Raw genomic sequence first — 64,282 nt, 5'->3', positions numbered from 1 at the left:
TCTCACCGGAATCTTTTCCCTGTGCCAAAAGAACACAGGTTTACATCTGGTCTAACCTTACCCTGAATCCAAAAGTGTGTTGGGTTAGGGATAGTTGGCTTTTTCTTTTCTCTCACCTTAGATGTCCCTTGGACTTTCACTTCTGTCCCTCTCGAGCCATGAGGTAAGCAAAACTGTAATTCAGTTTCATAACAGTTCCCTGCTGAGCTGGTAAATACCTTCAGGGCAAAAGCAGTTTTAAGGGTTCATTCACACACCAAAAGCAAAGGCAAGAAAAGCAAAAATAAACAAGTAAGACTACATCAAAGTAAAAAGCTCTGCACAGCAAAGGAAATCATCAACAAAATGAAAAGGCAACCTATGGAATGGAAGAAAATATTTGCAAGTCATATATCTGATAAGGGGTTAATACTCGAAATATATAAAGTACTCATACAACTCAACTGCAAAAAACAAACAAATAATCTGATCAAAAAATGGGCAAAGGACCTGAACAGACATTTCTCCAAACAAGACAACAAATGGCCAATGGGTACATGAAAAAGTTCTCAACATTACTAATCATCAGGAAAATGCAAATCAAAACCACAATGAGATATCACCTGATACCTCTTAGAATAGCTATTATCAAAAAAGGCAGAGATAACTAGTGTTGGCAAGGATGTGGAGAAAAGGGAACCCTTGTGCACTGTTTTTGGGAACGTAAATTAGCGCAGCCACTATGGAAAACAGTACGGTGGTTCCTCAAAAATTTAAAAATAAAACCACTGTATGATCTAGCAATTCCACTTCTGGGTCTTCATCTGAAAAATGAAAAAGAAAACACTAACTCAAAAAGATATCTGCACCTCCATGTTCATTGCAGCATTATTTACAACAGCCAAGATTTGGAATAACCATATGTGGTGATGGATGTTAACTATTAACTACACTTACTGTGGTCATCATTTCACGATATTATATACACATATATAGGATCATTGTGTTGTACACCTGAAACTAATATCATGCTATATGTCAAGTATATCTCAATTTTTTAAAAAAATTTATTTACCACCTCTGAGTCTGTCTTCTAAATCATGGCCTGGGAATGTTTTGCTATCTTTGTTAGGTCTTTAGTGTTTTCAAAATGCTTTATTAGATGTCAGCTAGCATTTTAGTTGCCCTCAGTGGGAAGGTTGGCCTGAATAACCTAGGAAGTGGAAATGTCCACAGCATACAAACACCCTGTTCACTCTGTTTAAGATGACCTTCTCCACCTAATGAGCATATCCTTTATGACCCAGCCAAAACTTTCTCAAGTCTTCTAAGAAGAGTTCCCAAAGCACTGCACACACCGCACCGTTACAGGCTTTGTGTTTCTCTATTGTTGGTATGAGTCTCAAGAAGTATGGTCTGTGTCTTCTTCATTCATAAATCATCAGGCACTGAGTTTGGTCGAGGACATGTAGACACGAACTTTAGTCCCTGACCTCAAAGGAGTCACAGCTTTTAAAAGAGAAATAGAGAGATTTATAATTATACATGATGGGAGCTGAGAGAGTTGGGAGCAGAAGAGGCTGCAGAAATCCACAGGAGAGACGCCTCACTGAGACCAAGAGGGTATCCCAAGAGGGATACTTGAGCTTAATCTTGAAAGACATCTAAGAGTTAATGGGCCAAAGAGGGAATTAGCCCTCAGCAAAGGGAGCTATCTGTGCAAAGGTCCAGAAGTATGAGAGATCCTGGTGTAAGTAGAACAGTTATGGGAGGTGAGACAGGACCAAGAAAATCTTAAACTGACCAGTGTCAGGAACTGGTCTGCTGTTGAGAAGATTCTTCTGGTAGCAGGGAGCAGACAGCCCACGCAGCGCGGAGGGTAGTGACCCAAGACAAAGAGCAAGTCGACAGCAGAAGTGCTGCTGAAGTTACTAATCGTCTCTGTCCTGTATGTCAGTCTCTCCTCTGCTGGCGCTTCCCCCACTGGTACTTGACCATGTGCAGGTCTCTTTCAATTAATGATTAATGACAATAATCAACTAACTATAATAAATACATATATAAAACTGTACCCACGTGTCCTCCTCTATCTGCCACCTATCTCGTTTCTCCAAACGACTTCCTCCGTTCCCTCTAACTGAACCGCCACAGCACTTCCCTTTTTGCTAAATCCAAGCAATCCTTTTCTTACTTGACTTTGCAGCAGTCTGTGATAATATGGACCCTTCCCTTCTGAAAACTCTCTTTCCTTGGCTTAGGCATTCATATTCCTGGTTCTCCTCCCATCTCTTGGGCTACTCTTCAACCTTCACTTAAATGGGTCTCCGACTATTTCCCTAAGCTCACCTCCTTCTCACTCTCCAGTCCAAGGGAGAAACTGCTTTCTTCCCATCCTGATGCTGATGCTGCTTGGATCCCCACACCCTGCACAGCACATCCTCCTGATTTTTAAGCCCATCATCCCCAGCATGTGGGTGTCTACTCTTCTTCCACCACACATCCTGCCCCCTCGCTCTTTGCACCCGCTCTACTTAGCAGACCTGGCGATCCTACCATCAAATATCTCTGGCATCCATTCTCCACCCTCCCTGCTTAATCCAGACCCTCCCTAAATCACTCCTCACAGGATCAATGCATCGCCCCATCTTTCCCTCAATATCATTCTCCCTTGTGCTGCCAGAGTGATTTTGTTAAGACATAAATCTGATCATGCTAGTCTCCTGCTTAGAACTTTCAACAGCTCCCTATTGCCCACAGGATGAAGGCCCAGCTCCTTTCACTTAGCACACAGGCCCTGCATCATCTGGACCCTGCTGCCTCTCTAGCCTCATCCCTCATCCCCTGCCATTCCCTGATAACAGTCCTTTATGGAAACCCTTTATGATTTATTGAGCACCTATTTTTTTTCAGGTAATGTGCATTATTTCATTTGATCCTCAAAACAACAGTATGAAATGGTTATTATTATTTCCATCTTAAAGATGATAAAAATGAGGCTAAGAGATGTTGAGAAACTCGCTCGAGGTCATTCAGCTATTAGGTACTGGACCCGGATCCAACTGGGAGCCGGACTCCAAAGTCATATTCTTAGCTTTTACCCTAAACTGTGCTTGATCTCTTTCTATGCCTGGCCAGTTACTCCTCAGCTTTCTTTTTTTTTTTTTACTCCTCAGCTTTCAAAACTCAGTTCTGCCATCACCTCTTCAAAACTTGGCTTTAACTTTCTTGCATTCAAGACCCCTCCCCTCTGTGCTCTCATCATCAGCATAACTGAATGAGAACGCTCTGCCCATCATATTGTAATAATTGCTTTACCATTTTCCCTCACTAAACAATGACTTTGTGTTGAGAAGGGTCTGGGTTTTTCCTTATCTTTGTAGTTCTCGCACTTGACATTATACCAGGCACGTGGTGGGTCCTAAATAAAGTTTGTTGGGTTTTTTTGCCTGCGTTGGGTCTTCATTGCTGTGTGCAGGCTTTCTCTAATTGCGGTGAGTGGGGGCTACTCTTTGTTGCAGTGCGCGGGCTTCTCATTGTAGTAGCTTCTCTTGTTGCGGAGCACGGGCTCTAGGCGCGTGGGCTTCAGTAGTTGTGGCACGCGGGCTCAGGAGTTGTGGCTCATGGGCTTAGTTGCTCCGCGGCATGTGGGATCTTCCCGGACCAGGGCTCGAGCCCATGTCCCCTACATTGGCAGGCGGGTTCTTAACCACTGCGCCACCAGGGAAGTCCCCTGAATAAAGTTTTACTGTATGGAATTCCTGGCTCTGCTACTTGCTAGCTTGTGAAAACCTAGCAAAGTTATTTCACCTCTTTGTGCCTCAATGTTCTCACCTGAGCTTGTGTCTTTTTCTGGAAAATGGGTATAATAATAGCCACCATGGAGAGTTGCTGGAAGGATGAAGGGAGAATTTATCTGCAGGCCGGTATACAGTAAGTGCTCAAAAAGTAATGCCTGTTATTAGACTGTAATATACACTTTCATGAAGGTTGGCTTCTCTACCCCATCCTTAGGGCTAAACACCTTTATTAACATTTCATGCGAATCAACTGGGACTGGGCTCCTGCCCCACCAGCCCTGAGAGGCTGCAGGGTATGTGGTCAGAGGAAAGACCCTTCCCCACACCCAGAGCTCCCTGCAGGGCTGTCAGGGCCAGCTAAGGGGGCCGCTCTGGACGCTGAGAGCTGAGGGGAAGTGGGGTGACCCAGGTCTGGCCAGAGCAAGGGAGGAAAGTTCATTGGGGCTCACAGGTCTCCAAGTCTAGCCCCTCACTGAGCACAAGAACTACCACCCCGCGTGCTTCAGAAAGGGCACCGAACGAAGCCCATCTCTGTGCTCCTCCCTCCGGCCCCTCCAGACTCACCAAGTGAGGGAGCTCCCCACCCCCTGTCCCCCGCAAATCCCTGCAGCGGAACACCAAGTAGGGTTATCGGAATGGTGAGGGGCCACAGAACCCTGGCGATCATAGGAGGTGTGCAAAGACCTTTGTTTTAGTGCCTTTTGGAGTTAAGCTCCAGTATCTGAAAAACTCTCTCTGCACTCCACACTCAGAGAGAATGGCAGAAGCCATCAGAGAGGCCAGGGGTGCACAAGGCTTGCCTGGGAACCAGGTCCAGAAGGCTCTGGAACAGAACCCAAGGGAGGATTGCATTGTGCACTTACCAAGGCTTCGTAAAGAAGATTTTTATGTAATTAGAAAAAGAAATGAGTTTTCTCATGCAAAATGACTTTTGCATGTTGTATTAGTTTGCCAGGGCTGCCCTAACAAAGTACCACAAACTGGGAAGGGTTCCCAGTTCTGGAGGCTAGAAGCCCAAGATCAAGGTGTTGCAGGGTTAGTTCCTTCTGAGGCCCCTCTCCTTGAGTGGTACGTGGCCATCTTCTCGCTGTGTCCTCACACTTCCGCTCTGTGTGTCCGTGTCCTAATTTCCTCATCTTCTGAGGACACCGGTCATATTGGCTAATGGCCTCATCGTTAACTTAATTACTTCTTTAAAGATCCTATCTCCAAATACAGTCATCCTGGGAGACTGGAGGTTAGGATTTCAACACATGAATTTGGGGGCTCACAATTCAGCCCATAAAGCTCAGGCAATTCCACATTGAACAAAGAGCTTCCAAGCACATACAGATTTATCTAAACTCCAAAGTTCTTTGGGCTTTTCCACTGCTTTCATCTTCTCTCAGCTGTTAAATCAGTAAGAGTCGCAATGTTTTAAAAATACCTTCACAATTTTGACATTTAGGAAGGTTCAATGCCTTAGCTGGCTCTCAGATTTGCCCAGCTTGATATGATCTCATTTTTTTTTAGAGGAAGCAGCCTCTGTTCAGCTTTTAGTCACAGCTGGCCTTCTGGAACATCCTTTCTAGCATCTGAACACTTCCAAGTGGTGGGAGGGGATGTTTTCGAGACTGGAACATGTTGAGTAATCTAGCTCACGCAGACATTCTTCTTCAAGAAGGACTGAGCTACCTAACTTTTTACCAGAAACAGATGATTGTGCGTCAGAATTACTTTTTTAAAAAGCTGATCTACCACGTATCAAAAGAAATATTAGTGCATAGGAAGACTGCTGTGGACCGAGAACCAGGAGACCTAGGAGCTCTGAGAACATTACTTCACCTCTTCAATCTCGTTTTTTCACTTAAAACACGAGTGGCTGGATTAAAGGTCTTCAGCTCATTCCTGCTATAAAATTCTAAACGTTAGCTATGAAACAAACATGCAGCTCTCATCACACCGGCATCCTCCCAATTCACCCTAAAACTACAGATTAAATTCGGACCTTCGGCAGAGTTACCCAGCTACTACTCATCTCAGATATTCCTTAGCAATGCGGAGACGTAGCCCCCGGGAGGGGCCAGGTTTACAGGGCACAGCCATGACCAGGCTGCAGGGATTTAGAGCCAGGAGGCACAATTCTGTCATGAGGCCTCCCCAATTAACCAAAACAGATTCTTCTGACTTGGCCCTCACGCTCTCCCAGTGTCTTACGGAGCCCTGCCCCATGACGTACAAAGGTCCTTGCTTTCCTATAGTTATTAGTTTTAGGATCTTTTGAAAACTATGAACCCATTCTTCTCCCCCAAGTGTATTTGCATATATGTGTATACATTTTTTTCCCACATACAATTTTGTGGAGTTCACGAACCCTTTCAAAGCCCAAGTGTAGATAGTGTCACCTACCCCCAGGTCAAGGACCCTGGATGTCTGCTGGACTATTAGGGAGCAAAGAGGATGGTGTGTTCAGTGACCAACTTCATTCTCCTCTTATAAAAACAGAGCTCAGCTCAAAACAGATAGCAAACTATTCTAACTATTAGAAGCATGGCTATTTCTGTGTCAAGCAATTTATGAAATTTTAAAAAATATTTTGCTTTTCAAACTATTGTACTTGTGTTTTATTTTTATTTATTTATTTATTTGGCCAAGCGGCCTGCAGGATCTTAGTTCCGCGACCAGGGATCAAACCCAGGCCTCGGCAGTGAAAGCACCGAATCCTAACCACTGGACTGCCCAGGAACTCCTTGTACTTGTGTTTTAAAAGGTGTTTTACAAATGAAACTTCACTTAACAAGAATACTGACTGGGGCTATTTAGCTCAGGGTATGAATACTTCCTGCAGCTCTTGGTAGATTCTGGTTAGAAATCTTGTACCTACCCCTGCACTGCAATAAATATTTTTGCTTTCTTCAACAGTAGGTGTCAAAGCAGCTAATTTTGTTGCTCTATCATTGTGTAAGTTCATACTTAGGAGGAGGAAATCACTGAAAAAGGCTTGAAACTAAGGATCATTTTGCATGAATCATGCATAGTTTATTGAATAAATGAAATTAAAAAAAGGGTGTTTTATATTTTTGAATAATGTCTATAGAACAATGAATGTGTGAATACATGTGTAAAAACAATGAATGCTTTAATGAAAAACATTTACATTTAAAAATATACTTTGCATCATGTTTTGTTTAATTACTATCTTAAAGTAAATGTGACCTATGTCACCTCCTCCTATTTCCCCAGGTTATCAGAAATTGATGGTGCCTTCTCACTATACTACACAGGTTTCAAGGGAATAATTAAATTATTTAAGTGAGCTGACAACTTCCAAGCATCTTTTTTCATACTGATTTATCTACAAATAGTCACTACTTTAGTAAAGAACATTCCTATTACAAAATGACCCTCAAGGGTTTTTATTAATTAATACTAACCCAGGTCAATTTACAGTACTTGAAACTGATAAAACTACACACTTTAAAAAAAAAGAAAAAAACTCACAACTTTCAGTGAAAGACCTGCCATAATACTCTTCTCATACACTAATTAGTTTGAATTCATGTGTGAAATTAAAGTGTAGCAACCAGGAAAATAAAGCAATGTAAGTGAGAAATCGGAATAATAATCTAGAATATTCAATAAATTGGATTATTTTTAATATCATGCTAGTATTGTTTAGGGGAGTGTGAAATAATAGAAAATAAATGTATCGGTCTCTGCCCCCTATTCCTGGCACAGAGCTCCTAAAACCCTTGTAATTTCTTAATAAAAGCACTAGGAGCGTAGGAGCTTCTTTTGTTCTGATGTTTGGTCCTCGACCCTGGTTCCTGACACAGGGTTCCTAAATCCCTTGGAATTTCCTGAGTGATAGGAGCGTCTTTTGTTCTAATAGGATGACTCTTGGTGGGTTCCTGAAGGAGAGGCTTGTTGCCAGAAAGACCAAGACATGATGAGAAGCCTAGAATTTTCAGCCCCACCCTCATTCTCCAGAGAGGGGAGATGGGCTGGAAGTGGAGTTAATGACCCATCATGCCTACATGAGGGTGCCTCGCTAAAAATCCCAAATGTTTGGGGTTCACAGAGCTTCTGGGTTAATGCACAAGTCCATGTGCCAGGAGGGTGGTGCACCCCCAACTCAAAGGGAACAGAAACTCCTAAGCTCAGGACCCCTCCAGACCTCAACTTACGTATCTTCTCATCTGGCTGTATTCTTTATTATATAATAAACCGGTAAACGTGTTTGCCTGTGTCCTGTGAGCTGTTCTAGCAGAGTCGAATCCAAGGAGGGATGCTCATGGGAACCTTCACTTTGTAGCCAAGTCAGACAGAGTTACAGGTAAACTGGGGAACTATCACTTGAGACTGGCATCTAAAGTTGGGGGGGCCAGTCTTGTGGGACTGAGCCTGTCACCTGCAGGGTCTGTGCTAACTCTAGCGTCAGAACTGAATTGAAGGGTAGGACACCCAGCTGGTGTCACAGAGAATTGCTCGGTGTGGGAAAACCCCACACATCTGGTGTCATAAGTGCTGCAATTGTGGTTGTAGCATGAGAGTAAAAGAGAGACCCAACAGGAAGAGTGAGTTTTACACAGGCGGTGAGCCTGGGACTGAGATTATAGAAGAAATAGATGACATAAGATATGAGGAAGTTATACCCTAGGTCTTCAGCAGGCGGAGAGTGATTCAAAAGTTTAGTGAAAATATTATTTCTCAACTACCCTAATGAAAGCATTATCATTTTAAAACAAATTCCGTGCTAACCAGATAGGTCCTCTGATAATTGACCTGATTTCTTTGAAAACAAAAGCCCTATGTCCAGACTGGGGCTTCCCATCTTTAGAGAGATGCAGCCCTTTTATTTTCCCCATAGCCGTGTAAGCTCGGTGGCATGTTGTTGGTCAAGATCAAGAGAATAGAGATAAGCGTTTAATGATTTAAATGTATAAAACGTTTTCACTCCTATAATGTGCAATTTGTTACACTCCCTGCTGTTCAGATAATCCTGGCAAACTATACAGAAAAAGGCAGTTCAGCAGTTGTGAGCCTGGAAATAGACAAAGTAAAGCCTTCAGATGACCATAAAGGGTCCTACTGATGAGAATATGTGGACAGTGTATCTTTCTTTTTATATATGACTGACTTATTTCACTTAGCATGCCTTCAATGTCCATCTATGTTGCCGAAAATGGCAGGATTTCATTCTTTTTTTTACAGCTGGTAGTATTCCATTGTGTATGTATCACATCTTCTTTATCCATTCCCCCATATCTTGGCTATTGCAAATACTGCTGCAATGAACACAGAGGTGCAGATAGCATTTTGAATTAGTGTTTTTGTGTTCTTCAGATAAATACCCAGAAGTGGAGATAGAAGGGTCACATGGTACTTCTATTCCTAATTTTTTGAGGAATCTCCATACCATTGAATAAAAGTGGCCAAAGTGGCCTTGTCTTATTCCTGATCTTAGAAAACAAGCTTTCAGGGACTTCCCTGGTGGCACAGTGGTTAAGACTCTGTGCTCCCAAAGCAGGGGGCCTGAGTTCGATCCCTGGTCAGGGAACTAGATCCCACTGCCACAATTAAGAGTTTGCATGCCACAACTAAGGAGCCCGCGAGCTGCAACTAAGACCTGGCACAACCAAATAAATAAATTAAATTAATATATTTTTAAAAATAATAAAAACCATTCACTTTAAAAAAAGAAAAAGAAAACAAGCTTTCAGCTTTTCACCTTTGAGTATGATTTTAGCTGTGGGTTTTTCATATATACAGGCTTTCTTATGTTGAGGTATGTTCCCTCAATACTCACTCTGTTAGAGTTTTATGATAAATGGGTGTTGAACTTTGTCAAATGCTTTCTATGCATCTACTGAGATGATGATATGATTTTTATCCTTCATTTTGTTAAAGTGATGTATCTTGTTGATTGATTTCCGGATGTTGAACCGTCTTTGCATCCCTGGAATAAATCCCTCTTGATCACGGTCTATGATCCTTTTAATGTATTGCTGGCTTCAGTTTACTAATATTTTGTTGAGGATTTTAGAATCTATGTTCATCAAGGATATTGGCCTGTAGTTTTCTTTTTTTGTGGTGTCCTTGGCTGGTTTTGGTATCAGGGTAACGCTGATAAAATGTGCTGATGAAATGTAAAATGTGTTGGGAAGGTTTCCCTTCGACTAGATATTCTACTTCTTCTTCTGGCAGCTGGAATTCATTGCTGAATAAAAACTCACTGATCCAGAAATTTCTCTTGCCTCTTTCTGATTTTTGCCTCCTTCCCTTTTCCAAATCCTAAGACCAAAGCGGTAAACAGCAAAGGCAATGTCATTCCCAGAACAGACAAGTAGGAAAATCACACCTAAATAGTTTAAGGTACATCTGTTGTTTGCGGGGGGCGGGGGGCAACTTTGTCTGTTATTGCCATCTGAAACTCACTCATTTGGAAGAGGCACTCCAAATAAATTAAATGAAATTATTCATTGTCTAAATGAATGGCTTTATGGATAATCACTATGGCTGAGAGGTAACATTGCTGTGGTAACTACCACTGCAGCCCTGTCTTTTCCACTTTAGTGGCCTGAAAGAGTAAAGTCATTTCTCCATATGCTTACCACACCTCCCCCCATTCCTCATTTCTTTTAAAGTCTTTTTCTGCCCCTGTCACACTAGTGAAATTATTCTAAGCTCTCTAGGCTCTGATAACTATTATAAAATGTTTATTATGTGTGCCAAGTGCTTTACAATCATTATCTCATGTTCCCTCCTCATAACAGATTCACTAGGAAGGCATTCGTATTTTCATCCTGATTTTTCAGCTGATGAAACTGAAGCTTAACTAGATAAGGCAAATTGATCACAGTCATAAGTCTATAGAGAAATGAGGCTCAATTTGACTTTTCCGCTGTCCAGTGGTTCTCAAACTCCAGCGTGCATCAGAACCACCTACAGCATTTGTAAAAATACCGACTGCTGGGCTCCATCCCCAGGTATCCTAATTCCGCAGGTGTGGAGCCGGGCTCGATAATTCACATTTCTAAACAATTCTCAGCTGATGCCCATGCTGCTAATCTGGGGGACCGAATTTAAGAACCACTGTTTCGGGACTTCCCTGGTGGCACAGAGGTTAAGAATGTGCCTGCCAATTCAGGGGACATGGGTTCGATCCCTGGTCGGGGAGAATCCCACGTGCCAAGGAGCAACTAAGCCCGTGAGCCACAATTACTGAGCCTGTGCTCTAAAGCCCGTGAGCCACAACTACTGAGCTCCTGCGCCACAACTACTGAAGCCCATGCACCTAGAGCCCCGTGTTCTGCAACGAGAAGCCACCGCAATGAGAAGCCCACGCACCGCAAGGAAGAGTAGCCCTCGCTCGCAGCAACTAGAGAAAGCCCGCGCGCAGCAACGAAGACCCAATGCAGCCAAAAAAACCAAAAAACCCCACTGTTTCACACCCTTGCTCCTCAAAGTGTGTTGGAGAATCCACAGCAACGTTCTCTGGGAGCTTATTAGAAACCCAACATCTTGGGCCTTACCCTAAACCTCCTGAATCTGACTCTGCACTTTTAACAAGATCCCAGGTGATTCATGGGCACGTTGTGTGCACTCATCACATACTTTCGAGCCAAGACAGCCTCTAAAGGAGGCAACAGGTAAATTTTAATTTACAGTGGGCCTCGCTGGGGCATGGGTTAGAAAGTAGGACTTCATTCAGCCCGGGGCACAAGGGAGAGTTATGAGGTTCAAGGCTCCCAGGCCTCGGCACCGCCGCCTCCACCTCTCAGTCGCGCCGCGCCCCGCCCCTCCCGCGCCCCGCCCCTCCCGCGCCCCGCCCCTCCCGCGCCCCGCCCCTCCCGCGCCCCGCCCCTCCCGCGCCCCGCCCCTCCCGCGCCCCGCCCCTCCCGCGCCCCGCCCCTCCCGCGCCCCGCCCCAGGCTTCTCTCGGCTCCGCCTCCCTACGGAGGGCGACTACTGCGCAGAGGCAGACGCCGCGCTCTTCCCCCTCGGGGCTCCCCGGATCCTCCGGATCACCAAGCACTTCTCCTAGAGCAGCCCCTGAGGAGGTGCCTGTACCCACTTCTCCCATCTTCGGGTGCCGACCGAACCGCCACCCGGAAGTGCAAACGTCTCCGAGGTTCTTAGCGTCTTTTTTAGAACGCCTGCCGTTACTCTTTCATTCACCCCACGAACGATTCTTGGGTGTCTGCCCTTTGGCAGAGAGATGAACAAGACACGGCCCCTGTCCACATAAAGGATTGTAGGACTGGGTGATAAACGCTGTACCTCCTAGGGGCTGGAGGCGCGGGGGCCGGATAGAAGAAAGATGTCCCGGAGGGTAACGGCCCTGAGCCCGGCTGCTAGTTGCGGGCCACGTAGGGGCTCGGGCGTTTGGTGGATGGAGATCTCCGGTTGGAGAACATTCCGGGTGGAAGAAAGGTGGCCGTCCCACGAAAACTCTCCGTGTGCAGGGTGCGTGGGTGCCTGGAGATGAAGCTGGAGAGGTAAGCAGAGGCGATCCTGAAGGGCTTCGTATGCATAAGAAATTTAAACAATGTCCTGAGTAGTCTAGACGGTATTTTAATCAGGAGACGATAAGTCTGATTTGCACTTTAAAATGCAGCTGGCAGCCAGGCTGGGTTGGAGGAGGAAAACACGTTTAGGCTGTTAGAGAATGGCGACAGAACGGAGGCAGAGATCACCTCTGCCTATGTATTTATTCGTTAGCTGTCTTTTCTCTTCCACTAAGATGTAACTTACATGGGGGAAGGAATATGTCTGTTTAGTTCATTTCTCTTACCCAGCACTTAGAAGGGTGCCTGGTACACAGTAGACCCTTAACAAATGTTGGTTGGATGGATGAATAAATCAATTTGCGGTTGATAGGACTTCCTAACTAATTAGATAGTAGATGAAAGTGGGAAGTAGAAGAGACAGATCACTGAAGATTGGAAGAACACAAGTAGTGGAACCCTGTTTAGTGGGTGTTTGCTGAGAACTTCTCCTGGGCTGACCACTGACAAGATGCTGTAAGGCAGAAGTCCAGAACAAGCTCCAATTTCTGGTGTAGTCAAGGGAGGGAATCTGCCACCAAGTACCACTTCTAGGTTTTAGTTCCACCAACAAAAAATGTCCGTTCCTTTTCTGCCCACTCACAGGACTGAATTTGAGAAGTACATACTTGTTTTGTATTGAGTATTATCGGCCACAGACCTAGAATCCAGATGACTATGACTTTAAGGCTGTTTATTATTATATTGATGTAACGTAATATTGGTGCGCCATCATTTAATAAAACCATTCCTTGGTGCATTTTTTGTTTGTTTACCTTCGCAGATATGCAGGAATGAATATCTTTTTTTTTCAATAAATTTTCTTTATTCAGCATTACATTTTTTTAGATTTACCATGTTGATAAATGTGTCTGTACTTCATTCATTTTCAATGTTCTATATTCATTTCTATGTGTATATACCATAAAGTATTCATTCTTAAATTCATATAAAAGGTATTTGGGTTGTTTCCAGTTTGAGGGTTTTTTACCCCTGTGCAAGTTTCTCACTAATGAATAGCTGGCAGTGGAATTCCTAGATCAGAGGTATTCATATCTTTTTTTTTTTGAATTTTACTTTTTTATACAGCAGGCTTTTTTTTTTTTTTTTTTGCAGTACGCGGCCTCTCACTGCTGTGGCCTCTCCCGTTGCGGAGCACAGGCTCCGGACGCGCAGGCTCAGCGGCCATGGCTCACGGGCCCAGCCGCTCCACGGCATGTGGGACCTTCCCGGACCAGGGCACGAACCCGTGTCCCCTGCATCGGCAGGCGGACTCTCAACCACTGCGCCACCAGGGAAGCCCAGCAGGTTCTTATTAGTTACCTATTTTACACATATTAGTGTATACATGTCAATCCCAATCTCCCAATTCATCACACCACCACCCCCATCCCCCCGCCACTTTCCCCGCTTGGTGTCCATACGTTTGTTCTCTACATCTGTGTCTCTATTTCTGCCTTGCAAACCAGTTCATCTGTACCATTTTTCTAGATTCCACAGATATGCGTTAATATACGATATTTTTCTCTTTCTGACTTACTTCACTCTATATGACAGTATCCAGGTCCATCCACGTCACTACAAATGACCCAATTTCATTCCTTTTTATGGCTGAGTAATATTCCGTTGTATATATGTACCACATCTTCTTTAAGGAATGAATATCTTCATGTCTTTTCTTTCTTTCTTCTTCTTTTTTGGCTTTTGTTGAATATTTTTCCTCACAGGAGTAGATTACTAGTTAAATAATATTTTATCTTATTAGCTCTTACTATATATTGCCTGATTCTCTTCCAAAAAGTTAATCATGGCAACAACAATATCCATTTATGCAACAGTTACAAATTGAGTATCTACTGGCGCTAGGCATTGAGCTCCAGGAGCATAAGATGAGCAAGATAGACAGACCCTGCCCTCCTGTCGCTTCCAGTCTAGTACAGGAGGGTGGCATTTATCAGCTCATCACACAATAATTAGAAACTAACACATAGTATGAACTAAAAATACAGGCCGCTTGCCAAGAGGCAGAAACCAGTTTTACAACAATCTCAGCAGCACTGGTGGTGGTTTGGGGGGTTTTGTTGTCAATTTTACTACCGTATTTTACTAAAAAAATGGTTTGTCAGGATTGTTTTGCCTGTTTTGAATTAATCTGAATTTTTCCTTCCTCATTCATCTACTGCTTAAGGGAAGTCCTCTACCATGCAAAACCAAAAAATTACAAATTTACACCTACATTTTTTAAAGATGAAAAACTAGAGAGTACTTACAAACGTGTCATATCCTTTCTTTCTATTTATTCTTAACTGACTCTTCATCGCGGAAGCTGAAGCAGGGCTTGGGTTTGAATCCCAGCTCCTCCACTTCTAGCTCTGTGACCTTGGGCAGATGACTTAAGCTTTTTGAGCCTCTGTTTCCTTACGGTCAAATGGACTCATACCTTCCTGGTATGATTTTGGACCACAGGTCATGTGTGAGCATTCCTTTATGGGGGAAAAGAAGAGACAAGAGCAGAATAAAGTCTCTGGCTCCTGGCAGATGTTGTTACCATACCCAAACCAATACTTGTGTGGCTCACAAAAACACAGGGCAAACTAAGAAAGGAATGAGCGGGTTATCGTTTTATATTCTGAAAATGTAGGACTGGTAATGCTCTGCCTCTCTACAGGAGACCTCACCTAGTCTGGATGCCAGGGAAGGCCTTCCCCAAGCTAGAGCCTTAGCGCTTAGAACTGAGGGTCAGTAGGAGCTCACCAGGTCACTCAGGGCACAAACCTGTCACCCTACCTCCCTCTCACACCACAACAGCCACCAGAGGGATCCCTTTATGATGGATCATTTCACCGTGTTGCCCAAAACCCTCCAGTGTTTTCCCATCACTCATCAAATTAAATCCAGATTCCTTCCCAGAGTCTACAAGGCCTTACATGATCTGCCCCCGGCTACCTCTCTGCCCTCATTTTCTAAACAACTCGTATGCGTTCCTTCCTTAAGGCTTTTGCACCTGCCCATTTGTCTGCTTGGAATGCTCTTCCGCCATTTACCTGCATGGCTCATTCACGCCCTTCAGTTCTCTGCCCAGGTGTCACCTCTCCAGGGTGGGCTTCTTTGAGCTCTCCTCCAATAGTATCCTCTTCTTTCACAATCCCTTTCCCCTGCTTTATTTGTTTTCAGAGCATTTTCAACTCCTGCCATTATTGTGTTTTTAGTTATTTACTTGTTCAAGTATTTTTTCTGTTTTCCCCACTAAAATGCAAGTTCCATGAGAACAAGAACTTTATTCAGCACTGATCCCTAGCACTTAAACAGTGCCCGGCACATAGCAGGTGCTCAATGAGTATTTATTGAATGAATTAAGTCATGAATGAATGGATGAATGAATGAGCCATATAAACAAAGGGAGAGGGGAAAGATGTTCCAGATAGAGGGGACTGCATGTGCAGAGGGCCTGTGGCCACTGGGGGTTTCAGAACTGAAAGAAGGCCTAACAGGGAGAGGCAGTGATGGAGAGATGAGGCAGAGAGGTAAGCACAGAGCAGACTTGAGAGGACCTTCTAGGCTTCGCTACAAGATTTTGGCCTTTATTCTAAGGACAATGAGAAGGCATTAAAGGGCTCCAGATAAATTGAGAATTGTGTTTTTATAAGGTCCCTCTGACTGCTGGGTGGTAAATTGACAGTAACGGGGCAAGAATGAGTGCAGGGGACCAGTGAGCTGACTGTCAGTGTCTCCCAAGGCAGAGATGACAATGGTTTGCATTTGGATGCTGCTTGAAGAAGATGGAGGAACATAATTTGGATGTAAAATTAACAGGCACTACTTCTTATCCCTGTGATCCAGGGAGGATGGCTATGCTAACTAGACCAGAGAAACACAAACTCAGACTTAGGATGTCTTCACTGGCACAGAACTGAGCCATGTGAGTAAGGCATTCCTTTTCCCCCACAAATATACATTTAACAAACCCTGATGGAGCTTTTGCCACGTGCCAGGCCTGTGCCAAGAACTGCAACAGATACAAACACGGATAAGGGGCAGCAGGCCACCCGAAGGAAGTAATATCCTGATAGAAATAATGCCCTTTTGGCTTTCTTATATTCCCTGCCTTGCTAGTAGCTGCCCTTTGTGCTCGGTCCTATTTTCACCCATCTGCTTCATATTCTGTACATCTTTTTACCCTCTCTGCTTACCTCAAAGCCCAGCCAAAAGTAGCAGCTCAATACATCTTGGAATGAATGTGAATTTTTCTCCTTGACTCTTACGGAGTCAGTTCCCTAAACTGAGGTTTCTCTCAAAGTGTACTGAGCTCATATCACAATAATTTCAACTGTCCAAGCCAAATAGAGAAGAATAACTTGCCAACTTAACTCACAAGGCTATTATGAGGAAAGAAAAAAAAAAAAATCAAGGGGTCTTGCAAATGTGAAAGGTATTTGGATGACAATCCCCTGCACTTGCCCTGCCGTCATTACTACTGTCGGCTTTATTTCCCGTTTATTCAACGAATATTTCTGGAACATTTACCTTGTGCTCGGAGCTGGAGATGCACAGATAAACAAGATACAGTCTCTGCTCTCATGGAACTTACATTCACATGTGTACTGGAGCACTGTGGGTCAAGGTAAAAAGAAATTTGAAAATCACTACCTACCCAGTCCCATCACTGTACAGAACACAGATGCCAGAGTGGCGTGCAGCATTTCCCCTTTCCATGCTTTGTTGCTTCTCACTGCCAAGCTCCTTATCGTCCATGACCCCACATGGCAGGCCTTTCCCCCTTGGGTACACCCAGAGGATGCTTTATTAAATAATATTTAGAAGACTGGACCCTCTCTGCAAGCAGTGGCAACTGCTTTTCTTTAAATTCCCATTGATAGCACCCCCCATTATTATGTATTCCAGTCCTGGGTGTATAGTTAACATATCAGTTTTCTTTCCTCTTGCATTATAAGAGTCAGCCGGGGCCCTGAAAACCCTGGTACTAGTTATGATTTTCTTGCAGGCACTGAAAAATCACGTAGCCTCTAGGGTCCTAGATATCTGGGAGGGGAGAACTGGGGCGGGGGGGGAGCGAGGGAGGGTTATACTGGTCCCTAAAATTATGTGATTCATGGCCAGTTCCCCACCTTCTCTTTTCGCTGTTTTCAGTCTGGGGGCTAACCACCAAGACATAGTCTCAGAGTTTAGTGAGGCAGCCTCCGTACACGGAGGCACACGCAGGGTACCCAGGAAGACGGGCTTGAAGACAGGTCCGGCACCGCGTGCGGCCTGCGAGCCGCGGGCGAACGAAAAGGACCTGTTGGAGCATGCGTATCAGTGATCCCCGCTGCTCCGCGGCGGCGGCGCGGGGGACGGGGTAGGGGCGGGCTCGCGGCGGCTACGTGAAGCGATTGGCTCTGCGCAGCGGAGGGCGATCCCGCTTCCGCCGGGCGCCGGAAGTGACTCTCCGCCCCGGTCAGTGGGCCATGGAGAAGGTGGCACAGTAGCGTCTGAGTTGTGAGCGTTGCGGGGCCGGCGGCCATGGAGGCCGTGCTGAACGAGTTGGTGTCTGTGGAGGACCTACTGGTGAGGCCCGGCCCTGAGGGAGGGAAAAGGAAGATTCGGAAGGGCGGGCCCTGAGGAGAGCCCGGGTAGGGGCCAAACCCTCTTCCCAGCATCAGCTTTGCCTAGGGAAGTCGAACTACGGCTCCCGGCAGCCCCTGCAGCGTCCGGCTCCTGCCCAGAGGTTCCACTTTGCCCCAAAGGCTAATGGGAGATGTAGTTTCCTGCGCCACCACGCCTCAGCCTGGGGGCCTGGAGTTTGACGGGTGCTGAGTGCATGTAGGAGCTAGGAGGTCAGGGTGCGGGCACCCGATTTTGAGTGCTCCTAAAGTGGCAGGGGGAACACAGTGACCACCTTAAACTTTCATATATTAGTCACAGTCCGGCACGGTGCTAATGACCTTTCAGGGGAGATCTCAATCTTTGTAGCTCTAGTAGGAGGTAGGCACTATTTTTATTCCCGTTTTTCAGATAAGAAAGGGTCCAGACCGGCAGGGTGGGGATGGGAGAAGCAGTCGCCGACGAGGGACCGCGTGGGCTGTTGTTGAGCAGTTCTGACAGCGTGTTTACTGTTCAGCCTTTCGGGGTCAGCTGCTCCGGGAGCGGTGCCTGGAGCCGCCAGCAGGTGGCATCTCCAGTCGGTACCACTAGGGGGAGGGAAGCAGAAGGGGGCCAAGACAGCCCGCCACTAAGAAGCAGAATGCCTGGGTCCCAGCGATGGAGATGGCAGAACCTGGGGTACCAGACCCCAAGACCCGCAAGGGAAATGTGGCAGAGGGGAAGATGCAGAGTAACGGGGAAAGGGACACCCAGGTCCTGCTACAGTGTGGCTTGCTCCCTTCACCTCTAAATGACTCCTCTCCTCTCCTATGGCAGAAGTTTGAAAAGAAATTTCAGTCTGAGAAGGCAGCAGGCTCAGTGTCCAAGAGCACGCAGTTTGAATATGCCTGGTGCCTGGTGCGAAGCAAATACAACGATGACATCCGTAAAGGCCTTGCTCTGCTGGAGGGTGAGGTGCTAGGCTGGCTCCCCAGCTCTCCCCTTCCCAACTGCCATCGTCCTCAACCACTGTTGGCCTGGCTCACTCCCTCCATCTCAAGTTCGGGGATCCTTTTTCAGCATGGGACCTCACAGTGCAGTCACCTCACAGTTATTTACCAGTAAACGCACTGTAAAATAAGGGCTATACTTAGCCTGACTTCCACTGTACTTTTGGCTTGCCAGCTCATCGATGATGGTTTTGCCAGACAGAGTCATAGCATGTCAGTCCCCACTGGACTTTGGTGATCTGGTAGTCTAGACGTAAGGAAAGTGACTTGTCTCGGGTCACACAGCTGGTTGATTTATGGCTGAATTGGGACTAGAAGCTCCTGCTTGTGTGTCCCAGTCCCATGCTCTTTGCCCCCCACCCCCACCGTGTTGCTTATTTAGCAGCTTTTGTTGAAAACCTTTTGGGGGGGGGTGGGTGTGGAAGAAGTACAGAAGACGGTTCCCAAAACCTGTGAGCACATGGTGCTTTTATGATCAGAATCCTATTTGCTGCTGGTTTTGGATGGGTCACCATTTTTCAGAGGCCACAATACTTGACCTTTAAATTTCGCTGTACCCCCTTTCTCTTGGTCAAGTAATGGTGTATAAGCAAGCACTGTACTAGCCAAGGATGCCTGTTGTACATCCATAAAAGTAAGACTCTTCCTTAATGCAAATCATCTCCGCCTCCATTTGTCTATTTCTCAGGTTTCCTCTACAGCAGGGCACAGCTGTAGAATTGGTCTCTAAACATTGCCAGTCTAGTTGAGGAGACAGTACAGACACTTGGGAAGATGTGTAAACACCTGCAAAACCACTTAGCAGCAAATTCTAATGCAGAGTACAACTGAACACATGAGCCTCTGGGAAGTCACTGAACTAAGAGTCAGGTGGGGTCTTTCAGGGAGGGGTGACTGAAGGTGAGTTTGGAGCTGTTTTTTTAAAGGGGGAAGGAGCGCAAACTGATTTTGAACACAATTCTGGTCAGCAAGCTGCTGTAGTTAAAATACACAGCAGATGCCACAGCTGAGTAGAGATGCCTTTTGGCTTCTCTGGTGCCTTGATTTCCTTTCAGTTCACTTGGATGAACCAAAGTTGACTGTAGTGTTGATACCGGGGTGTGGATCACTGGGGCATTGGGGCAGCTGGGGTTCATGCTGCCCCAGAGCTCTGGCTGGGAAGCCCGGAGTGACCGGAGCCGAAATGGAGGCTCAGGACAGTGACTTTCTCCCAGGACCTTATAGGTATTCAGGGAGTGGAGGGGGTCTCTGGGACACAGGCACTAGGAAGGGAGAGAAGGGGTTTTTACCCTCTTTCCTCCCCCCCTCCCTAGAGCTGCTGCCCAAAGGGAGCAAAGAGGAGCAGCGGGATTATGTCTTCTACCTGGCTGTGGGCAGCTACCGGCTCAAGGTAAGGCGGAGAGCTCCTTCAGCCCCTCCACCCCGCCTGGGTGGCCGAGCTCCCCCTCGTCTCTCTCCCCCGTCACAGAGGTGCAGGGTGATAGCAGGATGCTGAGGGAAGGTGAGAGACAGAGGATCCGGTGCCGAGGGTGTGGGGAGCAGTGTGACGTCAGCAGTGGGGTGCAGCCCCAAGCCTTGGGCTGTTATCTCCCTTGGCTTATCAACCCCACACAGTTGGGGTGGTTTGTGGACTCTACTCCACTGGGTGGGGCTGGAGGGAGGAAGGGGGTGGAGGTAGAGGGAAGAGCCCTGGGGCCAGCGGAGGGAAGGCCCTTCTGATGGGTAGGAGGAGGGATAGAATTCTGAGGGGGGTGTGTCATTCTCCCTGAGTGTAGGAATATGAAAAAGCCCTAAAGTATGTGCGAGGGCTGCTGCAGACAGAGCCGCAGAACAACCAGGCCAAGGAACTGGAACAGCTCATCGACAAGGCCATGAAGAAAGGTGAAGGCCGTCCTCTCTACCCTTCTCCCTCCGTCTCCGTCCACTCCCCACCCTCGTGTCTCCCTGGCCCCCAGCATCCCCAGTTGCCTCTCAACTGTTAAGTCCTCCTCCTTCCCTCGTGCCTGGGCCCTCTGGTCTCTCTTCAGATGGTGCCTTCCAAGCAGTTCCTCTCCAAACCCCCTTCTTTCTCCATCCCTCAGGGGTCCCTCACCCCATGACTCCAGATACAGAGGCACATCCTCTGTTGAGGAGCAGCGGGCAGCAAGATGGTGGCCGAGGCCCCTGCGGGGACTAGGTTTTTGGACTCGTGACGGTCTCCCTTTTCCTCTCCCCAGATGGTCTAGTGGGCATGGCCATTGTTGGAGGCATGGCTCTGGGCGTGGCGGGACTGGCTGGACTCATCGGACTTGCTGTATCCAAGTCCAAATCCTGAACGAGACGGCATCTCTGCCTCTGCCTGGGGACAGACACGTGGAGCCCATGGAGGACACTGGAAGAGAGGCCCACCCATCCTCACCGCCCCTTTCTTCTTCTGCACCTGTCACTGTCCTCTGTGACCTTCAGCCTCCTCTCCCCTGGGACCTGTCCCCTAGCCCCAAATCATGTGTTTTGGGATGAGTGTAAATAAAATTGGGCTTTGGCTTGGGAACCTCTGTGTCTGTGTTGAGGAAGGGGCAGGTTCTGTTGGGCCCAGGGGTGGGGGTCATGCATGGGCCTTCCCTCTCTGTGCCCTCCTACTCCTGCCCCCCAGGCTGGTGTGGGGTTCTCCTTTGTCCGCTGAGCTGCCCAGCCCCTACACGGTTCCTCTCCGCCCCCCCCACCCCGCCCAGCCCAGCCCAGCCCAGCCACGTCCTTGAGCAGTGGCAGGCAGCATAGGGGTGTGCCCTTTGCCTGGATGTAGAATCCTGAGAAAAAGCAGTGACCAGAGGCGGAAAGGGCAGAGCTGAAGGGACACCATCTCCTCTGACCCACTCAGCTGCCTCTCAGCGTGTGGAGTTTTCCACACCAGGGGGGCCCCCACTCAGTTTCCTCCAAAACCTCCACCCTTCCCTCCCTTTGTCTTCCTGCGCCCTCCCCTTCCTCCCCCCCATCCCACTCCTTAGAGGAGAAGGGCAACTGGTTGGGGGAAGGAAATGGGCATTTGGCGTGGAGTCGGCAGAGGTCTTGGGAGAGGTCAGGAACCCAGGACATCCCAGTTGCAGAAGGAAGGTCGGGACCCAGTCCCCACACAGCCTGCTTTGCCCAACACCCGGCCGGTGCCAGGCTCAGCACGGGCCTGCCTTGCTTCACTGCATTGCTTCACTGCATACTTCTCGTTCCTCAGCCCAGCTTGGGGGGGATTGGGGCGGAGGCGCCCGGGGGAGCACAGAGGAGCCTGACACGGGGAGGAGGGGATGGGGGACTACACCTCAGCGCAGTGATGCCCATGTGACCGCCTGGGTGTAGGACGGGCCCCTTGGACTGAGCCCCAGCCTCACCTGCCAGAAGAGAACCAGAGCTGCCCCAGCCGTGGCCTCGGGGCGGGAACTGAGACCGTCTGTGCCGGGCCAGGTGCTCAGCCTCGGTTTGGGGTGGGGACCCAGAGGTTTCTAATCTCTCATAATTAATAGAGCTGGTGACAGTTCTGATAACTCTTTGCTTTTTAGTTTATCAGAGGATCACGTCCTGGGCTTGTGATTTATCCCCCTTGAGGCCCCTTAGCAGCAAGATCAAGCTTCTTGCCGAGAGTCAAAGATCATCCCGACAAGGGGGGACCTTCAAGTTCAGGAAGTTGAAGTTTGGGGGAAAGCAACCTCCTTTGGCCTCACCCTGGCCCTTGGGCGCCCAGACCCAGGGCATTCACCAAGTGTCGAGTATCGAGCGATTCATACTTGCGGGGAGCTTTGATCTGTAGTCACGATTCTTGTGAAGTGAGAAGTAGTAGTTCTAGTTCACAGAATCGGAAACAAGCTCAAGGGGCTCAAACTTCATGCCCACATCCCTTTGGTAAATGATGGACCTGGTTTGAATCCAGGTTGGTTGGATTCCAGAGCCATGGGTTTCTCCCAGATTCCCCATCCCCTTTTCAACCTTCATCTTCCTTGGAGACTCAACGCCTCAAGCCCTCGCTCTTTGAGTTTCCTGAATTGTTCTCACCAACATTCAGAGAGGGTGGCTCCGCTCCCTTGGCCCTTCCCCACTGAAAGGTGCAGGGGACCTGCCTGTGGTCAGTCTCTGTCTCTGTCTCTTGTCCCTCTTACTCCATTCTCTGGCCCCCGATTAAAGCTGAGTCAGAGGCGGATGCTTCCCCTCGGCTCCCAGTGCCTCCCGTGGGAACCCTTCCTTGGCGGCATCCGTTAGTCCCTCCCCGGTAAGTCCTCTCCCCACACCCTCGTGGGGCGGGGAGCCCGGGGCAGCCCAGAGACGTGGGGGAGGGGTGGACTTTTGGCCCGTTTCGTTTATTCCGTCCATCTCCTCTTCAACAGCTGCCGTGCACTCTTGTCTCACTCCTCTGACCGACCTGCAGGGAAGCGGAGAGACCCAGAGAGAGGGAAGAGACCAACCAGAGACAGACCTGGGCCAAGGAAGAGGCAGAGGCTGCAGGCTGCCTCCCTCTCTCTCCCCAGCCTGCCTTAACCGCCGTCCTTAGCCAAAGCCCCTTCAAGTTCCCCTGGGGCTCAGCCCCTCCCCTTCTCTGGGGCCCCAGGCTCCCCCCGGGGCCTGTGTCCCACCATGTCGGTGGCTGTGGAGATCTTCGGCTTCTTCGTCGCAGCCCTGGGGCTGCTGATGCTAGGGGTGACCCTGACACACAGCAGCTGGCGAGTGTCCACCGTGCACGGGAACGTCATCACCACCAGCACCATCTTCGAGAACCTCTGGTACAGCTGTGCCACCGACTCCCTTGGAGTCTACAACTGCTGGGAGTTTCCGTCCATGCTGGCCCTCTCTGGTACGGGGTGGGGAGAGCTGAGGGGAGCAGAGGGAGGCGGGAGGTTGGAGAGACCCCGGCAAGGGTGGGTGCTGCCTGCGGTCTGACCTTGGGCGCCATACAGATACGGGAGGCCCAATCCAGCTGGGAGACCTGGGTTCCTGAAGCCGGGAGTGCCGGGGGCAGCCCTCTGGAACTGCGGTGGAGGCCTCACCACACGTGGCCCCCTGCTCTGACTTGACCCTCTGTCTTTGTGGCTACAAGTGCAGGCACTGGGGCCAGAGTGCCGGCTTCAGCACCTGCCTTTGACTAGCTCTGTGCCCCGGGCAGGTGACAAAATGAGCTGCATTTGACCCATCTGTAAGATTACGGTCATAATGGCACTGGTTCACCGGGTGGTCGTGAGGATTATATGAGATAAAATGCGCAAAATGTTAATGTGATGTGAGCATCTATATTCGCTCAATCAAATTCAGCATTTTAGTTTCAGGGTGGGAGTGCTGGGGCTCGTGGGGTGAAGAGGAAACCTCATCTTGGATTCTTGGGGGGTGAGATACTTAAAAGTCTCCGTAGCTTCGCCAGGCTTCCACTGGAGCATTGGTCTCACCTCCATGGTGAGTTCTAAAGGACTGTTTTAAAGGGAGTCCTCTTGCACATCTCAGTGTCCACTGTAAGCAGGGGTGTGTGTGTGTGTGTGTTTGGGTTTCTTGGGTCAACGTACTTTTTTGAGCTTCTTGGCGGGCTGGAGCCTACAGCTCTTTTGGCCCAGAAAGTTCCTCCGTGGTGGCTGAAGCATCGTCCTGCTCCCTGCTCACCTATGAGTAGCACCCGCATTGTCCCCAGGAGAGTCCTTCAGTCGGCCCCTCGCCAGGCCAAGAGGGGATGACAAGAAGCCCTATGCAGTGCAGCTCCCGTGCCCTCACTGGGTGCTCACGGAGGCGTCATGCTCTTCCAGGCCCCCTGCTGCAGGGGCCAGGTGGTAGGGGAAAGAGCCGAGGTCAGCATGCCACGAAATCGCCCCCGTGTATGTCAAAGATGCTCTGAGCCGTTAGGGAGTCCAGGTGGGTCTCTCGTGCCCCCACTATTACCAGAATCTCCTGAGGCAGCTACAGGGGCTTCATGCTCTCATCCCATCCAGGATGCCCGCCCCCCCCTGAAAAAAGCCCTCTGTAAAAGTTGAGTACAGTCTGGGCCAGACACCCAGAATGCTGGGTGGCCAGAACAGACATTGGCGGCAGCCACTCAGCAGCCCTGGCCACCCCCTGACTTACCCCTCAACCACACCATGGTGTAAGGAGGGGCCCCAACTTGGACTGCTGCTTGAAACCTCTCGTGAGTGTGCACGAAAGACAATGAAAGACAGGGGTGCGAGGGTGTGCTGAGGGGGAGAGCAGAGAGCGCAGCTGCCCAGGCTGAGGTTCCAGGCATTGTGCCGCACGCTTCACATGCGCCATTTCAGTGCTGATAACAGCCCCGCTGTTGGCGCTGTTAGTAACCTCATCTTCCAGAAGCTGGAAGACTGCAAGGTGTCCTGCCCAGAGCCACACAGGTGGTAGGGGGGCTGGAATCCAGACTCGTGTGTATCATGAGCCCGCTGATACTTCCTTCCCAGGCTGGTTCTGGTCCTGGGAAGGTTCCTATCAATTATTCACCTCGCAGCCACCCAGCCCATGCTCTTATGGGCCCTTCAATAATCTCTCTTTGTCTACGAGAGCTACCTGAGGATCGTGGGGATGGCTGGCTGGATGGATGGGGAGAGGGTGGGAACTCCGGAAGGAGCGGCTGGGAATAAGAAAATGCTCCCAGAGAACTCTGTCGCTCTTCCCTGCTCCCCAACTCTGGGCCGCTTCACATCCTCCTGGCAGGGACCCAGCCTTTCCCCTTCAACACAGGTGGCACTGCCCCACCCGGTTAAGGGGTGCAAGGTCCTTGGGAGTGCTTGGCAACTATCAAAGACAGAGAAGGAGGAAGGGGGGCCAGAAAGGGAGCAGCCTTTTTCTTGGAGTTTGAGAAAGGGGAAACAGGCACTGAAAGCATGTGCGCTAGACTGACCTGGATTGGTCCTAGGCCCAGGTATCCCACGTTCCAGATAAGAAACTGCCCTTTACCCAGTGACCCATAGGTCACTGCTGCCCCCTATCGGTCACTCCAGGAAGAGGCTCAGTTCAGGATGTCGGGCACTGCGCTGGGCACTAAATGGGACCTAGTAGATGTGGGGAAAGGGAGGGGGTGCTTGGGTGCAGTGTCTGTAATACCCAGCAGAGCACGGCGGTTCTCAACCAGGGGTGATTTTTTGACGATGTCTAAACATTTTGATTGTCCTGTTTGGGGGGATTGCTACTGGTGCCTAGTGGGCAGAGGCCAAGGATGCTGCTAAACGTCCTACAATGCAGAGAATGCCCCCCAGAACAAAGCATTATCCGGCCAAAGCGTCAGTGGCGCCAAGGAGAAGCCCTGTAATGGCGGTAGAGGCGAAGTGCGCCTGCGCAGGCGGGAGGGTCAGGCGGCGCTGAGCCTCGTTGGCACTGAGTTGAGCTCCTGGGATGGAGGGGCGTGTGACCCCTCGGCCTGACCCCTTAGTCTGGATGGGGCCTGAAGGACAGGGAGAGGACTTGAGGGCTTTTAGGGACTGAGGCCTGAGCAGATTGTATAAGGGGCTGCCTGTCGTAGCCGGGAGAGCAGATGGAGGGGAAGGGGCCGGCTCCGGGACCCATGGCTGTGTCCCACCTCCCTAGGGTACATCCAGGCCTGCCGGGCGCTCATGATCACCGCCATCTTCCTGGGCTTCCTGGGCCTCTTCCTAGGCATGGTGGGGCTGCGCTGCACGAACATTGGGGATCTGGAGCCCTCCAGGAAAACCAAGCTGGCGGCCACCGCAGGGGCCCTAAACATACTGGCTGGTAATTGGGGGCAAGTGATGGGGGGACGCTGTGCCGTGGTGGGGGTGGGGTGGCCCGTGGCCCAGACTGCAGGGTTGCCTCACCTTCCCCTTTGCATTGACACCTGCCCTCTCTCCCAGCTCACCCCACTCTCACCCATACTCACCAGATCCCTTGGTTACAAATCAGTCCATCAGCAATGTTTCTTGAGCCCGCACTAGGAGCCAGGCAGTGGGAGGGACTCCAAAGGTGAGAGTTTCTGCCCTCCAGAGCTTACAGCCTGGATGGGAAGACCAGAGTTAGGACATGCGCGCGCGCGTGCGCGCGCGCACACACACACACACACACACACACACACACACACACACACACACACACACGCTGTACACAATAACAGTACCATGTGACTCACCATCCCTTTTCAATTTGCAAAACATTTCTGCACACATCACCTCACAACAAGCCTGTGAGGCAGGGCAGGTCTTGTCCTGTTCTCCAGATGTGGAAACAGGCTCAGAAAGGCCAGGTGGCTTGCTGGAAGACAAGCCCCAGGGGGCGGCCAGGCTGGACCTATTGTCCGGGGGCCCGGCTGGCTTCAGGCCTTCATGCACCGAGCGGTGAAGACCTGGCACAGCGCTGAGGGCTCTAGGAGGCCAAGGAAAGGGGGGTCAGGGCAGGCAGGGCTGATGGGGAAGACTGCTTGGGCTTTTGAGGATGGGGAGGACTTGGATGAGCAGATTCCCAGCGAGGAAACTGTGTCCAGGCGCTAGAGGTAGGAATGCCAGGGCAGATCGGGGATGAACAGGGGGAAGAGGGGCTGAGGAGCAGAGTGGAGACCACAGGAGAGGTGGGCTGCGGTAGGGTCCTGGGGGCTGGATCGAGCAGCCTGCAGTTGACGTAGGAAACATAGGAAACAGAAGAGTCATGAGCTGGAGAGGGGAAACGAAAGGGATCCAGTGAAACTTGCTCTTGGACTTGAGGCCCACGTCCTGCTCTCCGGGCCGCCCTTCCTCCGCAGGGCCTAGTGCGGTTCTCCTCTCTCTCCCCCAGGTGTCTGTGGGATTGTGACCATCTCCTGGTACGCCTTCCACATCACCCGGGACTTTTTCGACCCCTTGTACCCCGGAACCAAGTGAGTGTGGGAGCCCCACCCACGGGGGTAGTGGGTGGGCCTCTGCCCCACCCTGAGCTAGCACCACCTGCTCATCGTCCTTGTCCCCAGGTACGAGCTGGGCCCCGCTCTCTACCTGGGCTGGAGCGCCTCCCTGCTCGCCATCCTGGGTGGCATCTGCCTCTTCTCCAACTGCTGCGGCTCTCGGAACCAGGACCACGGCGCCAGGTAAGGGAGGGCGTGCCGCGAGGGGCGGGGCGCGGGGCGAGGGCTGCATCTCCCTCTGACCCGGGTTCTCTCCCCTGCCAGCATCCGGCTTCCGTACAAGGCCCCGGCAATGCCCGCCAAAAGCCTCGCTGCCCGCCTGCCCACCTCGGCCTCGGATGAAGAAGGCGACAGCAGCTTTGGCAAGTACGGGAAAAACGCTTACGTGTAGGTGGCCTGGCCTGTGGACCCCATTCCCTTCCCACTGCCCCCAGTGGAGAGGGGTCCCCGTAAACCCGGGGCTGCAGGCGCAGGACCCTGCTCGCGGTAACAAGCTCAGGGCCAAGCCACGCTTCAGGCTCCGCCCCGTGCCCGGAAGCCGCGCCCAGCTCTGACCTCAGGCTCCGCCTTCCCTGTCGGAGCTCCGCCCTGGTCACGCCTCTTTCGTCTGGCCCCCTGGATCCTCTCAGGCCAAGAACAAGCTTCCTGAGAACTCACCTCTGGCCCCTGAGGCTGGACCCCTCTTAACCTTCTGAGTCTGGGTTCTGGGCCGTTAAGGGGGCGGAGGCGTCCCCGAGTGTTTGTGGTCTGTATAAATACTTGCATAAATAAATTTGTATTGCGAACTGTTCAGGGGTTGAAGGTGTCATGAGGCAGCTGGCCCAGCAAGGGACCCTGGGTGCCGCCTCAGTTCCTGGACCCCAGGCTGTCACCTGTTCTCCTCTCCATCGCCTTTGGACTGTCCCATCCAGCAGAAGAGGCGAGGAGTGGCAGGTGATTTCTAGACTGTGGCACTGTCACAACTACCGATAAGGGCCATCAAGGAGCAGATAAGGAATATCCAGCTCTAGGAACCGGAATAGCAGAGATACCCTCTGGCCAGACCTTTCTCACAGCTGTACAAGGAGACAGTTGGTCTAGAGCAGAGCTTCTTTACCTGGGCCTGAGAGTGGATATCAGAAACTGACAAGCCCTTTGAAACTGTGTCAAATCAACCAGGCCTGGTGCAAGTACAGTTTTCTGGGGACGGTTCAATAACTTCCAGAGGGACTTCCCTGGTGACGCAGTTAAGAATCCGCCTGCTAATGCAGGGGACACGGGTTCAAGCCAAGGTCCGGGAAGATCCCACATGCCGCGGAGCAGCTAAGCCTGTGCGCCACAACTACTAAGCCTGCGCTCTACAGCCCACGAGCCACAACTACTGAAGCCCGCGTGCCTAGAGCCCGTGCTCCACAACAAGAGAAGCCACCGCAATGAGAAGCCCGCGCACCACAATGAAGAGCAGCCCCCACTCGCCGCAACTAGAGAAAGCCCATGCCCAGCAACAAAGACCCAACTCAGCCAAAAATAAATAAATTTATTTTTAAAACTTATAACTTCCAGGGCTTCCCTCGTGGAGCAGTGGTTGAGAGTCCGCCTGCCGATGCAGGGGACATGGGTTCGTGCCCCGGTCCGGGAAGATCCCACATGCCGCGGAGCGGCTGGGCCCGTGAGCCATGGCCGCTGAGCCTGCGCATCCGGAGCCTGTGCTCCGCAGCGGGAGAGGCCACAACAGTGAGAGGCCCGCGTACCGAAAAAAAACACAAAAAACAAACAAACAAAAAAACAATAAAATAAGGCACAAATGAACTATCTACAAAACAGAAACAGACTCATCGACACATGTACCATTTTCAACACTATTTTCTTCTTTGCTAGAAGCTACAGCAGCAAGACCGGGGCCCTGCCCTCAGAGAACTCACAGGCTGGGAAAAAACAGAAATGCAGACAGCTAGTTACCATGTAATAGGCAAGGTGCTAAGGCTACTCCAGGAATCTTCCAGTTTTTGAGGAACTAGCTATGAGAAACTCAGCAACAAACTGCTTTAGGTCTTGGGCAATGATGTCAACAGCTGAGTACTTACCAGACGCCAGGCACTGGGCTTGGTACAGTCTCATTTAATCCTCACAATTTCTGGGAGGTGGCTGTAACAGAGTCAAAGAGGCAAAGTGACCTGTCCAAGCTAGTAATGATTGGTAGTACAGTAATTAGTAAGTAGTGGGCCCAAGGTCTGAGACTGAAGACCCAAATGGCCTGTTTCCCAGAATCCCTGGCTCTCCAAACTAATCCATGTCAATTATTATTATTATTAATATTTTATTTAGTTAGTTAGTTGTGCCAGGTCTTAGTTGCAGCAAGTGGGCTCCTTAGTTGCAGCTCATGGGCTCCTTAGTTGTGGCACATGGGCTCCTTAGTTGTGGCATGCAAACTCCTAGTTGTGGCATGCATGTGGGATCTAGTTCCCTAACCAGGGACTGAACCCAGGCCCCCTGCGTTGGGAGTGCAGAGTCTTAACCACCGCACCACCAGGGAAGTCCCTAATCCTTGTCAATTAAATTTAAAGCTCATTGAGGTCTTTAGGTGGGAGCGCCCCACTCTTCAGCCTTCCAGATCCTAGCATTAACCTCTTCTGCCCCTGCGGGCCCAGGAAGGGTCTGTGCTGCCCTACCACATGACACTGGATCTAGAAGCTTCTAGCCTCTAGAAGCTTTGGCATAGTGTAGATTCCCCAAAGACCAAGGTGTTTCCCAAGGTGGGGACAAAGTCTCCACTAGTACACAGGAGCTGGCAAAAATTGCTCAAGGTTTCCCTTGAGGAGTTAAGGTTTCAAATGGGGTTCTGGAGATCTTTCCTAGAGAAGTTCAATGAATGACTTGGGGACCCAATCAGCATCAGAGCGTCAGGAGCCCCTGGGGTCTGGCTCTGTCCTATCAAGGTCAGTTGGGGAAGACTGAGTGTGTCACTGAGTAGACAAATCTTCCAGCAAGCAGAACCTCTGTGATTCTTTTTATAGCAACAAAATAGGAAACAAAGTCAGTAAATTTAGGAAATAAACCAAAGAGATTGTGCTGACTCAGTGGAAATCTGACAGGAATTCCGACGCAGGTGATCACAGTGCAGCACAGAAGGTGTTTCTCAGCCCAGAAATGGTCTTATTTTTTTGGCCATGCCTGTGGCTTGTGGGATCTTAGTTCCCCAACCAGGGATCGAACCCAGGGCCCTGGCAGCAAAAGCACCGAGTCCTAACCATGGGACCACCAGGGAATTCTATTTACTTTCTTGACGATACTTCTTGGTGGAGAGAAAAATAGAACGGTTAGGATCTAGGAAAGTTTCCCTTCCTGAGAGCAAGATAATTAATCTAGGCCAAGAGTTTGCAGCCAGCAGACTGAATTCCTGATGTCCCAGTTACTATTGCTGTATAACCAACCATCCCAAGGCTCCAAGGCATAAACCATTTTATTATACACAGAGATTCTGCAAGTCAGGAATTTAGACAGGACACAGCAGAGACAGCCAGTGTCTGCTCCACGATGTTGAGGACACGGCTAGGAAGACTCAAATGGTTGAGGGTAAGTTGATGTCTGGGGGTTGGAATCATCAGGAAGCATCTTCACTCCTATGATGGAAGCCTGGGCTGGGATGGCTTGAAGGCTTGGCTCAGCCGGACCCGTCAATGGGAGGACCTGCACGTGGCCTCTGGGTGTAGCTGGGCTTCCTCACAGCATGGCAGCTTCAGGATGGTTGTGTTTCTTACATGGTAGCCGCAGGCTCCCAAAGCAAGTGTCCTGGGGACAAGGCAGAAGCTGCACTGCCTCCTACCACCTCGCCTTGAGTGTCATGTGGTCGCTCTTCTACCATTTTCTACTGGTCCAAGCACGCATAAGCCTGCCCAGATCCCAGGGGAAGGGGACCAAGCACCACCTTTTGATGAAAGGATAGTAAAAAATTTTACATCCATTTTTCAAAACCACCACACTGAGGACTGTCTCTAAACCCTGTCCTCACCACCACTGAACACGAAGATGTCACCAACACCACTTGCCCAACCAAGTCTCCAGAGGAAGGGTAGGAAGCTCCTCAGGAAGACACTGGGAATATGTGGGCCAACCCCAAGGAAGTCCCCAGTAGTGGGGAGAAGAGCCTAAGAAGTTCCTTAACGCCAGCTTGGCTGGATCTCATTAATATCTTACTGAAGTAATTTGTGCAACAAATATTTCCTAAGCACCTGGTTTGCTATGTTGCAACAGGGTACGGGGCCTTAAGACGGCAACTCCAAGGCACTTAAGAGCTCACAGCTTGCAATCCACTTAGAGAAGGTGTGGGTGTAAGAAGCTCTAATAGCACAGAAGTTACAGCACCCAGGGCCACCGAGAACAGGGGCCTCTATACCGTGAACTTCCTGACGCTTCCCAGAAACTTCTGGGTTCTCTCTGCTCCTAATAATTTCACACACTACAGCCCCTGGTAAGAGGGGCTTCCTAAGGACAAGTGCTGCCTCAGACAGGCAGCACCAAGAATGAGGTCCCAGTCTCTCCCATCTGGTTAAGAACCAGAGGACAAAGACAGTGCTGGTGCCTTCTGTGGCGCCTTCTATACCCCCATCCCCACCCCTCCCCTCACTCCACTTCCCCATAACCAGTCCTGGGAGCCAGCGATACTCAAAAGATACCCGGAGGAACTATAGAAACAAAATTAAAAAAAAAAAATAAAACAACTAAATCAATAACCCAAATAGTGACATAAAGCAGCCAAGGGGCTTCCCTGGTGGCACAGTGGTTGAGAGTCCGCCTGCCAATGCAGGGGACACAGGTTCAATCCCTGGTCCGGGAAGATCCCACATGCTGCAGAGCAACTAAGCCCGTGCGCCACAACTACTGAGCCTGTGCTCTAGAGCCCGTGCTCTGCAATAAGAGAAGCCACTGCAACGAAGAATAACCCCTGCTCACTGCAACTAGAGAAAGCCTGTGCACAGCAATGAAGACCCAACGCGGCCATAAATAAATAAATAAACAAATTTATATATACATAAAAAAGAAAGAAGCAGCCAAGAAATGCAAAGACCTGGGGGTGGCAGGAGAATGGGACAAAATCTTTCACAGTCAGGGACCATGAGGGGCAGACAGCGGGAGTAGGGAAAGACACAGAGCAGTGAGTTCGAGAGACAGGAGACCCATCAGCCTCACCCCCAAAACCCCACAGGACCACACAGGCAGGCTCCTCCTTGCACAAGACCTTTTATTACAACAGCGCTCTGAGGGCTCGGCCCACTGCCCTGCCACAGTCCCTGGGAGCAAGACTGGTCTTCCCTGGAGGACAGGACACGAGCTTCATTGGGCTCCTCTCTTGGTCCAGGGGGAGTGCCTTTCCTTTCGGTGATGCCCTCTCCGAGGCCAGGTGATGCACGGAAGGCCTTCCTCTCTGCGGACGCCTAGGGTCATACAGTCCACTTCAGGCACCTGCAAGGCAGAGGAAGCCCAGGATGAGCAGAGGGTCCAGGAGGCTGTGGGGGGAGGAGGGGGAGGGTGTGGACCCGGGGGAGCCCCCTCTCACCTGGTCTCCTGGTGGGTGCCCAGGCAGCGCACAGTACAGTACCGGGCGCCACAGCTGACACAGGTGTAGGGGGAGGGGAAGCCACAGACAGCACAGAAGGGGCGCTGGGGCCGGGATGGGGGTCCTGCACAGGCCGTCAGGTAGTTGGGGCCCTCAGCCACACTCAGGTTCTGCAGAGACAAGGGGGCTGGCCCTGTGACCCCTCTGTCCCCTTCCAGGAACACCTGCCGGGGCCAAGGATGTCTGCAGGTGCATCCCTGCCCTGTGGGGTCCTCCCCAGCCAGCTCCTCTCACCTGCTCCTCCAGCAAGGCCTGAAAGTTTTTTCGGAAGCGAAGTTTAAAATGATCACCACGAGTTTTCTTCTTTTTCTTTCCTAGAGGTCAAGAGCAATGAGTTACTTGGCACGTGCCAAGGAAGACACTGGTTCTTTGCTTCACCGTTCCGATCCCCCATGTCCATTCATTGCCCAGGTGCCCACCTGGGTTCTAAGCCGGCCTCTCTCTACCACCCTTCCCTGCCCCCCACTTCTCCAAGCCAAGCCTTCCTCCATCTCCACCCTCCCTATATCTAGAGCTTTGTGTCTGAGCTCAAGGGATCTCAGAGCTCATCGGCTCCAGCTTCTTCATTCTATTGATACATACAGGAAAGGAAACTGAGGCACAGAAAGGGAGAGCAGCTGGCTCAAAGGAGCCAGAGGAGCTCCTGGATCACCCATCCCCCAGCCTGATGTCCTTACAAACCCTGACCGGGGCAGGCTCTTCCCTCCTCCTGCAGCCTTGTCTCCTGGCACCTGGCCCCCGCTTCCTCCTCCACCCGACTCACCAGTGTCTGCATCATCATCAAACTGAGGCAGCCGCTTGCCGAGCTGGGGGAGCCCTGCGTGGGGGTCGTCCTGGAAGTTGTCATTCTCCAAGGCCTCGAGCTGCCTGTTGATGCGGCGTTGTCGGGCCGCCCGGTCCAGCACCCGCCGCTGTCCAGGGTCCTGGGAGCGAACTAGATGGGATGGGGCCAGAAGAGTTATGGGGTCAGAGAAGGGAGAAGCTGGGGCGGCCTTGGCTCTGGGCCATGTGTGGAAGACGTCCAGGGGTTGGGGAGGCACAGCTCTCTGATCTCATCCTAGTCCCCCAGCCCTTGGCCCCTGTATCTTCTCCCAATATATCACCCACTCTGGCTGCTTCCTTCCCAGCTACCTAAGGCTGCCGTTTCAGTCACTCATGCCTTTCTTTTTAAAAAAATATTTATTTATTTACTTATTTATTTATTCGCCTACGCTGGGTCTTAGTTGCGGCACGCAGGATCTTCATTGTTGCATTAGTTGTGGCATGCGGGATTCTTAGTTGCGCCACGTGAACTCTTAGTTAAGGCATGCAGAATCCAGTTCCCTGACCAGGGAACGAACCTGGGCGCCCTGAACTGGGAGCGTGGACTCTTAGCCACTGGACCACCAGGTAAGTCCCCATTCATGCCTGTTTTCTATCCTTTTGGCCCCAGCCTTTCCTCCCAATCCCAGACCCAGCCAATGAAATGCCTCCTGGAGACCTCTCACTGCTGGCCGAAATCACAAAACCATGGTGACGGAGACCACAGTACACTCGGGGCTTCCAGGCTCCACTGGGACCTTGATGCACTCAGCCTTCAAACTCAGCAATCTCATTTCCCACCTAAAAGGAAATGAGCCACCATGGAGAGATGCTCAACCATCAGCCTACCCTCAATCCTAACTGCATGGGTACCCCCCGCCCCTCCATTCCAAGTGGATGCACCCCCAAGTCCCACTGCTAAACCCAAACCCTCTACCTCTAGCTCGAGTCCTCCCTGACTCTTGCATCTTCAACCCCTCCCACTCAACTGGTACTTTCCCCTCCAGAGAAAAACCTGATCAACTCTCACGTGTCTATCCAACTTCATACCTACTCTGCTTTGAGAGCGCAGTCCATGGTAAGTTTTATTTCCTTACCTCCCATCCACTCCTAACCAACCCCTGGCAAACCAACTTCCATTCAATGGGAACCACTCACACTCAGGACACCAGCAACCATCTAGGGCCAAATCCAGTGTGTTTGCTTGAGCTCTCCATAGCCTGAGACTGTGTCTATATGTCACATTTTAGTAATTCTTGCAATATTTCACACGTTTTCATTATTATTATCTTCGTTATGGTGATCTGTGACCAGTGATCTTTGATGTTACTATTGTAATTGTTTTCGGGCATCACAAATTGCGCCCATACAAGACGGCAAACTTGACTGATAAATGTGTGTGTGTTCTGACTGCTCTAGCGGTCGGCTGTCCCAAGTCTCTCTCCCTGTCCTCGGGCTTCCCGATTCCCTGAGACCCAACAATATTGAAATCAGGCCAATTAATAACCTTACAGTGGCCTCTAAGTGTTCAAGTGAAAGGAAGAGCTACATGTCTCTCACTTTAAATCAAAAGCTAGAAATGATTATGCTTAGTGAGGAAGGCATGTCAGAAGCTGAGACAGGCCAAAAGCTAGGCCTCTTGCACCAAACAGCTAAGTTGTGAATGCAAAGGAAAAGTTCTTGAAGAAAATTAAAAGTGCTAGTTCAGTCAACACCCGAATGACAAGGAAGCAAAACAGCCTTACTGCTCATATGGAGAAAGATTTAGTGGTCTGGAAAGAAGATCAAACCAGCCACAACATTCCCTTAATCCAAAGCCTAATAAAGAGCAAGGCCCTAACTCTTTTCAATTCTACAAGGGCTGAGAGAGGTGAGGAAGCAGCAGAAACAAAGTGTGAAGCGAGCAGAGGTTGGTTCATGAGGTTTGAGGAAAGAAGCCAGGGACTTCCCGGGTGGCGCAGTGGTTAAGAATCCACCTGCCAATGCAGGGGACATGGGTTCGATCCCTGGTCCGGGAAGATCCCACATGCCGCGGAGCAACTAAGCTCGTGTGCCGCAACTACTGAGCTTGCGCTCTAGAGCCCACGAGCCACAACTACTGAGCCTGCGCGCTACAACTACTGAAGCCCGTGTGCCTAGAGCCCGTGCTCCGCAATAAGAGAAGCCACCTCAATGAGAAGCCCACGCACCGCGATGAAGAGTAGCCCCCACTCGCTGTAACCAGAGAAAGCCCGTGCACAGCAACAAAGACCCAACGCAGCCAAAAATAAATAAATAAATAAGTAAATTTATTAAAAAAAAAAAATTTTTTTTTTTTTAAATAGGAAAGAAGCCGTCTCCATAACATAAAAGTGCAAGTTGAAGCAGCAAGTGCTGACGTAGAGGGACTTCCCTGGCGTCCTGTGGCTAAGACTCCACACTCCCAATGCAGGGAGCCTGGGTTCGATCCCTGGTCAGGGAACTAGATCCCACATGCTGCAACTAAGAGCTCGCATGCCGCAATTAAAGACCCGGCACAGCCAAATAAATAAATAAATATATTTTTTTAAAGTGCTGTTGTAGAAGCTACAGTAAGTTATTCAGAAGCTCTAACTAAGGGAATTCCCTGGTGGTCCAGTGGTTAGGACTGTGCGCTTTCACTGCTGTGGGCCCGGGTTCGATCGCTGACCGAGGAACTAAGATCCCGCAAGCTGCGCAGCACGGCCAAAAAAAAAAAAAATCAGAAGATCTACCTAAGATAATTAATGAAGGTGGCAACACTAAACAACAGACTTCCAATGTAGACAAAACTGCCTTCTATTAGAAGAAGCCATCCAGGACTTTCATAGCTAGAGAGGAGAAGTCAATGCCTGGCTTCAAAGGTTCAAAGGATAGGATGACTCTCTTGTTAGGGGCTAGAGCAGCTAGCTGGTAACTTTAAGTTGAAGCCAATGCTCACTTACCCTTCTGAACATCCTAGGGCCCTTAAGAATTAGGCTAGATCTATTCTGCCTGCGCTCTATAAATGGAAAAACAAAGCCTGGATGGCAGCACATTTGTTTACAACATAGTTTACCGAATATTTGAAATCCATTGTTGATACCTACTTCTCAGAAAAAAAAGATACTTTTCAAAATATTACTGCTCATTGACAATGCACCTGCTCACCCAAGAGCTCTAATGGAGATGTACAACAAGATCAATGTTGTTTTCACGCCTGCTAACACAATATCCATTCTGCAGCCCAGGGATTAAGCAGTAATTTTGACTTTCAAGTCTTATTATCTAAGAAATATATTTCATAAGCCTACAGCTGCCATAGATAATGATTCCTCTGATGGAGCTGGGCAGAGTCAATTGAAAACCTTCTGGAAAGGATTCACCATTCCAGATGACATGAAGAACATTTGTGATTCATGGGAAGAGGTCAAAATGGCAACATTAACAGGAGTTTGGAAGAAGTTGATTCCAACCCCCATGGATGACTTTGAGGGATTCAAGACTTCAGTGGAAGTAACTGCAGATGTGGTGGAAACAGCAAGAGAACTATAATTAGAAGGGGAGCCTGAAGATGTGACTGAATTGCTGAAATCTCATGATAAAACTCATGGATGAGGAGTTGCTTCCTCTGGATGAGCCAAGAAAGTGGTTTCTTTTTTTCTTTTTTTTTGCGGTACGCGGGCCTCTCACCGCTGCGGCCTCTCCCGCTGCAGAGCACAGGCTCCAGACGCGCAGGCTCAGCGGCCATGACTCACGGGCCTAGCCGCTCCGCGGACTAGGGGCACGAACCCATGTCCCCTGCATCGGCAGATGGACTCTCAACCAGTGCACCACCAGGGAAGCCCAAGAAAGATAAGATTAGATTTTATCTTCAGATAAAATCTACTCAAGGTGAAGATGTGTGAAGATTGTTGAAACAACAACAAATGATTCACAGTATCACATAACAGGGAATTCCCTGGCAGTCCAGGGGTTAGGACTATGAGCTCCCATTGCAGTGGGCCAGGGTTCAATCCCTAGCTGAGGAACTAAGATTCTGCAAGCTGTGTGGGGACAGAAGGAAGGAAGGGAGGGAGGAGAAAGAAAGGGAAAGGAAAGGAAAGGAAAAAACAAAGACTTTTAAAAAATAGAATATTATATAACTTAGTTGATAAAGCTTGAGAGGATTGATTCCAATTTTGAAAGAAGTTCTACTCTGGGTAAAACGCTATCAAACAGCATTGCAGGCTACAGAGAAAACCTTCACGAAAGGAAGAGTCAATCAATGTGGCAAACGTCACTGCTGTCTTACTTTAAGCGACTGCCACAGCCACCCCAGCCTTCAGTAACCATCACCCTGATCAGTCAGCAGCCATCCACACTGAGGCAAGACCCTCCACCAGCAAAAGAAGTTACAACGCGCTGAAGTCTCACACGATGGCTAGCATTTCTTAGCAATAAAGTACTTTTAAATTAAGGCATGTACATTTTTAAAAGACATAATGCTATTGCACACTTAACTGACTATAACGTAAAAATAAAAAAGATTTCTTTTGGCCATGCCGAGCAGCATGTGGAATCTTAGTTCCCCGACCAGGGACTGAACCCGTGCCCCCTGCAGTGGAAGCGTGGAGTCTTAACCGCCGGATAGCCAGGGAAGTCCCTAAACATAATTTTTATATGCACTGGGAAATAAAAAAATTTGTGTGACTCACTTTATTGCGATATTTGCTTTATTGCAGTGGTTTAGAACCAAACCTGCATATCTCTGAGATCTGCCTGTACTAAGCTCTTTGCATAAATGGAATTCTTTAATCTTTACGTCAACCTTATGAAATAGGTATCATTATCATCCCCAGTTTACTGGAGTTCAGAGGTTAAGAAACCTGTCCAAAGTTTACACAGCTATTAATAAGCACCTGGGTCAGAATTCAAACCCAGAACTGCCCAGCATCAAAAAAGATCCTCTTCAGCGCTGTACTATACTGCCTCCCTTCCAAGTACCAGGCGGTTCTGGGAATACAACCAGAGCTTACAGTCAGGTGGGGAATATAAATGATCAAATAAACAAGCACAGTACAGGACAGTACATGCTAGGACAGGGAAGTACAAAGTACTACAAAGCACATGACAGAAACACATAACCGGGGCTTGGGGTAGTCAGTCAGGAAGATTTTCCAGAGGAAAGAATAGAAGTTAGCCTGATTGGGTTGGGGGTGGGGTGTCTTAGGCCTTGGTACCAGCATGAGGGAAGGCCTGGATGAAAGACTGCAGTGCCTTCAATAAATTTTTTAAAGTTCTGTATGGCTGGTATATAAAGTATGTGTGTGTGCGGGGGGATGGGGATATGAGGTTAGGCAGACCATTAAGAATCTTACCTTTAAGTATCTAAAGGAATTTGGCTTTGGGACTTCCCTGGTGGTCCACTGGATAAGACTCCGAGCTCCCAATGCAGGGAGCCCGCGTTCGATCCCTGGTCAGGGAACTAGATCCCACATGCATGCTGCAACTAAGAGTTCACATGCCACAACTAAGGGGCCCGCCTGCTGCAACTAAGACCCAGCGCAACCAAATAAATTAAAACATTAAAAAAATAATAAAATAAAGGAATTTGGATTTGGGGATTTTATGGTGAGGGTGATGGAGATCCAGTGAGGGGTTTAAAGATGACATGACTGTATTTATTACAAGTCAATCTGGCAGAGTGTTCTGACCCTCATCTCTTTTTATCTGGATTCCTCAACAGCTTCCTAACTGGCCTTCCAATCTCTGAACCTGCACTACACAATAGAGCAGCCACTAGTCACATGAGGCTACTGAAATTTAGATGTAGATTAATTAAGATGTAATTAATTGGGCTTCCCTGGTGGCGCAGCGGTTGAGAGTCCGCCTGCCAATGCAGGGGATACGGGTTCGTGCCCGGACCCGTGAGCCATGGTCGCTGGGCCTGCGCGTCCGGAGCCTGTGCTCCGCAATGGGAGAGGCCACAGCAGTGAGAGGCCCGCGTACCACAAAAAAAAAAAAAAAAAAAAAAAAAATGTAATTAATTAAGATACATAAAATTTTAAATTCAGTTTCTCAATCTTGCCACATTTCAAGTGCTCAATAGCCACATGTGGCTACTGGCTGCCATACTGAATAGTGCTGATTAAGAACATTCCCATCATCCCAGAAATTTCTATTGGACGGCGCAGCTCTAGTCGCTCCAATCCATCCTCCGCATTGAAGCTAAACTCCCTTTCTAAGAGATAAATTTGTCTGGGTCACTCCCCTGCCTTAAAAGACCTTGATGGCTCTCCACCGCCCTCTCCAGAGTTCAAACTCTTCGGCAGTGTATACAATGCCTTTCAAGGGTGCCTTTTCTTAGCCTTCCAGCCTCTCTCCTCTGCAAGCCCCAGAACAGTGAACTTGGCTTCCTAAGCGATTTGCTTTTTCTTGCTCTCCTACCTTGGCAGGTGCGGTTCCCGCTGCAGGGAAGGAGTCCCCACGCACCTGCACTGAGCGAAACTGTGACTTTCAGGACTCAATCCAAGCGTTTTCCTTCCCTCCAGTCCCCTCCTTCCCAGAAGTTGGGTTGGATGCCACTCCTCCCCAAGCCCAGGCACTCTGCATCCCTCTACCATAGCACGTATCACTCTGAAATGCAGTGGTAAGTCTGCGCGTCTGCCCAGCTCCCGGAAAGCCAGTTCTTGGATGCTAAGGACCTTTTTTTCTTTCTCCATCCCCAGGGCCCGGCTTGCAGCAGGCATGAATAAAACGTGAACGGATGGTTTGGGGGTCTGCCCCGACGTCAGGACCCGAGGTCCTGGGTAGGAATTTAAGACTAATAACTGGTTGAGGGAATCCTAGGCCAGGTTCGATTTTAGAGGAGGATAGGGGGCCAACAGCCAGGGGCTCACATACCCGAAGTTTTCTTCTCCACCATTTTCACAACACAGCCGCCAGCTGAGCCTACTGCGCACGCGTTCTAAATCACGCGCTGTGGTTGGGTCATCACGACTTCCTGTGGCGCGTGCCCCTACGCGTGCGCAGTGTAATCCACCGCTTTGACTACGTAATGTTCCCTTAGAGACCAGAAAGCTTTCCGCCATATTTTATACGGGCAAAACTACTTCCGACCTCGGTGTAGTTGTGTATTTTGCGGGACCCTCGAAATGGGTCATTTTAAAGAGGTGTTGCCAGTGATCTTTCAAGAAACGTCATTTTCCTTTGGTCCGTCTGAAGATACAGTCATCACAAAGGCACCCCATGGAGCTTCTCCCCTGGGCAGTGAAGATGATGGGCCGCAGTACCAAAGAACTTGGCTTCAGTGGGCAATCCCAGAGGTCCCCGGTGACCCTCTGCCAAAACCTCAACCCCCAGATCCCTTGGGGCCGCAGACTCCTCGGCCTTCTCCCTCCCTGCCGTCAAACCCGCTCCGCGCGTCCCCACCGCCTCTTTCTGGGTCTTCCGCCCGGCTGCTCGAGGCAGGGTTGTGGCAAAGACCCGCCTCCGCATTCCGCCGGACCCGCAAGGGGTCACTTCCCCTCTCCGCGTTTCACTTTCCTGAAGTGTTAGGCGCTGTGGGCCGGGCTGGCTCTAAAAGTCCTCGGCTCGGGATTGCCAGCCCTAGTCCCCGCCTCCGGGCTGGGCGCCCCCTCCCGCTCGTTCAGGTCTGCCCACCGCCCGGGACAATCCTCGCCTTGTCTAAGGCCCGGCATCTCGAGTTTTCTGTAACCTCCGGGTACGCTTTTTTTTTCCCCAGGGCGGAGCCCCAAGCCGGCTCCTCCTAGCTGCGGGCCGCACAGCAGCCCCCATCCTTTTTCCCAGAGCCTCTCTCCGGAGTTGGGGTCCAGGCGCACAGCCAGAGCCCGGTGCGGGCCTGTGTGCCCCTCGGCCAGCTCCCCGTCATGGCCTCGGGCCCGGGACTCCGGCTCCTGCTGCTACTGCTGCTACTGCTGTCGCCGCCTCCTGAGGCCTCGGCTTCAAATCGTCCCCGGGGCAGCGACCCTGTCAACCCAGGTGAGAACCCGGAGAGGGGCGAGTGGCGCCAGGCTGACCCCGGGGAGAGGGTCGAGGCGGGCCTCTCCCACGCCCAGCGGGCTCTCTAGGGCCGAATCACACGGCCCCTCGCTCACTCCTCGCTCTGAACTGTTTCCACCCTCCCCATGGGAACTGACCCCGAGTTTCTGGGTGTTACTTTCATCCCGCTTTCACTGGGGTCACGTTTCCCTGGGTGGGAAGAGTTTTAAGAGGGAATGCGGAAAAGAGGGGAGGAACCGGAGCAGAGTCAGAAGGAGGGGAAGGGGGCCTGCGGTGAGTGGAGCGCGCCGGGCAGCGAGCGGGGCGAGTGGGTCCTGAGTGTCAATTCCTGGCTGGTGACAGAGAAGCTGCTGGTGATCACCGTGGCCACAGGCGAGACAGAAGGATACCGGCGTTTCCTGCGGTCAGCGGAGTTTTTCAACTACACTGTGCGGGTGAGGAGAGGAACACCCTCATGGCCTCTAGAAGGGGTGGGGGTGGGGTCTAGCCTAGGAGTGGGCTGAGGGCTGGATGCCTGGGACCCCACGGTGAGCCTGGTCAGGGCGGTGGGACCGCCTGGCCGCCTGAGCCCCTCCCTGGCATTCTGGGTCTCCTCCACAGACCCTGGGCCTGGGACAGGAGTGGCGAGGGGGCGATGTAGCCCGAACGGTTGGTGGAGGACAGAAGGTCAGGTGGCTGAAAAAGGAAATGGAGAAATATGCAGACAGGGAGGATATGGTCATCATGTTTGTAGACAGGTAAAGGGGCTGGGGCTGGGGAGAAAGAAGAGGGGTGGACAGAAAGAGGGGGTGAGGAGACTGAGGTTCCTAGTGGCTGTCCTGCTCATCCTCCCCTTCCTCCCCCAGCTACGATGTCATTCTGGCTGGCAGCCCCTCGGAGCTGCTGAAGAAGTTTGTCCAGAGTGGCAGCCGCCTGCTCTTCTCTGCAGAGGCCTTCTGCTGGCCCGAGTGGGGGCTGGCGGAGCAGTACCCTGAGGTGGGCACGGGGAAGCGCTTCCTCAACTCTGGTGGTGAGTGGCAGAGTGTCCAAAAGTGGTGGGGCATGGAGTGTTCCAGGTGCCTGAGGGTTGGAGAGGGAGTGGGGACAGGTCCTGGGACCCTGGGAATCTTGGAGTCAGCACCTCCCCTCCCCCCACCCAGGATTCATTGGCTTCGCCCCCGCTATCCACCAAATCGTCCGCCAGTGGAAGTACAAAGATGACGATGATGATCAGCTGTTCTACACTCGGCTCTACCTGGACCCAGGACTGAGGGTAGCGAGGGGCAGAAGAGGGGGCCCGACTTGAAGCTCTGGAGGTGGCAGGCCTCTCGGGCTGAATGGGAGGGAAGGGGTAAAGAGGCTTCTTGAAAGACATAAAGAGAAAAGAGTGGGAAATGGTGTCCCACCGCCTCTTTAATTACCTGCCCCGTCTCATCCCATCCAGGAGAAACTCAGCCTTAATCTGGATCATAAATCGCAGATCTTTCAGAACCTCAACGGGGCTTTAGGTGAGGAAAAGGCAATCCGAAGGGGTGATGGGAGGCTGCTGGGGGTCCTGAATGTGGGAGAGGCTCCTGGTAGAACTGGGGTGATCTTCAACTCACCTCGATGTTAACTTCATCAAACGTCCGAATGGCTGATAGAGTTAGTTGCGCTGTGCTAATAGTAACAGAAGCAGCAGTGGTCGTACCTAACGTCTGTTTGACATACTACGTGGCAGGGCTCTGGGCCAGGGCTTTACTTCTGTAATTTCATTTAACACAACAGTTCTACAAAGGGCAGGTCTGTGGTTATCTACCTGTTACAGATGGGGAAACTGCCTCTTTGAGGGGCCAGTGACTTGCCCAGGTCGCACAGGTAGTAAGTGGTGGGGTGCCCCAGGGTGACAGCAGCCTGGTCAGTGCCCTCAGAGAGAAGGTGTCCCATCCCCGCGCCACGGGTCACAGTCCTTCATCCTCTAGAGAAGCTGGGCAGCCCCCGCCCCCCCATATTTAGAAGCACGTGCTGTTTGGCAGCTTTGGGGGAAAGGGAGTCTGAAGCCTGGCCTTTCTTCCCCAGATGAGGTGGTCTTAAAGTTTGGTCGGAATCGCGTGCGTATCCGGAATGTGGCCTATGACACACTTCCTGTTGTGGTCCATGGGAATGGCCCCACTAAGGTGCCAAGTTGCTTATACCCTCAGCCCCAGCCCCAGTCAGTCCTGCCTGCACAGCCCCTGCCCCCAGGTTCCTCCAGCCCTTCCAAGTAGTGAGTCCTCCCCAGCCCCAGAAGCACAGGTGCTGGGAGGGTTTCTCAGTGGCCACCGCTCCCCATCCTGCCCTGCCCCCTCCCTGTCTGCCCACCTCCCTCACCTCTGGCCCTGGACTCGTCAGCCTCAGCCTCTCACCGTCTCTCCCAACAGCTGCAGCTGAATTACCTGGGAAACTACGTCCCCAATGGCTGGACTCCTGAGGGAGGCTGTGGGTTCTGTGACCAGGACCGGAGGCCACTCCCGGGGGGGCAGGTGAGGAGGGGGTGCCAGCGTGGGTGGGAGAGCGCTTGGAAGCAGGAGGTGCAGGGAGGGCATTCCAGGCAGCAGGGGGTGGGGGCAAAGCCCCTGGAGACCCGCAAACCTGCCAGGGTTGTGGAGGACAGACTGGCGGGCTTTCCTCTGAGCCCCATCACGTTGTATCTTCCAGACTCCCCCCCGGGTGCTTCTGGCAGTGTTTGTGGAACAACCTACCCCATTCCTGCCCCGCTTCCTCCAGCGGCTGCTGCTCCTGGACTATCCATCCGACAGGGTCACCCTCTTCCTGCACAACAACGTGAGACACCCCGACTGACAGCCTCTCCCTCCCAAGGGACCCCGCCCCTGCCCTCTTCAGAACTCCCACTCCCTATATCCCAGACTCCTTCCTGCACCCTTTCTGCTCACCTCCTTCCCCGCTCCTGTCCCTCAGGCACCATCTTTTCTGCCCTCTCGGTCTCCGCATCTCCCCCTTCTCCCCCCGCCATCTCCAGGAGGTGTACCACGAGCCCCACATTGCTGACTCCTGGCCCCAGCTGCAGGACCACTTCTCAGCTGTGAAGCTGGTGGGGCCCGAGGAGGGCCTGACGCCAGGCGAGGCCAGGGACATGGCCATGTGAGTGAGCCTCGGGCGGGCGTTGGGGGGGCGGTAGTGAAAGCAGTGGGGGAGGGGCTGCCACCCACTGCAAGCCCCCTTCCCTCTCCGTTCCCCATCCAGCCTCTCCTCGGCCTCCACAGTGGCGCACTTCCAGCCACTACGTGTGCTGTCCCTCCCTTGCCCTGCACAGATGGAAGAATCTGGGGGTCCTGGGGGAGGAGGCACAGAGGCCTCGGCCTCCCCCTTTCCTGCCCTCCCCCTCCCTCCCAGTCTTTTTCTCCCTCCTGTCCTCTTGCTGATGCTTCTACCCACTTTCCACCTCTTCTCCTCAGCGGGTAGGGGGAGTTCCACCCTCTCTACAGTTCCCTCTCCCCCCCCCCAACCTGCTCCCGTTTTAGCTCTGTCTGTTGGTCTGTCACCTCCAGGGACATTTGTCGGCAGGACCCCAAGTGTGAATTCTACTTCAGCCTGGACGCAGACGCGGTCATCAGCAACCCGCAGACCCTGCGCATCCTCATTGAAGAGAACAGGTCACTCACCTGGTTCAGCCAGAGGGCCCCCAGATAGTCCCCAGGGAACCCCCCACTCCTCCCCTGGGCGTGGGGCACAGCTCCGCCCGGCCCTCACCTCTGCTCGTCCACAGGAAGGTGATAGCGCCCATGCTGTCCCGCCACGGGAAGCTGTGGTCCAATTTCTGGGGAGCCCTGAGCCCCGATGAGTACTACGCGCGCTCCGAGGATTACGTAGAGCTGGTGCAGCGGAAGCGAGTGTGAGTCCTGAAGCCCCTCCCCTCCCCGGCCTGGGCCCTCGGAGACCCCTGCATCCTGCCGCAGAGCCCCAGTCTCGGGGGTCCGGGGGGGCTGTGGGCAGGGACTGACCGTGCAGGGGGCACGAGAGGCTTGACGGGGGAAGCCAGTGGGACCTAGCAGCTCACAGCCCTCGAGGGAAGGGGCCCCTGGGAGGAACAGGGCAGGACTGTGGGGCTCGCCCACCTAGCTGACCGGTGTGGGTGCCTCCAGGGGCGTGTGGAACGTGCCCTACATATCCCAGGCCTATGTGATCCGCGGGGAGACCCTGAGGACGGAGCTGCCCCAGAGGGAGGTGTTCTCGGGCAGCGACACTGACCCAGACATGGCCTTCTGCAAGAGCCTGCGGGAGAAGGTGAGTGGGCCCGGGGCTCGGGGCGGGGCCAGGCCCTCGCCCCCTGCCGCCCCTCTCACACCCGCCCCCACGCCAGGGCGTCTTTCTCCACGTCAGCAATCAGCACGAGTTTGGGCGCCTCCTGGCCACCTCCCGGTATGACACGGACCACCTGCACCCTGACCTCTGGCAGATCTTCGACAACCCCCTGGTGAGTAGGCGGCCCCGCGCGCAGAAGGCAGTTTCCCTTCCTTCACTAAAGGAGGATGCCCCAGGCCTACCGCACGCTCCTGCGCGCTGTGCAGGCTCTCCTGGTGCCTGGGGAGGGGGCTTCCTGGGCGGGAGCAGATGGAATGAAGAGGGCCCGGGTCAAGGTGCACCTCCCCCCATCCCCCAGGACTGGAAGGAGCAGTACATTCACGAGAACTACAGCCGGGCCCTGGAAGGGGAGGGACTCGTGGAACAGGTGAGCCCCACTCAGGACCCCGAGCCATCGCATGGCCACCACCCCCTGGGTCCACCCCCTGGTCTACCGCCTGGATTAGTGGTGCCTCAGGGTTTTCTGCTCAGGCACTGAGGGCAAAGGTGGAGCAGATAGGCCTGCAGCCCCCATCCTGGCATTAATCAGGGTGGTCCTCTCTTGTCTGTTGGGTATATTGGTGTATGGGTGAAATGATACTTTTTAAGATGAGTTTGAAAACCACTATCCTAGAACCCGGGGCTCCAGGACCCCCGTGCCATTTGCGCCATGTTTTCAGCACTGCTCCCACCTTCTTTGGCCCAGCGCCTCCTGGCCCATCCCCACACTCAGATCCCCATTCCTGCAGATTCTCTCATCTCCTGGCTTCCCCTTCTGCTCCCTGCTTTCTCTCCCTTCCTTTGGCTGCCTGTCCGCTCCCCGAGCATGACGCAGCCCTGCTGTTCTCGCCCTGTCCCGCCCGTCTGCAGCCCTGCCCGGACGTGTACTGGTTCCCTCTGCTGTCTGAGCAAATGTGCGATGAACTGGTGGAAGAAACGGAGCATTACGGCCAGTGGTCAGGAGGCCGGCATGAGGTGAGGGGCTGGGGCAGGGGGGAGGGGGGCCCCAGGAGGAGGGAGGTGAAACTTCCCTGATTGAGGGAAAATGGAATCCAGAGAGTGGGAGCAAAGAGGGGTCCCCAAGGGGGAGGGGCCCACAGGAGGCACAGCTGTATTCATTCACTCATCCATTCGTTCAAGTAATATTTACGGGGTGGGTCCTAGACGCCAGCCCCTGACCTGGGTGGTGCAGGTCGAGCTCTGCCCTCCTGGGTCTCACCTGCTGTCAGCAGCAGCAGCAACCCAGCTTCTAAAGGCTGTGATGGGCAGCCCGGGTGCTGCAGGAGTCTCAGGAGGGACCCTTGACCCAGACGTGGGGGGGCCAAGGGGCTTCACAGAAGAGGTGACATCTTAGCTGACACTTAGAGGACAGGAGGAGTGAGTCAAGCTAAGAAGTGGTCGAGACTTCCAGATGGAGGGAATACAGGCTGTAAGGCCTGGGAGCAAGAGGAGGGGGAGGCTGGCACTGCCCTGTCGGCTCAGTGCCCGCTGCCCACAGGACTCAAGGCTGGCTGGAGGCTACGAGAACGTGCCCACCGTGGACATCCACATGAAGCAGGTGGGCTATGAGGACCAGTGGCTGCAGCTGCTGAGGACGTACGTGGGGCCCATGACCGAGAGCCTGTTCCCCGGCTACCACACCAAGGTGGGCCGCTGCACTCGCCACCCCTGCACCTCCACCTTCCCACACCCCGTCCCGGTTGGACGTCTCCACATGATGCGTTTTTGGCCCCCGTGGTGTTTGGGGCCCCATAAAATGAGATCCCACAGGAGGGCAGCCCTGGGGGAGGCAGCCCGCAGGTACCAGTAAGAACCCCTCCCCTCCCCCGGACCTGATGGCCATCCCTCCAGCCTCTCCTCCTGTGTCCCTGTCACAGACCCGGGCGGTGATGAACTTCGTGGTCCGCTACCGGCCAGATGAGCAGCCGTCTCTGCGGCCACATCACGACTCATCCACCTTCACCCTCAACGTCGCCCTCAACCACAAGGGCCTGGATTACGAGGTGAGTCCCTACCGCCCTCCACTTCGGGGCACCCCAGGGCCCCTCCCTGCACGCAGGACCCTGTGTCCCGCCCCCTCACCATCCCTACACACACCCCTCGGTCACCTCCCTCCCCCTTGTCTGCCTTCTCTATATTTCTCAGTGACTTCGTGGGTATCCTCTGGACCCCTTCCGGGCTGGCAGCCTCACCCTTTCTCCTGGGTCTCCCATCTGCTGATGCCCAAACCTCCTGTGTCCTCCCTCCCTGATTACCCCGGTCGGGCTCTCCCCGCTCCGTCAGCCCGCTGCCCAGTCCCCACTTCCGCTCACTCTGCACTCCTGCCCCTTCTCGTCTTCCCAGGGAGGTGGCTGCCGCTTCCTGCGCTACGACTGCGTGGTGTCGTCCCCCCGGAAGGGCTGGGGGCTCCTGCACCCTGGCCGCCTCACCCACTACCACGAGGGGCTGCCCACCACTCAGGGCACTCGCTACATCATGGTGTCCTTTGTGGACCCCTGACGCTCCACCACTCTGCCCAAGCTTCCCTGCCATTGTGCCTTCCTGTGCCCCCCTCCTCCTCGGAGGGGGTCTGTCCGGCTCCTCGCCTCCTGGGTGTGTGTTCCGTGTGCCTGGGACTGAATGTGTCACCTCGCTCCCCACCACGCGGCCCTCAGGGAGCTCAGGGAGCCCCTTGCTCCACCCCTCAGCCCCCACGAGTTCCCAGGGAGAGGGCTTCTGGGTGTTCACCACGTGATAAATTATTGTTTTTCAGTCTCCTCTCAATAAAAGAGGATTTGTAATTCTTGAGTCCATTTATTCTTTCATCTACCTGTGGACCCCGTATCCCTCCCGCCACCCAGTGTAGAGGGGAGACCCGGGGTCTTCCAGAGGAAATGAACAGAGAAGAAGAAAAGGCAGAGACATGATTTTAGAGCAGAGCGGGAGCCTGGAAGCTTCCCTGGCTCCCATGTCTAACTCCCTGTCATTGCCAGAGCTGGGGGAGGACGTGAAGAGGGCCAGACCGAAAGAAGGACTTCCCTTGTTGGGCTGAGGTGAGAACCCCCCATCCCCACCCCTGCAAAGCCCCCAAGCTCTCCCCCCTGATTCTCTCCTCACCTGATGGCATCTTCTCCAGTGCATGACGTGTGGAGTGGCACAGCCCTAAGCTAAGCTCCAGGGACACTGCGGGGGAAGTAAGTCCCCCTGGGGGCGTGTGTTCTTTGAGGGAAGACAGGCTGGAACCTTCCTGTGGCTTCTTGCATCTAAGCTGTTAGGTGGAATCAGGAGAGGGGAATCCTAAGGGTCAGCCCAGGAAAGCTTCCTGGAAGAGGGGGGATGGGATGCAGCCTTGCAAAAGACAAGACTGGGACTTTTTTTTTTTTTACCGGAACTTCTAGTGGTCCAGTGGTTAGGACTCCTGGCTTGCACTGCAGGGACCATGGGTTCCATCCCTGGTGAGGGAACTAAGATCCCACAAGGCAAGGTGCAGCCAAAAAAACCCCAAAACAAGTGACGTTCCCTGACCTGGAAAAAGTGCTGGCTCTGCAGGCCTCTGGTCAATGTTAAACAGGGCCACGGTCACAGTGATGACTGGCCCCAGCCCACTGGAGGGTGTGCCCACAGACCAGTGGGCTCTCTCTTGGAGGGGTTCCCCAATCCTTAGCCTCTCCCATAAAACCCTTCCCTCTGGAGGTCTCCCCACAGAGGCCTAAGCTACTCCTTAGGGAATATATCCTCCTGCAGGTCACCTACCGTTTAGGCACCAGGTCCGGGTGACAAATGGGGAGCTCTGCTCTTCAGGGTACACACACATGGCAACCCCTGCTGGCCCAGACCTCTCCCAACCCTGCTCCTCACAGGGAGCCGGTCCTGACTTCCACAAAGTTAAACACCTTCCTCACCCCCAGGCTCCAAGCCACAGCCCTGGTCTTTCCTTTTGGTCCTACTGGTCACAGCCCTGTGAGCCCAAATAGTGGTTAACCCTTTCATGCCGGGGTTCACAGTGCTCCAATGTGCAGGTCAGCAGCGGGGGCGGAAGCGAGGGCAGAATCCAGGCCAGGGGTCAGGACCAGTGGGTTGGGTCAAAGAAGGTACGCTTCACGGCTGTGGTGGCTCCTGGGTGACTCCCCTCTGCATCCTCCTCCAGCCACCTCTTCCGGGGCCTCCAAGTGTTTGCCGTCCTGCAATGGGTCTTCCCCTTTTGGGGGGCTCACTGAGTCCCTGAAGACCTGAGGAACCCTGCGCCTGGCACTCTGCTTCCCCATTCCAGTATGGGAGGGAGGGAGGCAGGGCAGGGGTCTGTGGGGTGGAGAGAGGGAGAAAGATGTAGATTGGACAGATGCGCCTGAAACCATGGAACAGGGAAGGGGGAAAACGGGGGACCTGGGATTCGAACCTCTGGATCCTGAGTCCCCACAACCCCCCAGGCACCGCCACCACCTCCCGCCCAGGTGTGCCTGGGACTCGAACCTCTGGATCCTGAGTCCCCACACCCCCCCACGCACCGCCACCACCTCCCGCCCAGGTGTGCCTGGCTGCCTTGCTCCTGTATTCCTGGGCCGGGCCTGGATCCTAGCGGTCCTCGACCTGGTCTGACTCCATGGAGATAGAAACACACCTGGGGCAGGGGGCTGCTGCTCTGCCTGGGTCCACAACTGGGCCATCCGGAGACATATCCGTGACCACCTCCCCATCTCGGCAAGGCGCTCGGGAACGGTGCGCTGGCTGGGAGCAGGGCTTCAGAATGGACTCTCGGGACCTTCACCCCCGAAGTCCAATGTCAGCTCCCCAGTGGGGTGTCCCCCAGCTGGTTAAAACCACAGATCCAGATCCCTCCTGGAACTACCTCTTTGGCTTCCACCCTCACGGGGTCCTGGTCAGCGGGGCCTGCAGCAACTTCTGCACAGAGGCCACTGGCTTCTCCCACCTCTTCCCTCACCTCCAGCCCCACCTGCTCACGCTGCCCTGTTGGTTCCAGCTCCCTGTCTTCCAGGACTACATCATGTGTGCTGGTGAGGAGAGCGCTGCGTCTCAGGAGCCCCAGTCCCTGTTGTCACCTCCTAACTGCCCTCCTCCTCCCGCATGCGGGCACTTGGTCCCACCTCTACTTACCTTCCCAGAGCCCTGCGCCCTCTTTTCTGAAAGAATCAGGCGTCAGGTCCCCCAGCCTCCGCCCTCTCTCGCAGGATCAGTGCCCTCAGACAAGGCCAGCGCCTCCTATCTCTTGTCCCTGCCCGGGGGCCTCCTGGCCGTGGGAGGGCCCCTGGAGGCGTGGGAGGCAAAGCCCGGAGCGCTGAGCTTGCGAATCCGGAATCAGAAGAGATTTGTCAAGTTGGCGCTGGAAGAGGACAGCGCTGCCCGGGAGGGAGCGCAGCGCGCGCCGGGCGGGGTCCGGAGTCAGTTGCTCCCCCAGGGCCTCCCTGGTGCCAGTCTTCTCTTTCGGAGAGAACTAGCTCATCCAGCAGTTTCCGAACCCGTCGGGCTCATGGGTGCGAAGGACACAGGAAGCGCTGCAGCCACTGCTGAGAGTGGCCCTGCCGCTGTTCCACGGCCCCCGGGGCCTCCTCCTGCCCTTCCGCACGCCCATCCACACCGTCGGCGAGCCCTGGCCTCTACCCGCTCCGCTATCCGGCCCGCCCACCTGCTTCTCCCGGGCTGAAGGCCCCTGCACCCTCCCCGCGCCGGAGGTGAAGGTCCCCCCGGTTGGGGCGTGAAATCCTGGATTCCGGCCACGCCTCCAGGCTGCCTTTGGCAACCGCGCCAGCCCTGAACTCTGTCCCAGTTAATCGCGGCGAGCGAGAAGGTGACCTGCGGGCGGCTACTAGCGACCATCCCTCTGGCCTCCTGTTCCGCCCACAGTGGGGGCCCCGATCCCGGCGCAGCGAACCCCGCGGCCCAGCCGGGCGCAGGTGGACGCGCAGCACGAGGTCTACTTGGAGCGGCTCAAGCAGCTGTTGCAAGAGCACATGGCGCGCTCTGGCGTCCCCGCCGACAGGCACCTCCCCCCACCTAGACGCGCCGCCGGCCCCCACCGGTGCCCTCGGTGACTGCGGGTGAGGACTGAAATTAAAGGCGGGTACAGACCTGCGGTGTGTGTGTGTGTGTTTGTACTTGGCGGGGCAAGTTCGCGCGCCTGGCCGGGCCTCGGAGGGGACCAGACACTCCCGGAGACCCGCAAACACACCCGGGGCGCGCGTCCAGGATCTGCCGGCCGCACTCGAGATCAAAGAGTCTCGGCTGGGACCCAGTCGGTGGGCTCTCCGGCTTCTTCTGCGATCGCTCCCCACAACGGTTCCTAATGCACGCGGGGGTGGACCTCCAGCGCACGGCCCCTACCCCGGCTCCCAGCCCCGCCCAGCGGCCAGCCCAGACCTACCGTATGGAGTTCAAAGATCAGTGTGTGAAGACCTGTGGCGCTCCGGATCCCAAGGTCTCCCCATCCACACAGCCCTCTACAAGCAGCTCCGGGAGGCCCCAGGGGCGTGGCCACTCGGACGAGAAAGGCTTCCCCGGCTCGTACCGAAATCTTCATCGTTTGTCCTCCGGGTCCTGGAGCCCTGCTGGCAGAAGGGGAGCGAATGGGAGTCTCCACAGCCCCGCCGCCCTCCCGCAGTATGAAAACCCTGAAGAAGCGGCGGCTAGAAGTACTGAGCTCCTGCTATACTGAGGGCCTGCTATACTGCGCGCCTGCTATACTGAGCGCCTACTGCTACGTGCACACTTGCCTCTTCACGGGTGAGTGGTGCCCGGGGTCCACTGGGGAAGGAGGCAAGTGGGAGGGTGGGGGGAGAAAGGCTGGAGCCCCACCTGCCAGGATGTCCGAGGGTCAAGGGAAGGGGGAGGGGCCAGAGGTCCAGCTGGGAGATGGCCAGTGATCTCATTGGTGAGGGTGGAGGGGAGGAGCCACTGGAGTTTCAAAAGCTATAGTTCATTTTTCTTTCCCATGTTTCCCCCAGGCTCCTTCTGTTCCCTTCTTCTCTTCCTCCTCTTCACGTCGCTCTGGTATTTCTCTGTTCTCTGCTTGGTGTGGTTCTTCCTGGACCGGGACACACACCCCGCCCCCCAGGTGGGCACTAAACAAGGACCCAAGTAGTGAGAGGTGATAAATGGTGACTCCAGGAGCTCTCCCGCCCTCATCTGTCTGCCCAAGGAGGAAGGCGTTCTGAGTGGATGAGGAACTGGACTGTTTGGAAGCACCTAAGGGATTATTTTCCCATTAAGGCAACAGGCCACCCTCCAAGGAGATGCTCTGGTTCCTCCCTTTCCCCTATGTACCCCCCCCTACTCACCCCTCCCTATGCTGGAGTCTGAGCCCCCCAGCTGCCTAAGTTCAGGCAATGGGGGAGGGGTGGGATGGTGTACCAGAGGGGGCCCCTTGTGCCCTTGACCCCATCGTAGGACCTTGAACTCTAACCCTAAGTTAAGTCTGTTGGTGTGGAGGGAATTCTGTTCAGCAGGCAGCCTGCTGTCTATGCTTTCTTCCCCTCCTCCTGCCCACTGCCCCCAAAACTGGTGAAAACGGTAGAGCTGCCCCCTGACCGGAACTACCTGCTGGTCGCTCACCCACATGGGATCATGGCCATGGGAATCCTCTGTAACTTCTCCACTGAGAGCTCCAGCTTCTCCCAGCAGTTCCCCAGGCTTCGGCCCTTGACGGCCATGCTGAATGGCCTCTTCCATTTCCCAGTCTACCGAGGCTACCTTCTATCCTTTGCTGAGTCTTGAGCTAAGGGGAGGAGGCAGCCACCCCCCCACAGTGACCCCCACCCACCATTCCGCCAAGGGACCTGGCTTGAACGTTGGCCAGGCTCACAGTGGGCGTCGGTGAATGGCTTTGGAGCCAGCGTCCTGCATCCTTGCTGGGAGAGGTGCTGCAGGGCACACTGACATGGGCACAGGGGTAGGGGAGCTTGGAAGGAAAGGGATGGGGGGCTCACCCTTCCTAGGCTGAGGGGTGGAGCCAAGGACGGGGTGGTGACTGTTCCCACACCTGCTCGTACCTGCGGGAGGATGTTCCGTGGACCACCAGAGCCTGGATTTTATTCTGTGGCAGCCTCACGTCGGGCAGGCTGTGGTCGTCCTGGTTAGGGGGCCCACGAGTCCCTGTATGCCATCCCAGGGGAGCACTGCCTCACTGTCCAGAATCGGAAAGGCTTTGTCCACCTGGCACTGAGGCACGGGTGAGTGGGTGCCCAGGGGTGCTGCCCTGAATGCTCAGAAGCCACAGTGCGTCTGGGGATCCACACTGTCTGTCCCGACACACCCGCACCCCTGTAGGTGGGCCTGTGTGTCCCCAGAGCTTACACTGTGACCACACCTAGGGGGCGCTCTTGCCCCTTGAGCGTTTCCTCTGTGCCAAGCACCGGTGCCAGTTCCCCAGGCTTCCTCCCAGGCGGAGAGAGACAGGATCACAGTGCAAGTCACAGGACCCCGGGGCTCAGACGCCCTTGGTTCAAATTCTTTTATGACACCCTCTCAAAGGCAAATGCACGCTTCCTTACTTGTGAAATAGGGTTAATACCTACCTGGCCACCATGTTGCACAGTCTTTCCTCAAGAAACGTAAATCCCTCTTTCAGATCTCTTTTGTAGCCACTGTCATTTGCTTCAAATGGCCTTGGGAAGTGGAATCATGCGAGGGAGGAATTTGGGGCACTCCTTGAGACACTGATCTGACCACCCGTCTTCTCTCTTGCCGCCCCTTTCCAGCACTTCTCTGATGCCCGTGTACTCCTTTGGGGAGAATGATATCTTCAGAGTTAAGGCTTTTGCCCCAGACTTGTGGCAGCATCTGTGCTAGAAGATGCTGGGCTTCAAGAAGCGCCTGGGCTTTTCTCCTTGCGTCTTCTGGGGCTGTGGTCTCTTCTCAGCCAACTCCTGGGGCCTGGTGCCCTTCTCCAGGCCCATGACCACTGTGGGTGAGTGTGCCCGTCTCCAAGGGAGAAGGCTGCCATCAGCTTCATAAGCAGCACATCACCTGTGTCTCCCCTCTCCCCTCAGTGGGCTGCCCCATCCCGGTGCCCCAGTGTCTCGGGCCCACCGAGGAACAGGTTGACCACTCTCACATGCTCTACGTGAAGGCTCTGGAGCAGCTGTTTGATGAGCACAAGGAAAGCTGCGGTGTCCCAGCTTCCACTCGCCCCACCTTCATCTAGTCCCGGCCTTACCCCTCCCCCCACACTCACCAGCCCCACCAGCGCCCGATCCCAGTGCCCTGAGACGCCCACCTACTGCCATACTACTGTACCAATAAAAGGTAGTTCTCTCACACCACTACTTCATAGAATCGGACGCCCACCATCGGATTCTCAGCTCTACCAGCAACTGACCGTAGCCTTATCCAAGTCACTTAAGCTTTTCAAACCTCAGTTTCCTCCTTATAACACGGGGCTACCTACTTCAGAGTTGCAGGGTTTCTAATTTTTATTGAAATACAACACAGAGAAGTGCACAGATCACAAGGGCACGGCTTGATTTTTCATACACTGAACATACACGGGGTTGTCCTGGGAAGTGAATGAGATGTACTCAGGCTCATGGGACGGCTGCACTGGCATCCTTGTGTATGGATTGAGAACTGTCAGCCATCGTCCTCCCACCCATCTCTACCCTTGGATTTCTCTGCTGGGTGGGTGCCCACTCACCCAGGATGGAGCCAGGAGGAGACATCTGGAAGCCTTTTCAGAGAAAGAAGAGAGCGGGCGGTCAGCACTTGGATGGGCTGGGCTGGGGACGAGCCTTTTGAATGGGTAGAGGAGTCGACCCAGCAGGCTGGAGGAGGTTAGGGTCCATTAGAGCATCATTACAGCTGTTTCTGAAGCTCCAGCCCCAGACAGTGAGAATCCCACTGGGTCAGACTTCAGCCCTGCGCCCGGGGCTATCCCCACTCACCTGCCACCCATGCAGACCCTAATGTGGGCTCTTCTACAGACCTATTTCTGGTCATTCTTCCAGAGCTCCAGCCCCAGTGGGTCCTCCCCTACTGCTAGTCCTTGCAGCCCTGAAAAGCCAACCCATCTGTAGACAAAACATAGCATCTGCATATCCGAGGAGCTTAATATCCTGCACTGCCCGCTGCCACCAGACTTTATCATTCCCCGGTAACATGCTAGGGATGCCAGAATCACCCTCACCGCCTTCCTCTCTCCCCACCTTCCAGAACCCCAGTCACACTTCCTGGCCTCCTGTCTTCTTCTAAGTGCTTCTTAGCTGCTTCTCTTACTCCAGGCCCCCATCCCTCCCGTGGACTTCCTCTGGGACCATTCCTCAGAGAGGAGGGGTCTTGCCTCTCATCTCCCATCTAACACCTTCTCACGCTGGCAAGATGCTCTCCCTAAAACACTGTTTTCATCATGTCATTCCTCCTGTTCACTGGGACCGGATCCTCATTGTCAGAAGGTGTGAACTCCTCAGCACAGCATTTGAGGCACCCCGCAAACAGAGCCCTACCCTGTAGACACACAGGGTACCAGACACAGAAAAGTGCTGTCTGCTTTTGCCTGGGCGCTGCATCCACCGAGACGTGATCTTTGTGCAAATTAGACAAAGAATGTTCCAGGTTGGGCGGTGACAAACATTTGCTATGGGATCTTCTCTTTGGGGGCCGGTGCCACGTGCACAGAGAGAAGATGGGTCACTAAACTGCCTAAAGGATCTATTGTAGTTTCAAGAGCTCTGGACTCCACAGTACAGAGCCGTCAAGGTTACCTGTCCCATTTCTCCTGCCGTGTATCTGGATAATAACCCCCAACACTGTGTGGTTTCTCCTCCTATCTGGAAGAGTCTAACTTACAAATATATGAATATACGCCTTAGGAGCACAGCTCATTGCCTCCTGGCAGGCCTTCTTCCTTCCCTGCCATTGTCCATGTGGCCACCAGAGGGCAACCTCTACTCACAAGGCCAATCTGTCACTCTCCTGTTTAAAGCCCACCCCTGGCTGGCCAGCCCCTACCTACAGGATGGGTGCAACCCAGAATTGCTTGTTCTTGCCAAGCAGGCTGTTTCTCAGCTTTGGGCTTTGCTCAGGCTTCCCCTTGCGCAGGAGGGACCCTGCCCCTCTTTGTCATCTGGAGGGGATTTCTTTTTCTTGCCTCACCCCGTGGCATGTGGGATCTTAATTCCCAGACCAGGGATCGAAGCAGCTCCCCGGCCCCGGCATTGGAAACGCGGAGTTTTAACCACTGGACAGCCAGGAAAGTCCCCAGAGGGGAATTTCTAAGACGCACTTCCCTTGACCAGCCAACGTGTCAGGCTGGTCCAGGGCATCCTCTGCTCTGCATCCACGTAGTGCTTCCTGAAGATCTAGCGCGATCCTCTGTGTCGCTTTAAAACATCAATTTATCAAAAAAGTTGGCTAGCTTCAACATTAATAAGGGCAATAACAGCATTGGATTGCAGCACATTAAGCCTGTTTAAAATCAGTGGGTTCATGACGGTCTGAAAGTAATAATTGATCACCACTGAAAGATGCTGAGGAACCACCAAATTATTTGAACAGTTAACAAATAAAGGGGAAAATGTAAGCATTTATCCGGTCTTTCCTTCAACAAACTACCTCTAAGGGTAATCATAGTAGAAGAGAACAAGTTTCCTTTTATAGGCATATTCCAGCTGGGGGGGGGGGGAACCCCAGAATGACAGATTAAGAATATCGCCGTTTTGTAACCCCTAATAAATGATTGGATTTAGGTCAAACATCAATATTCGATAAAATCTCAGTAAGACAACCATATTTGAGCCTTTGGGGGAAGGATGCAACACCACCTATAGCTTGGACATGAAAAAACTGGAACTTTGGGAAACTTTCAATTCTGATTGGTTGCGGAAACTAGAGGTGGGTGAATGTTGGACCAATCCAAGCGTTTCTGGTGGCAGAGGGGAGTCTTCTGGTGAAAGGGAAGGAATTAGGGTGTGATCGCATCTCCTTCGGCCACTAGTGACCTTTTCCTCCAGCACCTTGAACTTTTGCAGGTCCTTTCCCACACTGGAATGTATTCCACCTTGACTGCGGCTTTGTGAGATGCACAGTGTGTTAGCAGTTTCAAAAAATCAGAATTGGGGGGAAGTCTTATTTTTAAAAAAAGGTTGAGTGACTTATTTATTGGCCTATTGGCCTTGAAGTCAAGAGATGACTCTGATCCCTTTAACTCTTGGGGTGGCTTTGTGTATGGAAGTCCAGGAACACGATCCTCCATCTCTTCACATTAGCACAGCCAGTGGGATTACCAGGTTACGGAGTGATTACCTTGGAAAGTATAAAACTGGGATGAGGTAGGTGAGAGGTCAACTTCTGTGGGAAGCGGGGGGTATGGGAGCTGGGCAGGAACGAGAGTGGAGACAAGGGGGTGGTGTCCCATCCTCCGCAGCACTTTACAGGTTTTAAAGGACGTTCACATCCATCCCTTGCCTGGTTCCTTGCAGGTAGAACTGCAGGTGTTTTTGTCTCACTTTATGGGGTGGGGAGCTCCCAGGAGTTAAGAGCCTGGGTCACCAGCTTGTCCAGAGTCAACAGCAGAGCTGCAGCCACTCCGGTTCCGGATCTGCACTGTGCTCTCCCTCCCCCCCTTCGTCCACCCACCGGGTTAGCACGGATGCCCAGCCGTGTGCACAGAGGTCTGTGTTCTTGTACTCGGGTGTCCTCAGGTGTACATTGAAGTCTTTCTCTCTGCGTGCTGCCCCGCGGGGGCCTTGCTGCCTGATGGCAGGTGAGATGCCCGCGGCTGAGATGTCCGTGGCTGAGTGGAGCTGAGCCTGCCAGTGCGGAGGGCTGGGAGGGGGGCGTGAGGCTGCTCGGCGACCCCCGGGGAGTGGTGGCCCGGCTGACCCGTCTTGGCCTTGCTCTGCTCCTTTCAGCTCTTGGCTTCTGCCACTTGGTGTCTCTACCCTTCCTGATCTTCATGAGTTTCCAATTTCCTCTATCAGTTTCTCCGACCAGGTCCCCAGGGTGTTGGGGTCCGCGTCCCCTTTCCAGCCGCTGTTACTTGTCTAGCAGCCGGAGGTCAGAGAATGGGGCTGACGTTGCGGGAGGTAGGGGCGTGGCTCCCGGAGAAGGGGGACTGGGCGTGGGGGGTATTCCCGGACTCAACATAGAGATGCTGCGGACATGGGGCCATAACTAAGCCAGCAATCAGGCCCCTCCACCGACGCTCAAGACGCCTCCCCACCCTCAGTCCCGCCCCCCACCGGGACAAGGGGCGGATTCTCGTCTGCAGGGCTAGAGGCCACCCAGCAGCGCCCACCTCGCCGCCCAGGGGCCACTCCGCTTTCCCAGGCGCCCCGCCACCCCACCGCCTGCCCCCAGCGCCCGCCAGCCCCCGGTGGCAACCTAGTCCGCTCCAGATCCGCGCCACGTTTCCTCTGCATCACTGGGGTTTCCTCCCCTCGGCCGAGCCCGAGCAGAGCAGCGACCGCGCGTACCGCCCGAAACCCGAAGCTCTGGGCGCCCGAGCCCGCGTGCAGGACTGAGCAGACCCGGCCTTCGCATCGGAACACTCCGAGTCGGGACCGGACGGCGGCGGCCGGGTCCCCGCGCGTCATCGGAATTTGACCCTCGGAGCTCCGAGGTGACCCCGCTCTAGGTACCGTTCGCTGTCTGCGCGGCCGGCCCCGATCGGCTTCTCAGCAGCCAGTCCCTGGCCCTGGCTTGAGAGAGGTAGGGGGGCAGCCAGGCCTGGGGGCGGGGAGCTGGCATGCTCCTCCCCCGCGGAATGGGGACAGCAGAAAGCCACGCCCCTCAGGGGGAGAGAGCCTCTGCGCCTCCTACCGCCCAACCCATCCCAGCCCCGCGTCCCAGATAACTTGAGACCCGACTTCGCCCAGGTGTTCAGAGGAGCTTTCCCTCCGCCTCCCATCGTCATTTGGCTCCCACCTGTCCCAGTCTGGTGGGACTGGTGCCCAGGGGGCCCCCTGCCTAGTACACAGCTTCCTTCGGGATCTCCCTCCCGCCTGCTTCCCCAAAAGACCGGGGACCACCCTCCAATACAGCCGCCCCTTCTCCATGATCGTGGCCCTCTGAGGCACCCCCTCTCCCCAGTTCGTTGGTCCATCTTCCTCATCCCCTGCCCCTGCCTCACTTCATCTTGTCTCCCCTGCCTCTGCTCTCAAGTCTCTGTTCTCTTCCAGCCTCTGCTGATTTTCTCCTCCCCGTGACCCCTTTCCCCACCACACACCACGGGGAGAAGGGGGTGTGTCAAGCTGCTTTCTATTTCTGGTCTCCTTGGGGAGGGGGCGCGTGCTAGGACTTGTTTGGCATCTGCTGTGCCCTGTGTCACGAGGTGTCATGTCTGTGACTTGGTATCAGTGCCTCTCCCCCACCCCCCATCGTCTCCAGGTTGCCTTGGTCTCCTTTCTGCCTCGGCTCCAGTCCTTTTCGCTCTCTTCTTTGGGCGCTTTGTGTAGCTGCGGTCTCTTTGACTCCGCCTCTCCTCTCTCTGCTTCCTCTGCTCCGTGTTCCAGCTCAGAGAAGCTGCGACCTCAGGGCCATCAATATTTCAGGTGTGTTTGGTGGGACAGAGATGGGGTGGGGGATGGGCTCCCGGCATGCCCAGCGACGACTCCAATCATCCTCTCGCCAGAGTGGATCATTCATATTTATGAGGTTGAGAGAAAGGATACAAGGATGATAAGGAAATGCTGCTCCCTTTCCTGGAGCTTGGTCCAGGGGGTGCTTGGACTACATTTCCCATAGTGCCCAGGGGCACAGGGCTGCCTCTGTCTCTGCCTAGACACCTAATGGGAGTTAGAATTCAAGGAGCCACACTGGAGGGTGGGAAGGGATCAGAGTGTGGAGCAAGGGCTGTGGGGCCAGCTGGCTGCTTTCACTTGGCCTGTTTCCCCTGACCTGCTTTGTTCCCAGCTCCCACCTCCTCCAGGGTTGAAGGACCTTAGAACTTTTGCATCTCCCCCAAAGGGAATAGGAGTAGAGCGCCGGGGAAGAAAAGATGCAGGGTGAATTAGCAAGTTCCCCGTTCTTTCCTGTGACCCTGGGAATCCCCTCCCCTTACACACATTTTATCTGAGATGCAGACACTCTTTGGCAATAGTCTCCCCATCTTGAAAGTAAGAGGGAAAATGGAGCCTAATGTCTGCACCTAGTAGGATGTGTTCCGGTCTACAAGTTGCTCACATTCTGCCCCCTTATGGGGGCAGTGGGGAATTGCTGGAATATCCCTGAAGTACCAGCCTGTATGTTCCAGGGACCCATGAACAGCTGATGAGATTGTCTGGAGATCCAGATGGGAGCCACAAGCTAACCTGCTCCTCTCTGGGACTCATCATCCCCAGAACCTGGCGCAAGTAATCTGACTGAGCTCATTTTTGGCATAGAAATTATTGACGGTGGGGAGAGGGCAGTGTGTGTTCCTCCCGCAACCTCATCTCTGCTTCTGAGTCAGCTTAACCCTTAGCACTTGGAAACTTTGACTCCTGCCAAGGACCCAGTCATGCCTATCCTTGCTCTTCAGGCTGGGGTCGGAGATCTCCCCACTGGCCTGAGATCCAGGAAGATTTAACTTTTAGCCCAGCTTTGTCCAAGCTGACTCACCTTAGGCAAGATCTTAACCATCTCGGGCCTTGATTGATTTCCTCTCTGTGAAAGGAATGGGTTGAACCTGACGGTCCCTAGTGGCCATAGCAGGGGCTCTAAGATCCTTGAGCCTGTGCTTCTCCCTGCCCTCTGATGATACTGGTCTGAGCTGTCTTAACGTCACCCCAGCTTACCTGGGAGAGCCTTAAGCCTAAGAATTAGATGGAAAAGAAAGCGGGAGATGGAGCCCTGGTTTTGAAGCTTGTTTGTACTGGAACCACACTGTGCTTACATAAGCCATGTTTGTGATATGGAAGCTGAAATTATCCCTAACCCGCCCCTTGGTGCCCCTGCTGGTCCCATCTCCTAAACCTAGGTCATGTTCTTGTAAAAAAAAAAAAAAAGTCTAATCATCCCCAAATCACCCTCCTCAAAGTAGCTGGTATGTGTGTTCCCTGGGATGTTGGTTACTGAGGCTTATGTAGGTTATGTGAGTGGACAATTCTAATTGGCTGAAAGAGAGAAGAGGGGATTTGATTGGTTGATTTGGTTGGTCTGGAGGAGAGAGATCTGGAAATGAGGAATCATCCGGACTTGGGGACGGGCCTTTCTCTTTCGTCCTGTCTCTGGGCAGGGGAAAAAGAAGAGCTGGATGCCAAAGGGGTACCAGATCCACAGGCCATTGACCCAAACAGGAAACTCTGAGGAATGGGAAGAGCAGGGGTAGCCTGAGTGGGAGATGAAGCAAGGATTACAGGAAGAAATTTCCCAATAAGAAGAACAGACGAGAGAGAGAAGGGCGTGTGGATCCAGGGGCCCAGCCAGTGAGGGTGCGTGGCGGATGTGTAGAACTCGGAATAGCGGAGGAACCTGACAGCCTCTGTAATTTAGAATTCCGAGCACAGAAAGAGGGGAGCAGACAAGAGGGGGTAGTCTGGGGTTGGGAGCAGCTAGAATGGGGTCTGGACCCCTGAGTAGACTGAACTCTCGCACAAGAGGGCCTGAATGCAGGAGCAGCTAAGAGATGGGCTCCGGGGCGGAGCTAAGAGGAAGCTGGGAGTAGCAGGCTCCTGGGAGTGGAGCCACGGGGCGTGGCGAGTGGGCAAGGACCTGATGCTCAGGGGTCTGGAGCATCTCAGGAGGTGGAAGAGACGCCCGCGAATGATCTTTCCGCGGGCTCTTGAATCCAAGACCCAAGTGCTGAGGAGAGCTGGCCCAGCGCCCGGGGTGGTGACGACGGAGTGCTCAGCGTGTGGGAAGAGGCGAGCCCTTTGAACGGAGAGCCCTGGCGGGGGTGAAGGCGGGGCGGGGGCCCCCTAACGGCCTCGGCCCGCAGATCGCCCTGGGGTCGGTGCACGTGATCGACGCTGGGGAGACGGCTCTGGTGGAGGGGCTGCGCGCGGCGCCCTGGGAGTGCGGCGAGGGCGTGGCTGGGATGCTGCAGCGCCTCTGCTCGCAGCTGGTCAAGCGAAGGCACCCGGGGATCAAGGTGGCACGACTCACCCGGGACGACCAGCTGGGGTCCCGGGAGCTGAAGCAATAGCACCTAATCACCAAGCAGGTGAGAAGGACAAGGGAGCTCGGATGGGCGGGCCTGTCCCCGAGGGGCCTCCGGGCGGTGTCACCCTATATGCAGCCAGTTGCCGGCTTTCCTTCGCTCCCGGCTCTGCCGAGTGGGGGCGCCCATGAGCCCTGCCCTGGGACTCCCAGTCCTTACCCAGGCCCTTTTGCCCAGGGAAAGTCAAACAGCTCCCGACTTCCCGTCTTTAAATCCTCCATCCTTACTCCAGGAGGCTGGAGCCCAGGCGTCCCGACTTAGTGTCCCCGCCTCTCTTCAGGGACCCAAACATCCTAATCTGAGCCTTTGTCCTTCCCCTTCGTCTCCCGCATCCTACTGACTGATCAGCTTCCCTCGCTTCCACTCTTGGGGTCCACATCCCCACGACCCTGACTACTCCACATTGATCTCCACTCTCATTGGGGATCCAGGTTTTCGGAGGCCTTGCCCCTGGTTCCTGCATGCTCTCACATACCCCACTTCATCCGGCCCCGCACGGTCGGCCCTCGAGGGGCCCAGGTGGGAGCCCGTGGGTGTGAATGTGGGAGTGACGGTGCCAAGAGGAGCCGGGCTCGCAGCCCTCCCGCCGCCCGCCCCGCGATCACTCGTGCCCCCCCCCAGGGCATCCTTTTGGTCCAGCTCAACGTGTCGGCCCTGCTGGAGGGGTTGGGCGCGCGGCTGGAGGCTCTGCGGGCCTTCTCGCCGCTGCCCACGGAGGCCGTGTCGGAGGCTGGCGGCGTCGTGGCACGCCTCCCCTGCTGTCGCCCTCTGTGCAGCGCGACGTGCTTCCGGGCGGGACCATCATCCAGGACTGGCAGCCCTACCGGCCG

At 53.2% G+C, this 64,282-nt stretch overlaps 7 protein-coding genes across 7 annotated transcripts in view; 6 read left to right on the top strand and 1 right to left on the bottom strand.

Moving 5' to 3' along the window:
* Positions 1-17,741: 17,741 nt before the first annotated feature.
* FIS1 (fission, mitochondrial 1) lies at positions 17,742-21,416 on the top strand. Its single transcript, XM_082856918.1, has 5 exons — positions 17,742-17,868; positions 18,721-18,853; positions 20,207-20,283; positions 20,669-20,774; positions 21,110-21,416. Exons 1-5 carry the CDS (start codon positions 17,824-17,826, stop codon positions 21,205-21,207), a joined length of 459 nt encoding a protein of 152 aa, XP_082713044.1. The 5' UTR covers positions 17,742-17,823; the 3' UTR covers positions 21,208-21,416.
* Positions 21,417-23,486: 2,070 nt separating this feature from the next.
* CLDN15 (claudin 15) lies at positions 23,487-28,108 on the top strand (the record flags this gene model as incomplete). Its single annotated transcript, XM_082856455.1, has 5 exons — positions 23,487-23,703; positions 26,418-26,582; positions 27,612-27,693; positions 27,784-27,900; positions 27,982-28,108. The coding sequence occupies 5 exons, from the start codon at positions 23,487-23,489 to the stop codon at positions 28,106-28,108; spliced, it is 708 nt and encodes a 235-aa protein (XP_082712581.1).
* Positions 28,109-32,818: 4,710 nt separating this feature from the next.
* ZNHIT1 (zinc finger HIT-type containing 1) lies at positions 32,819-41,047 on the bottom strand. Its single transcript, XM_082856144.1, has 5 exons — positions 40,973-41,047; positions 34,074-34,244; positions 33,545-33,624; positions 33,251-33,420; positions 32,819-33,156 (listed from the first exon to the last, which is right to left on the bottom strand). The coding sequence occupies exons 1-5, from the start codon at positions 40,992-40,994 to the stop codon at positions 33,135-33,137; spliced, it is 465 nt and encodes a 154-aa protein (XP_082712270.1). The 5' UTR covers positions 40,995-41,047; the 3' UTR covers positions 32,819-33,134.
* Positions 41,048-41,766: 719 nt separating this feature from the next.
* Positions 41,767-49,164, top strand: PLOD3 (procollagen-lysine,2-oxoglutarate 5-dioxygenase 3). The gene is made up of 19 exons (XM_082857053.1): positions 41,767-42,070; positions 42,434-42,525; positions 42,692-42,828; positions 42,937-43,100; positions 43,231-43,343; positions 43,515-43,578; positions 44,129-44,226; positions 44,470-44,571; positions 44,747-44,872; positions 45,069-45,190; positions 45,598-45,702; positions 45,816-45,941; positions 46,192-46,333; positions 46,410-46,523; positions 46,710-46,778; positions 47,261-47,365; positions 47,889-48,035; positions 48,268-48,393; positions 48,734-49,164. The coding sequence occupies exons 1-19, from the start codon at positions 41,959-41,961 to the stop codon at positions 48,887-48,889; spliced, it is 2,220 nt and encodes a 739-aa protein (XP_082713179.1). The 5' UTR covers positions 41,767-41,958; the 3' UTR covers positions 48,890-49,164.
* A 644-nt stretch (positions 49,165-49,808) lies between these two features.
* On the top strand, positions 49,809-52,416 carry LOC309972945 (putative diacylglycerol O-acyltransferase 2-like protein DGAT2L7P; the record flags this gene model as incomplete). Its single annotated transcript, XM_082856840.1, is given in 10 exon segments — positions 49,809-49,824; positions 50,389-50,441; positions 50,895-50,916; positions 50,919-50,962; positions 50,966-51,085; positions 51,177-51,381; positions 51,556-51,739; positions 51,783-51,819; positions 51,823-51,967; positions 52,229-52,416. Coding segments are annotated over 10 exon segments (1,014 nt in total).
* MOGAT3 (monoacylglycerol O-acyltransferase 3) lies at positions 52,132-55,587 on the top strand. The gene is given in 9 exon segments (XM_082856839.1): positions 52,132-53,104; positions 53,326-53,435; positions 53,516-53,674; positions 53,810-54,065; positions 54,379-54,453; positions 54,456-54,549; positions 55,078-55,165; positions 55,169-55,286; positions 55,369-55,587. Coding segments are annotated over 9 exon segments (1,212 nt in total). The 5' UTR covers positions 52,132-52,947; the 3' UTR covers positions 55,524-55,587.
* A 5,322-nt stretch (positions 55,588-60,909) lies between these two features.
* Positions 60,910-64,282, top strand: part of NAT16 (N-acetyltransferase 16 (putative)) — a gene marked incomplete at both ends in the record, with an annotated part of 3,720 nt that continues 347 nt past the window's right edge. Inside the window, 5 exon segments of the mRNA XM_082856838.1 lie at positions 60,910-60,945; positions 63,231-63,434; positions 63,438-63,455; positions 64,074-64,205; positions 64,208-64,282. The exon segment at positions 64,208-64,282 is cut by the window's right edge and continues 42 nt beyond it. Of these exon segments, the coding sequence (XP_082712964.1) occupies positions 60,910-60,945; positions 63,231-63,434; positions 63,438-63,455; positions 64,074-64,205; positions 64,208-64,282 (465 nt within the window).

The sequence above is a fragment of the Leucopleurus acutus genome (assembly GCF_964270905.1).
Source record: "Leucopleurus acutus genome assembly, chromosome: 16".
Classification (NCBI taxonomy): Eukaryota; Metazoa; Chordata; class Mammalia; order Artiodactyla; family Delphinidae; genus Leucopleurus; species Leucopleurus acutus.
This window is presented reverse-complemented; position numbering and strand designations above follow the sequence as displayed.

What these genes read in the sequence shown, in the direction of transcription:
- PLOD3 (XM_082857053.1), top strand. Translation starts at nt 41,959, where the DNA reads ATGGCCTCGGGCCCGGGACTCCGGCTCCTGCTGCTACTGCTGCTACTG. An exon ending in GTCATCATGTTTGTAGACAG is followed by an intron (nt 42,829 to 42,936) that starts GTAAAGGGGCTG and finishes TTCCTCCCCCAG; the next exon opens with CTACGATGTCATTCTGGCTG. An exon ending in CCCTCTTCCTGCACAACAAC is followed by an intron (nt 44,873 to 45,068) that starts GTGAGACACCCC and finishes CGCCATCTCCAG; the next exon opens with GAGGTGTACCACGAGCCCCA.
- ZNHIT1 (XM_082856144.1), bottom strand. Translation starts at nt 40,994, where the DNA reads ATGGTGGAGAAGAAAACTTCGG. An exon ending in GGTGGAGAAGAAAACTTCGG is followed by an intron (nt 34,245 to 40,972) that starts GTATGTGAGCCC and finishes CATCCCATCTAG; the next exon opens with TTCGCTCCCAGGACCCTGGA. An exon ending in GGCACCCACCAGGAGACCAG is followed by an intron (nt 33,157 to 33,250) that starts GTGAGAGGGGGC and finishes TCTGCCTTGCAG; the next exon opens with GTGCCTGAAGTGGACTGTAT.
- FIS1 (XM_082856918.1), top strand. Translation starts at nt 17,824, where the DNA reads ATGGAGGCCGTGCTGAACGAGTTGGTGTCTGTGGAGGACCTACTG. An exon ending in TGTCTGTGGAGGACCTACTG is followed by an intron (nt 17,869 to 18,720) that starts GTGAGGCCCGGC and finishes CTCCTATGGCAG; the next exon opens with AAGTTTGAAAAGAAATTTCA. An exon ending in TGGGCAGCTACCGGCTCAAG is followed by an intron (nt 20,284 to 20,668) that starts GTAAGGCGGAGA and finishes CCCTGAGTGTAG; the next exon opens with GAATATGAAAAAGCCCTAAA.